This window comes from Malania oleifera, chromosome 2 (genome assembly GCF_029873635.1).
Source record: "Malania oleifera isolate guangnan ecotype guangnan chromosome 2, ASM2987363v1, whole genome shotgun sequence".
NCBI classification, from domain to species: domain Eukaryota; kingdom Viridiplantae; phylum Streptophyta; class Magnoliopsida; order Santalales; family Ximeniaceae; genus Malania; species Malania oleifera.
Window position 1 is genome coordinate 54,659,054 of NC_080418.1, and position 62,871 is coordinate 54,721,924.

Sequence of the window (62,871 nt, forward strand, 5' to 3'; positions counted from 1 at the left end):
TAAAATTAAATAAAAAAATATTTTAACCCGCGAGGTTCAAGTGCTCGGTTAGAGGTTCAGGAGCCCGAACAGAAAAAATTAAAAATTCATTTTAAAACAGTTCGGTGGCCTAAAATTCTACTCAGGTTGCTGATTAAAAGTCAGAAACATTTGTCGCGTGGTTCAGCTGCCCGGTGCTAAGTTCGATAGCCCGAACTTGCCAATTCGGTCGCCTGGGGCATATTTGTACGTGGGATTCGGGCGCTCGGGTTGGTGAAAAGGTGTTCTAACATATGTTTGGTCGCTTGAGAGAGATAGGGTCAATACAGGTTTGGTCGCCCGAAGCCTGGTCAAACTGCTGACTTTCTAATAGTTCGGGCACCCGAGGAGTATTGAACTCCTGTGGTTCGGTCACCCGACCTCTCTCATATTATGTCATTTTGCCCAATTTTACTTCAATTAATTCCCTAGATAACATATGTGATTATGGGGACAATGTGCACTAAGTGTTGGGACCTAGGGCTTTTTCTAAAGCTTTTTTAAGTACGTCAAAAAACCTGGCGTCGGTCGACCGAAAGGTCTCTACAGTCTTTTGAACTTTAGTTCCTACATGCATGTCATGCATTAATTATTACAGATCATTCCTATATTACTATTACAGTCCCAAATTATACAAAATATAAATTACAATGAATCTTCAGGGTCTTTAGACTTTGAGTCTTCATGTGTCATTTGTTGATCCGCTAATTATACACCTGCACACAAAATCGAAAGTCATCAAATACCAAGAGTATTTGTCATTATCAAAACCGGGTATGACCTATCAGGTCAATAATCTCCCCTTTTTTTATGATGATAAATACTTTATGCAAAAGTGGGTACAACCAAGAAAGGCTCCCCCTAACTTTATGCATAAGGACAATTTCAGCTCAAATTAAATGATTTATCAGTGGGTAATTCAATTTAGATTTTAGCAAAGTACCCAATTTTGCTTTTTCTCCCCATTTTGGAAACAGCCAAAAGGGTTATAAATATAATGTATGTAAACAAGGCATTTGAGTATGAATCATTTAAATACACGATAAAATTGGGAAAAAATTTTAGAAATTTTGGCATTTTCCCAAAAATACCTGTATAGAAATGACCTGATTGAGTTTTAAATTTACAATATATCCACAACAATTAACTCAAATAGTTCAGTATTCTCAAAACATAAATATAACTATCAACATGCAAGAAATATGATAGTTATGCATTTCATATCACAAACAAATTCATAGAGTATAAAGCAAGGAGAGGTTTAATAATTAAGCACACAAACTCTATAACTAGTCATTTAAAGATTTAAATGACATGAAAACTAAATTAAACCATAAATATACACAAACCATGGCAATTGAAACATATAATAAGACCCATAAAAGATTTGAGTTTAAAACACACGACATATGATACCAAATAGAAGATTTGAGCATAAAAATAGTCTAACTATTTCACATGCATTTTATGTATTATCAATGAACCAGTTATACGACTTTAAAACCATGTATAATAACAAGGCAAGAGAGGAAAAAGGAATTTAGTTTTGAAATCAGTTCTTGCCATAAAATATTACCATAAATATATGTATATGTATATACGTATAAATATATATAAATATCCCCTTTTAATATTTGCAAAAAGTACTAGGGGTTGCTTGCAAAAAAAATTTGAAGATCATGCAACCAAGCAACATTTTTCTGATTTTAGCATTTAAGTACAATTCATAATATAACCAGAAAACTGTAACCATAATAATCCTAGAATTTTATCAATCACATGCAAGATCATATGGTAAACACAAAGAACACATGGCAAAGTAATATATATCAACTTAAGATTTTCACAAAGATCATTTCATTCAAGCATATGTCACATTGATTTAACAACATATCTAAGCTAAAAGGTTTGTGAGCATAATATGATAGGCATTTTAATTTTATATGCTCCCCCTATCAATTTGAGTACGTGCTTAGATTCTTTAACTACTTATACTAACCAAAGATTAATTTCATTTTGCTCAGTAGTATAAGCCATCCATTTTGACACTTTAACATAACTACACTAGATGTTAGCTGATTTATTTCAAACATGGCAACCAGTATAGTCTCCCTAGAATCTTCAAAATGCATCAGAGAATTTATATTAATGTGTGCAATAGAGTTCATGACCCACGAGCATTCCATATCAAAACATAAGCCTTTAAGCATAGGATATAATGTTCAAGGATATAAGAAGAGCCTCAATATTTTAAAAGGTGAGGTGATGCATATGGATCATTTATGTGCTTCCTATAGGGATGGATCTGAGCCTTTCTAAATGATTGATGATTATGCTAAGATGAAGTTTAATTATCTATTTAACTTTCACTTATCCTTTCAAAAATGTTTTAATATTAATTTTATCATAATCATCTTTAGCACAAGGTTTTATTTTGGGAAAATTCTTATCAAAATTTCGGTAGCATGTCCTTATAAATCAGACATTTTCTCATAAAACATGTACCTAATAGGTTCAAATAAGTAATATATGATTCAGTTTGAGCATGCGAGAACCTATTTTTACTACCAGCATGCAATACACAACATACTGCACAATCATGCAGTTGACATTCCATACAAGCATGCAAGTAAATAAGTTTCTACAACAACCTTATAGATGATGTTCCATGCAATCCAGTATTATCAAATAGTACTTTCAATAACACTTCACAATACTAGATAATCACAAATCACTATCCATCAAGATATAACATGAACAATGAATAACATTGGATAGTCATGAGTTTAGTATTGTGTCGCTTTTCATAAAGTCATATGGAAATATAATAATGAGAACATTCATAAGAGTCATGAAATTTTGAAAAGAAGTGCCCCCCTGAGTTATGTACTCAACTCATTAAATGCCTTTTTTCATTTTCTAATTTCTTTAGCCAAGAGTTTTATGATTTTTGATGATATATGCTTGGCTTTGAATGAATAGGCTTAGAGGACCAAAAAGTCACAATAGATATTTCTTTAAGTGAGTTAAGCCAATATTACCTTTATTGATATGAATTTCAATATGTGTGATAGGCATGAGTTTGAATGGTTATGAATTTCAAATGCATGTGCATAGGTCTCCTTGAAGTTTATGCATTCATCCAGATTAAGACCTACTGCAATCAACTTACCCATTCAACTCATTTCAAAGGATATGAAGCTCTAACATTTTGAGAGCTATGCGTGAAGGAAAGATACATAAATACTCTTTGAAAAATATATCACTAATGGGTACAGAAGAGTATTTAGGATAGGTAGGATATTTTCCAAGATAAGAAGTCTAAAGACATTGTCTTAACTATTTTGGCAAAGAGCACTAAGGAGTATATGAATTTTGAATATTACTCTTTGGACAGTGGTATGTATCCTTTAGATATGATTATAATTATGATCAAGGATACGAAGCAAGGAATAGAAAAGATCTCTACCTGATATGATCGTGGTATGGTAAAGATTTCCTATGGATGAGATAAACCAAAATTAGAGGATTTTTATGTTTTAAGTTCAAAGGGAATATTTTGATTTAATCAACAAAACTTGAATCCCTTAGTAGTTGCCTCTAATCTTGATCATAGCAAGATGTCTTATGAAAAACACACTTAATAGATATTAATCATTTATGATCAATAGTGCTGTAAGCCTAGAGTGATGACTTGATTTTGATTTAGGTTTTTCATATTCAAAAGTGAGTTTAGGGTATAGTGATATATGATATAAGATAGAACCCTAACACTCAATTTTATGTAATGAACAACAGTTGCTTAACTTTGTGATTTTCATGTTAGCATGGGTTAAGCATTTAGAATTAAGTACTAGACATAGATGCCATGTCCATCTGGAAGTGGATAAAGTGTCTTAGTATAACAAGATTGTTTAGTGAGTGTGTATACTAAGAATTTCATTTAAAGCAACAATCACTTCCCAAACTTACAGTCATCACAACTGCCTAAACCTAGAAAATAAGGAAAGATTAACTAAAAGATAATTTCAATTGGAATTCGATCTTCCTTAGATCCAAAGAGATTCACCATCATGATAATCCAATTCATTTTCTTAGCCAGGCCTCTAGCACTACTAGATGGACATGAAGATTGAATGTTTCATTTTCTTTTACAATGTAAGCAAGTTTTGAAAATACGTGAAAGATTATACCTACAAATCTTATTTTTGCTCGATGAGGCATAAAAATAGCTATCAGATTTAAAGGTTGAACCCTTCTTGAAAATGTTTTTTCTTTTTAATTCTTAAGGGTTTATTATGATTATTCTTTTCATTTTTAACTTTGAGCGTAGTTTTAGAATAATCATCTATTTCTTTTTCTAAACAAATAATTTTTAAGATCTTCTTAATCTTTCTCTTTTCTAAGATGGCATAATAATCTTTTAGTTTTCCTAATTGCTTTGTCATGCTTTTATTTTACTTTTTCAAAATAGATTTTTGCTTAGATAACTTTGCTAGAAATTTATTCATTTTCAATAAAGTTTTATCTAACTTTTCATACGAAGGCACACTTTCATTTATCAATTCAGCACATGATTCATCATAAGATATATCATAGTTATTATATGAATCATTGTATGCAATTTCAACAGTATTGTCACAGGGAATATTAGATAATTCATCATATGAGACAACATAAGAATCATCACATGCATCATCAACAGAATTATCATGGTATTCAACAGATGATTCAGCATTTGACATATCACAACAGTTAATGTAAGAATCATCAATTGAGTTTGAGTTAGAATCATATACCTCTTCTTCTGTTAATGTCACAGACATATTATTTACCACTTCCTGAGTGGTGGTCTCATTCTCCTGGGACTCTCCATATTTCTTTTCGAGTTCATCTTAGATATCCTTTGCTGCTTGACATTCCACAAACTCAACAAAAATATTAGAATCTAATGCAAGATATAACATGTCCATGGAATATGAATTCGTATGCAATAAATTTGTATCAATTTCATTACCTGACATACAAATTCCATTCACAATCACCTGCTAGGCCCTCCAATTTGTAGATTTCATAAACATACTCATTCGAATTTTCCAGTGGGTGCAGTTAACACCATAAAACAATGGAGGACATGTGGGTGACTGTCTCTCACTGAATGGGGATACACCAAATTGAGCCATTGCGATCTTTTATAAAAGCTATTAAGCCTAGTGCAACAAGGCTCTGATACCACTTGTTAGCTTTGGTGTATTCCCAATAGGGGGGTAAATTAGGTATTTAAAAAATTAATCCTAGGTTTAGCTAATTCAACAGTAGTATTTCACAACCTAGGGTCTTTCTATATACACAAACCCAAATGCACAGAAAATATGCGGTAATTAAATCATGCGCTATAACGTAGACGTGCAGAAATGTAAAGTTATGAGAATATAAAGTACATGCACGGTATGTTATAGGGGTTCAGCCAACTGTGCCTACGTCCCCGCCTCTAACTCGCAAGCATAAGGATTCCACTAAAAGCTCACTTAACATGTGGAGCGGTGCCTAATACAACCAGGTCAATTAGCACAAAGCTGACCCAACCTTTACAAATTCTCCTTGCGGGGCGGAGAAGACCCTACGTCAAATTCACAGGGCTGACCCCCAACCTTTATACAATCCTTACCGGGCTGGATTACCGCCTCCTCAGGTCACGCTTAGAAATACAACAATAATTTTCACAATTAACTGGTACAGTGATTATGCTTTCATGTAAACCAAATATGTACCCAAATACGCGCAATATAATCAATGCACCTCGATGATGTATGAACTATAAGCTCGGTGCTCTACGTGTGCAATCAAAACTCAGAATAATAATCTTTTAGTTTTCGTAATTGCTTTGTCATGCTTTTGTTTTCCTTTTTCAAAATGGATTTCTGCTTAGATAACTTTGCTAAAAATTTATTCATTTTCAATAAAGTTTTATCTAGCTTTTCTTACAAAGGCATGCTTTTATTTATCAATTCAGCATATGATTCATCATAAGATATATCATAGTTATTATTTGAATCATTGCATGCAATTTAAACAGTATTGTCATAGGGAATATAGGATGATTCATCATATGACACAACATGACATTCAGCATAAGAATCATCACATGCATCATCAACAGAATTATCATGGTATTCAATAGATGATTCAGCATTTGACATATCACAACAGTTAATGTAAGAATCATCAATTGAGTTTGAGTTAGAATTATATACCTCTTCTTCTGTTAATGTCACTAACCTATTATTTACCACTTCCTGAGTGGTGGTCTCATTCTCCTGGGACTCTCCATATTTCTTTTCGAGTTCATCTTAGATATCCTTTTCTATTTGACATGCCACAAACTCAACAAAAATATTAGAATCTAATGCAAGATATAACATGTCCATGGCATATGAATTCGTATGCAATAAATTTATATCAATTTCATTACCTGACATACAAATTCCATTCACAATCACCTGCCAGGCCCTCCAATTCCTAGATTTGATAAACATACTCATTTGAATTTTCCAGTGGGTGTAATTAACACCACAAAACAATGGAGGACTGGTGGGTGACTGTCCTTTACTGAATGGGGATACACCAAATTGAGCCATTGTGATCTTTTACAAAAGCTGTTAAGTTTAGTGCAACAAGGCTCTAATACCACTTGTTAGCTTTGGTGTATTCCAAAGAGGGGGGTAAATTGGGTATTTAAAAAATTAATCCTAGGTTTAGCTAATTCAACAGTAGTATTTCACAACCTAGGGTCTTTCTATATACACAAACCCAAATGCACAGATAATATGCGAAAATTAAATCATGCGCTATAACATACACGTGCAGAAATGTAAAGTGCTGAGAATATAAAGTACACGCACGATATGTTATCGGGGTTCAGCCAACTGTGCCTACGTCCCCGCCTCTAGCTCGCAAGCACAATGATTCCACTAAAAGCTCACTTAACGGGTGGAGTGGCACTTAATACAACCAGATCAATTAGCCCAAGGCTGACCCAACCTTTACAAATTCTCCTTGTGGGGCGGAGAAGACCCTAGGTCAAATTCACAGGGCTGACCCCCAACCTTTATACAATCCTTACCGGGCCGGATTACCGCCCCATCAGGTCACGCCTGGAAATACAACAATAATTTCCACAGTTAATTGGTACAGTGATTATCCTTTCATGTAAAGCAGATATGTACCCAAATACGTGCAATATAATCAATGCACTTCAATGATGTATGAACTGTAAGTTCGGTGCTCTACGTGTGCAATCAACACTCAGAATAATGAATTTATCTAGTCAAGCACAAAAGTGTATATCAAACAAGCTATTCGTTGAAAACCAGATAAACTATATCTCAATCTCAGATTAGGTTTTCAAATATGTTAGCAATAATATTCAAACAAACTCAAAAATATTTTCTTCAATGTAGTAAGCACAAGAGTTATTTGAAAACAAGCTTTGAAAATGATTTTTGCACACAAAAGTATAAGACCAAATGAGTATTGCAATGATAATGTAAACTCACTTAACTATATGATTTTTCCTAACCAAAGATTTATCAAATGAAATCGGGGGAAAAATCAAGCTAAACAACCCTCAATATGAAAATCACAAGCAGAAGAGCAAGTAAGGGTTTTTAGCAAAATGGAATAATCAATAAAACACACACACACAACTATATTTCTCAAAAGAATGGATGTATTATGAGTGTATGGGCTTGGAATGAATATATAGGGTTTTGAAAATTTGAGAGATTTTTTGTTTAATCATATTTACTAATCATCTCTAATCTAAGCAAATAAACCCCTATATATAAAGAAGGGTAAATTATGACCATTGGGGGACACAATGGGTATAATTAAAATTGTTTCAAAAATCATTAAGAAAATTAACCCAGTTTACCTCATTTAAAAATCAGTAAAAAAAAATTTAACCCACGAGGTTCGGGTGCCCGGCTAGAGGTTCGTGTGCCCAAACAGACACAGTTAAAAATTCATTTTAAAACAGTTCAGCCTCCTGAAATTCTGCTCGGGTTGCTGATTAAAAGTCAAAAACATTTGTCGCGCGGTTCAAGTGCCCAGTGCTAAGTTCGGTAGCCTGAACTTGCCAATTTGGTCGCCCGGGGCATATTTGTACGTGGGATTCGGGCGCTCGGGTTGGTGAAAAGGTGTCCTGACATATGTTCGGTCGCCCGAGAGAGATAGGATTAATACAGGTTCGGTTGCCCGAAGCCTAGTCAAACTATTGACTTTCCAACAGTTCGGGCGCCCAAGGAGTTTTGAACTCTTGGGGTTCGGTCGCTCGACCTCTCTCATATTGTGCCATTTTGCCCAATTTTACTTCAATTAATTCCCCAGATAATATATGTGATTATGGGGACAATGTGCACTAAGTGTTGAGACCTAGGGTCTTTTCTAAAGCCTTTTTAAGTACGCTAAAAAACCTGGTGTTGGTTGATCGAAAGATCTCAACGGTCTTTGAGATTTAGTTCCTACATGTATGCCATGCATTAATTATTACAGACCATTCTTATATTACTATTATAAACCCAAATTATACAAAATATAAATTACAATGAATCTTCAGGGTCTTTAGACTTTGAGTGTTCATGTGCCATTAGTTGATCTGCTAATTATATACCTGCACAAACTCAAAAATCATCAAATATCAAGAGTATTTGTCATTATCAAAACCGGGTATGGCCTATCAGGTCAATAGTATCGTTTCATACATATTGAACTTCAAGTTTCATCATATGGATATGTGTTAGGATTTCAATTGTACTCGGTAGCTTTGTTAGAAGTAAATCTTGAGTTACTTTGCAGATTGAAAATTATATTGTAATCACGGTTCGGGTTGTAAACCGGGTGAGGAGGAAGTTGTACCTCTTGTAAGCAGCGGATGTAACGGAAGCTCCATCCTGGTTTAAGGAGCAAGGAATTAGTGGAATTCTTGAGTAGGTTGCTCAAGGCGAGGACGTAGGCCGATTTTTCTGAACCTCATAAAATCTGTGTTTGCCTTCTCTCTTCCCTTACTCTTTTTATTTTCTGCAACACATTTAAATATCTATTTTGCATATGTATGTTGAACAACCCCACGCACTTAACAATTAATTGGGTGAAAAGGATTCATTAATATAATAATTTAAATCAGCCTTAAATCATTGCAATTGATTTGTTAAATATAGAAATAGGGAGTAAGTGGTAAGTAATATTAAAGGTTTTTGAAAATACCCAATTCACCCCCCCTCTTGGGATTACACCTAAATTAACATTTGATATCAGAGCGGGTTTACATAGACTTAATTGTTCATTTGTAAAAAGATCACATGACACACATCAGTGTAACTCCATTCAGTGAGGGACACTCATCAACTAGACCACCAATCTTCTGTGGTGTAAATTAGACCTATTGGAAACGTAGGATGAGCATATACCTATTAAATGTAGATTGGAAGGTACGGAAAATAGTTACTAAGGGAAATCATGTTCCTATGAAAGTAATTGATAAGGTAAATGTACCTAAAACTGAAGATAAGTATACAGAGGAAGACTGAAAATCGGTTCAAATAAATGCTACTGCGATGAACTTGCTTTTCTGTGCACTAGATGTAAATGAATTTAATAGGATAATGACATGTAACTCTGCTAAAGAGATTTGGGAAAAATTAAAAGTTACATATGAAGGAACTAAGGAAGTAAAAGATAATAGGATAGACATGCTCACCAGTGAGTATGAAGCATTTAGAATGACTGCTGATGAATTTATCCAATCCATGTACACTAAATTCACACACATCACAAATTCGGTAAATGCTCTTGGTAAATCTTACCCTACTTATGAGTTGATCAGGAAAATACTCAGGGGACTACCTCCAGTTTGGGAAGCTAAAGTTACTGCAATAGAAGAAGGGAGAAATCTCAAGGAGATGTTGATTGACGAACTAATTGGATCGCTCATCACATATGAACTTGCAATAAATGAGAGGAAGAATGAGTAGAGTAAAGCACAGAAAGCCACTACACTTAAGGCTCTGTCTCACTGCTCTAGTGAGGGAAGTGACTCGGAATCGAATGACAACATGACACTCATCACCAAGAGATTTGGAGAGTTCATGAGAAAGAACAAGAAATACACCAGAAAATTCAAGGGCTCAAAAGAGGAAAAGGGAGAGTCAAGCATAAGGAAGCAAAAAGATTATCCTCCCATGTGTTATAATTGTAGAGAAATTGGAGACATCAAGGCAGACTGTCCCCAGCTGAAGAAAGTGTCTAAGAAGAAGAAGAAGAAGAAGAAGAAGACTCTAAAAGTGGGCTGGGACACACACAGTACTAGTAGCTCGGAATCTGAATCTAGTGATGACGAGATGGCAAATTTATGTCTGATGGCACATGATGACCACTAGGTACAATCATTTTTTTTTTTCTGCTTCATTGTACTATTCTAGTGATTCCGAAAATGAAAATAGCATGCTTTCGTATGATGAAATGCATTAGGAATATTTTTACACCCTTAAAATGCTTGAAAAAATGAATAAGAAAAATTCTGTTTTGAAATTGAAATTGAAAGAATTTTCAAAGTTAGTTGAACATAAAAATGAATCTCATGCATCTCTCATGAAAGACAAGGATTTGAAAATAGAAGAGTTAGAAAAGAAATTGAAAGATAAAACTGAGATTATTTGTAAATTTACTGAAGGTCAAAATAATTTCGAAAAACTCCTAGGAGCTCAAAGAAATTCCCTAGAGAAGGAAGGTCTTGGTTTTAATGGGAAAGAGAATAAAAAACAGAAGCATCTCTACATGGTATATTTTGAAAGAGAGTCAAAATCATATGTTCCAACTAAAGACTATCATAGAAATATTACATGTTTTAAATGTAAGAGGTTGGGTCACATAAAATTTGACTGTCTGGAAAGTTAAAGGAGAATCTAGTACTAACCCCCATGGACCCAAGAAAATCTGGGTACCAAAAGTAGTTATCTTATTATGTCCTGCAGATGTGCTTGAGATTGTCCTCCTCGAAGGACAAGTGGTATAAGGATAGCGGATGCTTGCGATACATGATAGGAGATAAAGCTAAATTCGCATATATCATATCCAAAGATGAAGGATTCGTTACATTTGGGGATAACTCTAAAGGTAAAATTATTGGAGTTGGTAAAGTAGGTAAGGAACCTACACTGGTCATTGATAATGTGTTGTTAGTTGATGGACTAAAACATAACCTATTGAGTATAAGTCAATTATGTGATAAAGGTTATAAAGTTTCATTTGAACATGACAAATGCACTATAGAAAACTAATCTGAAAACAAAATATTGTTTATAGCTAATCGTCATGAAAATATATACATCACTAGCCTTGATAACCTTGCTTCTCAACATGTTACTTGTTTTTTTGCTATAAATGAGATTAGTTGGATTTGGCAAAAGAGACTAGGGCACACAAACATGGACAAACATGGACTTAATATCTAAACTTGTTAAGAAAGAATTAGTTAAGGGATTTCCTAAGACTAAATTTGTAAAAGATAAAATTTGTGATGCATGCCAACTGGATAAACAAGTAAGAACGAGCTTTAAGAAGAAGAAAGAAATCTCTACTACTAGGCCACTTCAAATGCTACACTTAGATTTATTTGGTCCAAACCCAATTCAGAGTTTAGGAGGAAAATCATACACATTCGTTATACTTGACGATTATTCAAGATATACATGGGTCCTATTTTTAGGTCACAAAGATGAAGCATGTGAACAATTCATAAATCTGTGTAAGAAAATTCAATATGAAAAGGGTTATACTATCACTAAAATCCAAAGTAATAAGGGTAGAGAATTTAAAAATCAAAGCATGGAAGACTACTATAATTCATTAGGAATTGCTCATAATTTTTCGGCTCCTAGAACACCACAGCAAAATGGTGTAGTTGAAAGGAAGAATAGGTCTATACAAGAAATGGCTAGAACTATGCTTAACGAACATAAACTACCTAAGTACTTTTGAGCTGAGGTAGTAAATACCGCTTGCTATGTTCTAAATAGAGTTTTGATTAGATCATCTCTTAATAAGACTCTGTACGAATTATGGAATGGTCATAGACCCAACATATCATATTTTCATGTCTTTGACTATAAACATTTTGTACTTAGAGACAATGAACATTGGGGAAAGTTTGATGTGAAATCAGATGAAGGTATCTTCCTCTGGTATGCCTTAGGTAGTAAATCCTATAGAGTATACAACAAACGAACATTAACCGTTATAGAATCTATTCATGTAGTGTTCAATGAGTCAAATCCCTTCTCAAAAAGGACTGATGAAGATGAAATTGAGATAAATAAGGTATTTGAAAAACTATCCATTAAAGATGATTCAGGAAAAAAAAAATGAAATTAAGGAACCATCCGCTAAAACTAATCAAATTGAAAATGAGCTTATTGAAAAACGTAGAGAATGGAAGTACATAAAGAATCATCCCATTGATCAAATAATAGGTAAACCATTACGTGGAGTAGCCACACGATCCTCACTTAGGATATGATTAGTCATTTTGCTTTTCTATCTCAAGAAGAACCTAGGAATGTGAGTGATTCAATTGAGGATGAATCGTGGGTGTTGTCCATGCAAGAAGAGTTGAACTAGTTTGAGAGAAACAAAGTATGAACATTAGTTCCTAGACCTGAGGATAAGACAATTATTGGAACTAAATTGATATATGAGAACAAGAAAGAGGAACATGGGATAGTTGTTAGAAATAAAGCAAGACTAGTAGCTCAAGGATATAACCAGGAAGAAGGAATAGATTTTAAAGAAACCTTTGCACCTGTAGCTAGAATGGAAGCCATTCAAATGCTTTTAGCCTATGCTGCTTTTAAGGATTTTAAGTTATATCAAATGGATGTCAAAAGTGCATTTTTAAATTGCTACATAAGTGAAGAGGTAAATGTAGAACAAACCCCAAGCTTTGAAAACCATAAGAATCCAGATCACGTTTATAAACTAACAAAAGTCTTGTACGGTTTAAATCAAGCTCCTAGAGCTTGGTATGAGAGACTAAGTGGCTTTCTACTGGACAATGGATTTATTAGAGGAAGGATAGACACAACACTCTTTATAAAGTCTAAGAAAGATGACATACTCCTAGTACAAGTATATGTAGATGATATCATATTTGGAGCTACAAATAAAGACTTGTGTAATGAGTTTGCTAGTACTATGCAAAATGAATTTGAGATGAGCATGATGGGTGAACTAAATTTCTTCCTAAGACTTCAGATCAAACAAGAGAAACATGGAATCTTTATAAATCAATCGAAGTACATTAGAGATCTACTCAAAAAGTTTAATATAGAAGATGGAAAAATACTAGGAACACCTATGAGCGCTTCTTTGAAATTAGACAAAGATGAACAAGCTATACCAGTAGATGTCAAGCTCTATCGTGGAATGATTGATAGCTTACTTTATCTGACTGCTAGCAGACCTGACATAATGTTTAGCCTATGTTTGTGTGCAAGATTTCAGGCTGCACCAAAAGAATCACATTTGTTAGTTGTTAAACGAATACTTAGATACCTGATAGGAACCGTGGAACTTGGGTTATGGTATCCTATGTATACATCTTTTGAAATTATCAACTATTCAGATGCTGATTTTTCTAGGAGCAAAGTGGATAAAAAGAGCACGAGTGGTACGTGTCATTTCTTAGGACATTCGTTAGTCTCTTGGTTCTCCAAGAAGCAAAATTCAGTAGCTTTTTCCATAGCCAAGGCAGAATACGTAGTGGCAAGAAGTTGTTGTGCTCAAACTCTATACATGAAGCAACAACAAACGGATTTTGGATTAAACTATGACACAATTCCTATAAAATGCGACAATATGAGTGTAATAAACATCTCAAAGAATCTCATATTACATTCATGAACTAAACATATAGAAATAAGACATCACTTTTTTCGTGGTCATGTGCAAAAAGGAGATGTAACACCTGAGTTTGTATGCACGGATGAATAATGGACAGACATATTCACGAAACCACTTGCAGAATATAAGTTTATCCAAATTATGCGTGAATTAGGCTTGATGCATAGTCGAGAGGTTGCCTAGAATTATATTAGATGACATAGTTCAGGGGGAGCAACGTCAATTAATATTCACAATTGGCTAAAAATTTCATATTCAACTCATTTGTTTTCATTTGGTATCACATTTGTTCACATCATGATAAACGTTTATTGACTTACATACGTTAATCATCACATAAGCTTTAAAATTTGTCACACTGTGTATCTTCACATTGCAATTTACATTCAACAACACATCTTTCTGCATTAGTAAGGGAGAGAAGTAAATTGAAGTCACACAAGGAGACATATGTCACAATACACTTTTTAAAATCTAATGGTTGAACAAGTTTAAAACTTTGAGATTTAAAAGGGGAGAAGAACATAAGGTTATGTTCACTCATGTGTCATTATTATACACCTTTTTGTTGATATCAAAAGGGGAAGAAAAATATTAGTTTATAGCAAAAGGGGAGAAGAATATTAGTTTATAGCAAAAATGTATGGCAAAGCTGATTGTGTATATGAGCATATTTCATATTGCTGCATATTTGTTTGTGCATTATTGAGGGGGAAACTTGTTAAGCGTACCCATTATATATTTTTGCTCGTGTATTTTTCATTATAAAAAAATGGGCAATTTTTGACTCTGCGAATCCAAGCCTATTTTGATAATAACAAATCACTTGGTATTTGATATGTGCATTGAGATTGTGAACAGGAACAATATTTAGTATGCACGGAAGGATAACAAGTCATGGAAGTCATGAAGATTAAAGAATATACATCCTGACACAATCCATGGAACTAAAAGAGTTTAAGAATGAAGATGCAAGTGGCAAGTTCAAGATCGTCATGGGAATGAGTATTTAGAACTAATGTATTCACATATTTCATATGATTTAATTTAAGGCTCAAAATATACTCTAAACTGACCTTAAGACTCATGCATCTCATGAACATCATTTGGGGATATTTATGGACTTAGAGATATTTTAAAAATCCTGAAAACATTTTATAAAAGAGCAAAGAAAGAGTGTCAAAGCAAGTTTTTGAAACTAAAAAGAAAAATCCAGAAAATGAGTAGTTCAGAAGACCAAATTTAATGTTCAGTCGTCTGAAGATTGAACTTCAAAGCTCTAAGAAACTTTAGTCGTCTGACCTCTAACCCTCAATCGTCTGAACTTGTGGAAAAGTTAAAAACTTAATTTTTTTAATGAGAGAACACGCGAATTAGGTTTTGATCCAACAGTTAGAATTCATTCTAAGGGCAAGGTTACCTATATAATCAACATCTAAACCCTAGTGCCCTAATAAGAACGACAAGAAACAACCACATGGAGAAGAAAAATAAGAAAGGAAAAGAGATTGAACTTTTGGCATTCAATTGAGCATATTAGCACAGCTTGGGAGATCACACTACTGAGTTTGTGATTGGGATTTCAAATCTTATACTTCAAATATGAGCTAAAGCTACTTTGATCCTCAAAAGGTTTTCTTGTGATTATTGTGCAATCATTTTGGTATTGAGGTTTGGTAAATCAATCTACTTGTTAATATTTAGTCTCATAGAGTTCTTCGTCTAAACTGAGTTGCTTGTTGATATTTAGTTTTCAAAGAACTTTTCATTTCAAAATCCATTATTGAATATAAGATGAGTGATTAATCTTGAGTGTGCTTACATATAGATTATTTTGATAAGATCACTACTTGAGTAAAGTTTTCGCCATTGGTTAAACGGTTTTGATTCAAGTGTGTATTCACCTAAAGGCTCAATATTGTTGATATCACAAAACCACTTGATTAAATATCCTTAGTGTTCATAACTATATTATTGGGGGATATTTTCTGAAAAACATTATATAAGGTTTTTGGTCTTTGAAAATCATATTTATATATATATATATATATATATATATGCATATTACAAAAATTATATTGTGGTTGAATATTTGAAAGAATGCTTATTGATTTTGAATGTTATAATATTCAAGACAAAGTTTTTGATAACTTCACATTTGATTGTTGCGTTTTTAGCAAGTTGAACTAGAACCCTAATTTTTTCCAAAACTTTTACTTATATTATTACTTGAGAGATTTGATAAAAGGGAAATTGGTTGAAACATATCATTCATATAACAATTGTATCGTTTCGTACATACTGAGCTTCAAGTTTCATCATATGGATATGTGTTAGGATTTCAATTGTACTCACTAACTTTATTAGAAGCGAATCGTGAATTGTTTTGCACATTGGAAATTATATTGTAATCACGGTTCGGGTTGTGAACTAGGTGAGGAGGAAGTTGTGCCTCTTGTAAGTAGAGGATGTAAGGGAAGCTCCGTCCCGGTTAAAGGAGCAGGGAATTAGTATAATCCTTGAATGGGTTGCTCAAGGTGAGGACGTAGGTCGAGTTGGCTGGATCTCGTAAGATCTGTGTTTGCCTTCTCTCTTCTCTTACTCTTTTTATTTTTCGTAACGCATTTAAATATCTATCTTGCATGTGTATGTTGAATAACCTCACATGCACTTAACAATTAATTGGGTGAAAAGGATTCAATGATAAAATAATTTAAATCAGCCTTAAATCCCTGCAATTGATTTTCTAAATATAGAAATAGGGAGTAAGTGGTAAGTAATATTGAAGGTTTTTGAAAATACCCAATTCACCCCCCTCTTGGGATTACACCTAAATTAACAATTGTCATTTCATATGTGAGGAGAGAACCTATGAGTTCATCTAGGGAGGTGTTTTTAAGGTTTCATCCTTCCATTATAGCTGTGGATTTTGGTTCCCATATAGGTGGCAGCCCTCTAAGAATTTTCCGGATCATTTCATAGGTGGTGTATGTTTTTCCTAAGGCATTAAGGGAGTTAATAATGCGGATGAACCTAGTGTACATACTAGTGATGATTTCATCCGGGTTTATCTTAAAAGCTTCATAATCGCTAGTAAGCATATCGATTCGATTGTCCCTTACATCAATAGTACATTCATAGGTTACTTCTAATTTATCTCATATTTCTATGACTGATTTGAAAGTCATTACCCTATTGAATTCATTCATATCAAGAGCACAATAGAATGCATTCATGGCACTTGAATTTACTTGTAGCATCCTATGGTCATTTTCAGTCCATTCTATTTCTTCTTTAGGTACTTCTATACCTTTTACAAGTTTAGTAGGGATTAAGTCACCATGTGTGACAACCTTCCATGCTTTCCAATCCATTGTTTGTAAATAAATTCTCATATGTTATTTCCAAAATGTATAATTTAAACCACAAAAGATGGGAGGCCTAGTTGAGGATTGACCATCTCCAAAGGGAGCTATGCCTAAGTGTGCCATATAGATCTTTATGTAGCTTCTAGTTAGGATTTGTTACAACCCCACTCTGATACCAATTGAAAACAAAGGTGCGGTCCCAAGAGAGGGGGGGGGGGGTGAATTGGGTTATTAAAATTTTCTTTTAAACTTTTTACGAATTCTTAACCTCTTTTAATTCTTTTAATGAATTCTTGACTTCTTGTTGATTTATCTAATACACAACAAATGTATAAGTCTTTACTCAATTCTCAAAAACAATATTCAATCCACAACCATTCACCAAAAAAGTAACTAATTGATCAACCAAACTTTAAACCATTCAACTACAATATATTCAATCAATAAAATATTCAATCAAGAAAGCTTTATAGCAATTCTCAGCTTTTGTTAACAGCTCTGTATATATAAATTTGATTTAAGCCTTGTATTAATGAAGTTTGATTCTTCAATGCAAACCACAACTCAAATTCCCAACAATTCAGAATTTAAATAAACTTTTACTTAATTTGTCTTTGGGTGTTAACCAATCATCGTACTCTCTTTGAGGTTTCTGCAAAGTATTGATCAACCAACGTACTTCCTTTCGGTTTCTGTAAGTCCTAAAAACAAATTAAACTTCAACTTATTTAAAATTCAATCCACGTAGTTCTTGTGATTAAGAAATTTAAACATCCTTGCAGTTTATATGTTTGCTGGAATTTAAAGAGAGTAAGGGAGAGAGTGTGACACCGAGCTTTTTACAAGGTTTGGCTTATCCCCAGCTTACATCCTCGTCCTAGGCAAACTACCTAAGGATTCCACTATACCAATTCCTTTCCAGGCGGAACAAAACTGTTACACACTCCTTCAATAGGCTAGAGCACCGCCTCTCCAAATGATACCCCACACTCGGTCACTCCTTCAATAGGCTAGAGTTGTACCTCTCCAAGTGATACCCCACATTTGGCCACCTAGAATCATCAAAGAAACAAGAAACAAGAGTTGTGTACAATAATGCTTTCACACAAAGCAGATTAGTACGATTTCAATCACTATGCATTTCAATATTCAAATATCAATATGAAATAAAATTGAAGCTCAAGTATAGAATCCACCAATTCCTTCTCTAGATGAGGATCGACAGTAAAGACTAGAGTAGGATGGATTCAACACTTCATATTATCTCAACAAGTCAATTTTGTAGTGAGTGAGCAAGAGAAGATTGAAATTAAAGAGCTTGAATACTGATATTATGTTTGGGTGATTTGATGCCTTGGGTTAAAGGAGTATTATAGACTTTTTAGAGTGAGTTTCCTTATTTCCCATGTTGCTTGAAGTGTCCACTAAGTTTTATAACGTTCATATTTTAAAAACTAATTTTGAGAATTTTTCCGTTGAAGTTCAAAATTTATATTCCCGTAGGGTAAGTCGGCTAGACATGCGACTGGGTAAACATTTTATATAGGATCAGTTAGTTGGACAGGCAGCTGAGACCTTTCTATTTGCTCGAAATTAATTTCATTAAATTGTCAGTCGGCTGATTGAACACAGTTCAAAAGTATCAATCGGCTAGGCTTGTTAGTTTATTACCTGATCATAGGTTAAAATGGTCAGTCGGCTGGGCAGTTATTCAATGGTTATCTTTGTCAGTCCGCTGAGAAATTTCAGAGCAATCTAGGTCAATCGGTTGACAAGTCAATTTTTTCAAAACTTCTATTTTTTAAGCTTTTAAACCTTTTGTTATTTGAAAAACTTAAATGTGACTTTTCAAAAACATTTTCCAAGGTTTTAAAAAAATTGGTCTCTTAAGTCTTTGTTGCATCCTAATGAGCTTCAACATATTTCAAGAGACATTTAAAATATGAAGCACTTACATAAAAACTTCTTAGGACTTTTAACATTCTACGCACTTGGATCTCCATGCTTGTTTTTCTTTGAGCTCTTTTGCTTTACTTCAAACTTTGATATACTTTAAGCTCTTTAATATCGATGCTCTCATATTTTTCAAGCTTTAATAGATCCTCTTGGAATCCATGCCTTAAGCTTCATTTGATCATCTTTCTTTGGAGTATAAGCTTTCATGAACTCTTCTGAACACTTGACCTTGATTTCTTATAGTTGAGTCCTGAAACGTCATCACTTAATCAAATATATTAAGTTTCACTTGTTTGTTAGCATCAAAATAGAATGTTAAGTCTTGTGAGGTCAACAAAAATGTCATTTTTTTTTAAAGACAAAACACTCCTAAAACTAAGTTCAATCGTCTTTAGATAAAATTATAACATCATTCGCATAAATAATAAATTGAACTTCTAAATATTAACACTAAAAATTCATCATAAAAATAAAAGTATTTTACCAATGACAAAAGCCAAATTTATTTGTAATAACAAATAAATAACTAATGATTTTTAGCAAAAACAATTGTTAGACATAAATTAATGACCTTACAATTTACATATATTTTTAGCTACTTACACAGAGGATTGGTGTCCAAAAAGTAAAAGTTGTCAAAATTAAAACGCTTAAGGTATAAAGTTCAAAGATAAATCAACAAATGAACGCAGTCACGGTAAGACAGACATAGCACTGGTAAAGATAATGGAGAAACAATTGAGATGATTTGGGCACCTGCAGCGTAGACCAAACAATGCGTTGTTGAAGGGCAGTGAACTAATTATGGCAGTAGAAAGGTTAGGTGTAGATCTAAAATAACTATGGATTAGATAGTCAGGATTTAACAACTCTTAATTTGTCAGAGGAAATTGCTCATGATCGTGTAAATTGGCAAAAAAGATTCATGTTATCGATGTCACATTGTGAGACTTGAAGCTTGGTATTTTGCACTTTGTTATACATACAAGAATTGTGTCTGTTATTAAGTCCCTTTCTACCATGTTAGCATATAAACTAAATAATGTTTCAATATTATATAAATTATAGCATGACTCACAAACATGCAAGACAAAGGATTCATATCATTCCTATAAAAAAAAATTTCAATTCCATATACAAAATTAAATTTCATCTTACCAATAAAAAGAAAAAGATAAAATTTACTCTTCAAATCCAAGATTTATATTTGCGTTTGCAAGATGAACTTAGGAGTGCATGCATAAAAATTTGATAATAAAAAGTATGCTATCACAGGATCTAAACTATTGAGAAATGCATCTTATAAAAGTTAAATAACTATTAAATTTCTATAAAAAAAACATATATAGAAATAAACATTAACCTTGTTCATCAAAAATTTTTTAAAAAATAATACATTTAACATTTTCAAATGCCTTATACATGCCTTTCAAAAAACAATCTATTACATATATAAATGTCTTTCAAAACATTATCTAGAAACCTATTTTAATGACTTGATATGGTTAACATATATTTATGTAATAAATTGATATTGAATTTATCAAAATTTTCTAACCTCAATGATAATTTTCTTATATCATATATTCGTCTATATTGTATAATATTTTAATATTAAAACTTTAAATTAAGACCAACATGATTTAGTAGTAAATATATTATAAATATTGAATCAAATAAATATAAATATTAAAAAATATTACTAATTTTTATAAAATGTGTATAGACTAACATTACTTTTTTTGCTTTTAGATGATATTGCATGAAACTAGAGGTAGTGAAGAATCTAAGAATTATAGAGAAAAGTTTAGTTTATGAAAATGTAATTTTAGTCATGGTTGAAGGAATACTGGAGAAAAGATTAAAATTCATTATCGAGAAATTAATAGCACTACTAAATTTCAATATCTTGAATGTTTTGTGCAAGTTGACGGAGAAATTAAAGAAAATAAAACAAAGTAAGTTAATGGAAGTTAAAATAGAGAAGTGTGATCAAACAATACCCTTAAAATGGAAGTTCTACAAACTCGCAATAAGACCAATTATGTCAAGTAAAAATTGTTGAAAATGAGAATGTTAAGGTGGATAAGCGATGTAAAGCTAAAAGACAAATTGAATAATAAATACATTCACATTCGCATAGCAGCAATAAAAGATACGGAGGGACAGGTGAGAAGATTAGGACACCTATAATGCAAGCCAAAAGTAAGGATTCAACAACCCTCTTGTTGGAGGATATTGCCCAAGATCATGTTAATTGACGAAAAATGATTCATGTAACGCCAACCCCACCTAGTGAGGAATTAAAGCTTGGTTGCTTTTGTTGTTGTACGAATATCCTTGGAGGATATTGCCCAAAATCATGTTAATTGACGAAAAATGATTCATGTAATTTCTCTGCAACAGCCACCTTTCAATCTCCTAGGTGTGTGGCAGCCTTGAAGGTGTCTGGTAAGGATGTTGTCAATATTGACATCTACAACATTTATGCTCCATTATGTCCCTCTTCCAATACCAAGTTCAGGCCTGATAGCAAAACTAATTGTGTAAGTTGAAGTGCCCGTGCCTTATATAATCGTAGAAATAAAATTATTGTTTGCAATCTTGAGCCTCTATTTAGTACCACTTACAAATAAATACTTATATTGCTTATGGATAACGATTTTTTATTTGTTTGCCGTAATTTATACAAAAAAAAAATCATGAATGATAAATTTTCTAAACAGTCGGAGATCTTTCTTCATTTCAAAAAATGATCCAAATAAGAATGGACATATTAAAATTATTTACAGACCAAGTAACTTGCTAGGTTTATCTTAATTGCTTGTATGTACTTATATATATATATATATATATATATATATATGCATGTATAGCCCATATATAAATAAATAATTATATATATGTAACATATGTATTTCTTATGTTGTGTACATTAATTTGTGTGATGGGCAGGAGCAATTTGATACATGCAGTGACAATTACGTCCATATTTATTTGAATAGGCCTGATGTTCAGCAAGCCCTCCATGCTAAGCTTTTAGGTCTGGTTGCAATAAAAGGATTGCCATTTTATTGCATCTGTTTTGTGTCATAATGGTGTCACATGTTTGTATCCATACCCATATTTTATAATTGCAAAGAAAATATAAATTCTAATAGATGACATTGAGTGTTCATATTATAAATTATATAAACTCAACTATGAGAAAGTATTACCAATATATTTTTAAAAACATCTAAAATACATATAAATTATTTAAATTATTAAATATATAACTCAAAATTATTCACTTGCAATCACATGCAACACATGACTTTTCTACATGAAAAATAAAAATAAACAAGATGTCTCCTAATGTCAATTCCTCTGGTGTTTAAAATTTTACTAGTATGCACAACAACAGTGTAGTTATTAATCATCTCCAACTTGCTAATGAACTCATCAAAATTCTATCGTACTAACACTTTAGTAAAGATATCTATAGTTTGTTCCTTAGTAGGTACATAAGTCATACGGATGATTCCTTCTTCAACCATCTCTTTGATAAAATGTCGGTCCAATTCCACATGTTTAGTCCTATCATGTTGAACTTGATTGAGAGAGATACTGATAATTGCTTTGTTGTCACCATAGAGTTTGATAGGAAATTTCACCAGAATGTGCAACTCTTCCAAGAGTTTCTGTAACCACTGTCATTTATATATTCCTTGTGCAACTGTCCTGAATTCAACTTTAGCTCTACTTCGAGGCACTACATTTTGTTTTTTGCTTCTCTAAGTTACCAAACTTCACCATACAAAAGTGCAATATCTGGTGGTAGACCTTTTATCTTCCACTGATCCTGCCCAATCTGCATCTGTTAAAATTTTCTTCTTCATTGCTTTCACATTTCTTGAAAAAAAGTCCTTTGCTCGGAGAGCCCCTGAGGTGCTTAAGGATCTTGTACACAACATCTAGGTAAGTCTTTTTTGGTGAATGCATGTGTTGGCTTACCACACTTACCGAAAATGCAATATCGAGTCTAGAATGAGATAGGTAGATTAGCTTACCAACCAATCTCTGATACCTCTCCTTTTCAACTAGTATTCCGCAGTTTTCAACCTTCTTTATTGCTTCAATCGGAGTTTCACTAGATTTGCATCCAAGCATGCCAGTTTCGGTTAGGAGATTAGTGATATACTTTCGTTGAGAGACATTGATACCCTTTTTTGATCTAACAACTTCCATTCACAAGTGAAAACAAAGGTGTAGTCCCAAGGAGGGGGGGGGGTAAATAGGGTTTTAAAATTTTCTTTTAATTCCTTTAATGAAAATTTAACCTTTTGTTGATAATGCACAACAACTTAATTCTTTTTATTCAATCCACAACCACACAAACATTCAATCAAACAAATTAACCAAGCCAATCAATCATAAAACATTCAATCAATAAATAATTTGCTACTTAATGGAAATTCTCAGTTTTTTCAACTTGTGTGCAGTCTTGTTTATATAAATTTGAATCAAGCCCTATATATATGAAATTTGTCTCTCAATTTGATATCCAATACAACATCCAATCACTCTTTCCAAATACTTAGACCTTAAATAAGCTTTAAGTTAAAGAGTCTTGGGGTGTTGAATCAATCAATGTACTACTTTACAGTTTTCGCAAAAGATTGATCAACTAACTTACTCCCTTTTGGTTTCTGCAATTCCAAAAATAAATTAATTTTAAGTTGATTTGATATCTAATCCACGTAGTGTATATGATTTAGTTATTTAAAACATCCACGCAGTTTTACATATGTTGAAAATAAAGAGAGGAAGGGAAAGAGAGAGTGAGACCGGGATTTTTACGAGGTTCGACTTATACCCAGCTTACGTCCTCGCCTTTGGCAAACTGCCAAAGGATTCACTAAATCAGTTTCTTTACCGGGCGGAACAACACCGTTACACACTCCTTCAGTAGTCCAGATAGCATCGATAACATATATTTTATTATGTTTAATTTGCAGATGAAATAGAAGCATGAAGGAATAGAATGAAAATTTAAATGGAGATTATATGATGAAATCAAGTTATAAATTTAATTCTATTTTCTTTTATTTTATTCTATTTCTACCTACCATAGGTGCTAAGGAAAAGAAACTGAAATATTCAAAGAGGTACATATCTCTCTGCTAGCTCACTAGGTGCTACGCAGTAATGAATTGAGAACTATTTATGAAGCTAGTAGCTTTGAGCGGGAAGCTAGGGGATGAAAAAGGAAACCCTAGGCTTGGCTTGGTTTGGTTTCAATGTCATTTTGTCATCATTTGCAGTCTATAGCTATTGCAAAATACAAGAGCTGTAAAGCGGTCGTGCCTGCTTCTCTTTGGACAGTGTGGGATATAAGTTATAGGATAATAAAATGACGTATGATTTTAGTTTGCAACACACTAGCATACAAAAAATATAAGTTATCGACACCAATTTACATGCTTAATATTACTTATAAAGATTTCATCCCTTGCGTTGCATCTTCCTATAGACCATTAATGCACAAAATAAAAACATTGCTATAGATAATGATCAAATATTTATGATCTTTATTTAATTATTCACCCACACGACCAAATTAAATTGGAGTTCATATATGCACACATTGACTGTGTTGAAGTTAATAAATTTAAGATGAAGTAGCTAGGTTTATAATAAACAATATGAGCGAGTGACCATAGTATATAGATGAGTCCTCAAAGATTGTTCAAGTAATATACTAAATGCTCTTCTGATTAAATTAGTATAAAGATTCGAGTCTTGAGGGTTTCGATTTTCTATTTGAATACTTTAAGCGGAAAAAGGTAGAGGAAGGAAACCTATTATTCCAATCAATTAATCAAGTGTCTGAAGTATCATGAATACAATTATTTCAAAGCAAAAAAATTTATCTTAAAAAATATGCTTTGGAGATCTTAGTGTTTGCTTTCAAATAACTTTTGCAAGAATAATAAAATATAAAATCTTTGAACCAGAATATAGCTTTGAATATCACAAAGATTTAAGATCTTGCTTTAAAATACCTTGACGAAACTAATCCTAAAATATTAATTGAAGTTACTGTTGAAATAATTTTTGATAAGTGAACTGTCTATATAGGTTTCCGCTTCATTGAAATGCAGACACCTTTATAGCTGGAGGGAGTTAATTTTCTTCATCCTTATCTCCAGTAGCAACAACAAACCTTCGAAAATGATCAAATAAAGCACATTTCAATCTCAACTTTCATCTTGACGGGTAGATTTGTTCTACTTACCCACCGCCTTATATATTTAATTTTCAATCTCCTCCATATATTCGATCAATTAGTTTTATTATGCGATGTCAATGTTGTAAGTTGTAACCTGTTCTTTTTATTCTTTAAAATAATGATCAGTTGATATATCTCTTGTAAGGCTACATAAATAAAAAGTTTATCAGAAAAACTAGATGTGCCTTCAAACTTGTTTATTTCATTTACTGCACGAGTTGACAAACCAGCGAAAAGCATCCCATCCTTTTGTGCTAGCTATGGTGAGAATTTGGAAACGGAAACAAATGCAAGCACTACAGCGTATCCTCCCATTATTTTGAGTCCAACTTAGGCTAGGCATTTGTATGCTACTTAGTGTATGTTTTGCATGCATGCATGTGTTCATACAAAGTGCGAAAGAGGGAAGTGGGAAACGGAACTTACTGTATGTATTCAATGTTGATTTTTGCATTGGGGTTTTCACAGATGGCTCTGAATGCATCGTTCAACATGACAAGCATGGACACGCATGGATTTTCACAAAAATCGACCACTTAAACATCTATAGCGTCATCTTTGCATGGCTTCTTGTTGCCGCTTAAGCAGTGCAAGCGGCATCTCCGATCAGATGATGTGCCATTGTCCCACAGGCATTTACTAACCTTCACAAAGAGGTTACCCGACGGGAATTGATCCTACCTGTTACCATTGCATAGGGTTGGTTCATTGAGGCAGTAAAGAGTTAGAAAGGCAGACCAATTTAGTATTTTAGTATTTAAGCATTTCACTTTATCTATGTTTACCATGTTAATTAACAGTTAAGATGCAAATTAAAAAGAAGCAGGCACCACCCAATTCGTAAGTTACACACCCAATTCTATTTTTAATTTTAATAAATTTTAATTTTAATTTTAATTTTGATTTCCATCTAAACACGACCTAATAAATTTGAACTTCAAGACTGGAGATATTTTTAAAATTTCAAGTCGGTCCCAACTTCTCAACTCTGTCTTCTAACATTTTAAACTTGTAAAAGCAGCTGCTCAAAATTCAGAATATATATAAATTAATTAAACAATATTACACGTTAAAATATTATGATATGCTTATGGTATTATTGTTGATTTATTATGCTATTATTTATAATCTTAAAAAATAAAATAAAATAAAATAAAGTAAAATATTAACTATTATTATCAATTATAAATATATAATAATAAAATTTAATAATGATGTTGTATATAAAAAATATAATAATATTGTATACTAAATATACGTAGGCACACACACACACACACACACACACATATATATATATTATATAAATAAAATTAATACAATACTATATATAATATAATATTGCACAAATCTAAAAAGTAATATTAGTATTATGACATCAATAACTATAAATATATAATAATATACTACATATTATAATATAAAATATGTTAAACATTATTATTAGTATTTAAGTCATATATAATGATATTATAATACATAAAAAGTAATAGAATAATATTAAATTATAAAATACTATGATGTAATTGTGGTACGATTACTTATTTATTATATTATTATGTGTAACTTAAAATAAGATAAAATTAATATTATTAACATCTTTAATATAAATATATTACAGTAAATTTTCATAATTGTATAATAAGAAATAAAAATAAATTATTATTTGCAATAAAATATAATGCTATGGTTGTTGTTTTATTAAATTATTATTTTATATTAAATAATAAATTATGTTATTGTTTTATAATATATGAGATTTTTATTTACATTTAATATATTACACATTAAAATATAATATTTATAAAACATAAGATAAAATATAATAATAATAATAATAATAATAATAATAATAATAATAATAAAATATAACAAGCAAAGTATAATCAAGTGCTTGATTATTAAAATGATTTTATTGTAAAAGATTATTTATTTTATAGCTTAATAAAATTATATTATATAACAATTATACTTATAATATTATTATTTCATATTAAATTAATTGAATAAATTTTTTATACTATCTAGACTTATTTTCTATTCCTAAGTATATAAATACGGACTATTATGATACATTTTATTTTCAATTTTACTTTTAATTTTAATAAATTTTTATTTTAATTTCAATTTTCATCAAACACAACCTAATAAATTTGAATTTCAAGACCGGAGATATTTTCTCAACTCCTTTTACACTTGTAAAAGCAGCTCCTCAAATTCAGAACCCCCTGTCTCAACGGTTATCACTGGAGAGCAGCCACCCGGAGCGAGAGAGAGAGATTGAAGAGAGACCCATAACCCTCCAACCTCCCGAAGCACCAGCACTCAGCCAGAGGTGCCATGGGCGACTTCTCCGCCAGCAGCATCCACCGTTATGCTCCACGACTGCCACGGCGACGCACTCATCCGCCATCGCGTCGACTCGCCGCAGTCCGTCTTGGACCCCTTGCTCTCTTCCATGGCCGGCCTCAGCTTCACGCGTCATCCCCTCCAAGATCCGCGCGGCCGCAAGATCACGAAGAAAGGAACGCGTACCGTCGAGGACTCAATTCCCCGTGGCTCCCGGCGCAGTGCGATTGCCTCATCGGATTTTACTCCGCCGGCCCCGATCGTGGTGAAGAGGCGGCGATTCACGACCCTCATCGATGACGATGACTGCGGAATGGACGACGGAGACGCAACGCCTGGGGTCGCAAGAAAGCTTGGGGATGTCCTGGATAGGGTGGCTTCGGAGAGCGCCGGTCCTAAGGAAGAGAGGCAGGGGATGAACTGAAAACGAAGACGAAGTACTTCCTGCGAAAATAATTAGGGTCTCCTCGCGGTTATCCACGCTAAGGAGTGGTTGATTCTGTATAGGGTCGGTGAATTCTTTTGTCTCGACGAAATTGAAGAGCATCGCATTAGGTTGTCTGAAAATTCTTTCCCTTCCTCTTCATTTTATCTCATCAAATGTTGTAAAGACACTCTTTGGTTGCATGTTTCTCGGCGCGCCCAAATTAAGAAATTTTTTGGATGTTGGGGTAAAAGGTTTTGTTAATGTGGATTTACTGTGAAATTTTGATGTTGATTCAATTCGCTGATTTTTCTTATTGTTTTTAAAATCAAATGCATCAAAAGTCCATGTTTTGTTTCTCAACATCTTGCAGGTTACAAGCTGGGAGGAGGAAGAAGAAGAAGAAGAAGATAGCATGTTTGTTTGATGAAATTGAACAGACAATATTAGTAGGTTACAAGCTGGGAGGAGGAAGAAGAAGAAGAAAGCATGTTTTTTTGATGATGAATTAGGTATAAATGAAATTGAACAGACAATATTAGTCGGTTTCGATATTTCATGTAGAATTAGGCATATGATTGGAGACTTCTGCTCCAAGAATTTAGTAAATTGCGAATAAATTGCGGATAAGTTTGTCAAGACTATCTATTTTTAGCAAATGCAGATAGAACTTTTATTTCTTGGAGTGCGAAGCCCTGTTGCTACCACCAGTTTGCGAGGTGATGAAGCCAAAGGGAATATTACATGGGGGGAAATACGGGCAGATTCTAAGCAAAAGGGAAAAAGGGGAATGCATTCTAAGAGAATTTGAACAGAGGACCCATAAAATATTTTGTGTCTTGTTTCCTGCACTTCTGCAATTTCTTCTGCAGGCAAATTTCGCAATGTATGAAGATACGATTAACATTTTTTCTGCCATTAGGGCTGAATTTTGGAGCATTAGTTTCCACTATAAAATATAAATTTTCATAGAATTTTGTACTTCATTTTGAATGAACTACAATCCATCCAAATTCAAATTCAACTTTTGAAGTTTAAAGTTTGAATCCCCAGATATAAGATATCCTAAAACTGAAAACCCAAGGTGACTTATATTGAATCCCAAGAAATAAAAGATGGAACCTACGAGTAAAAGCAACAGAATTGAAAGAACAATCACAATATTCAGATTTGTGATTGCCTAGAGAAAAATAAGAACCAATAATAGCAACAAAAAATTTTAAAATTATTCTTCTAACGTAGAACCACAGTAAATATAACGCAACAAAAACAGAGAATAAGTTGAAATATATTTATTGGCCTGAAACATTAAAACAGTAACTTATGCAATTGACAAAACGCCATTTGTAAATTTGAACAAAACTCCAAATACTATTTTGTACTTCATTTTGAGTAAGTCCACGCATCCGAATTCCAAACCCTGAACTCCCAAATGCAAATCATTAAAGACAGGATCTTTCAGTTTTTAACAAGAGAATTTGAACAAAGATCACAAAGTTTAGATTTGGGTTGACTTAAAAATAAATTCAAATACGCAATTGATAATTAGCCAGTGCATTTTATAAAATAATAATACGGACCACTATGCAATTTATAAAACACCATCAAGAATATCGCAATGGAAGCTATATAAACAGAAAGCAATCTTAAATAATAAATCAAAAATTGTAGGAAATATTAGAAATTAGAACCACATCTATATAATCACATAATTAACTTAGATCGAGTGAGAATTGTCAAATTCCAAGGAGGCCAGGATAACCTTATTGATAATTAGCCATTACATTAGAATAGATAAAAATTCATAGCAATAAATAACAGTTCAATTAATGTAGCAAAAAATATTCCATCAAGAATATCGCAATGGAAGCTACCAAAAACTAAACTGAGAAAAACAATTAACATTGCATTGACCTCCTATGGATCACACATCCTGCAGAATTGAAAAAAAAAAGGTAGTCAGATCAAAAGAAGTGATGTTAATAATTGAAGATCCAAATCCAACAGAGCATCATATATATGGTTGTAAATATGCTGTTACAAATAATTCCAGCCTAAGTATGGTAATTGACCCAAATCCACTCCAAGTAGAGAATTTTCAATAATTTTAAATTTTTTAGTACCTTCTAATAGACTAATCAATGCTTAAAATGGATGTAGAGTTCAAGGGAAGACCCTTTTCCAAGTCCTCACTGCAGCCATGCTGTGTGTATCCTTCTTTTTTCCCCTAAGAGCATACCTCTACAAAATTCGCGCCTAGCGTTTATCACTTCTCATATAGCCAGTCCCAACCACGAGAAAAGGAGGGCGATGTTACATAGCTGACAGTGAGTATAAACCTTTCCACATCTCTAAAACATAGATTCTCAATGATTCCTAGCTAGATTACATTTCACCTCCTAGTTGTAGTGAAAAGTGAGCAAGGGTGGGCTAGGCCAATGCCCAAAAGCACAACACCATGTCAGCCCTTGGATAGAGTCAAATATGCGAAAAATTCCCACAACATTCTAGACCTTGATGAGACTGATATCAGGTTAGCAACTTGGATCATACGAATCGGATATAAACATGGAGTTTGTTAATCTATCCACAAGATACTAATTGGATAGGGGAAAATTCAGAGAAATGGAAAGGACGAGATATCAACTTTGATATCCTAAAAAGAGTAAAAACATAAATATGGAGCAGGCATTATTGTAGAGACAAAGACTTAAAAGATAGTACTATAGACTTGTGTACAGAATTATAAAGACTAAGATGTTTTATGGCAAAAGATAAAAAATACAGTAGGTGTTCATGATCCTCGAGTTGATTTACTGGAAAATACAATTGAAAGCCCGCTATGGCCCAGTGGCAGATTTGAATTGTTGTAAGCATTCATTATTTTCTTACAGCATCATAACATCAATTGATCCATAATTATAATCAAAAATCAAATGTAAATGTTTGTGATAAAAATAGTTTCATTAAAACCGTTGCAAAATAAATAGATATGTTTCAAACATTTTTACTACAAGAATTTGAAAATGATTAGACATATATCAAACTTGCCCTTCTTCATACTTGGAAATCATCTTGAAATCAACTTATTAAAATACTGTTGCAGGGTAAAAATAGCAGGGATGCTCCTTCGACTCTCGTTGACTTGAAAGAGGAAGAAAAGAAAGACTTGTAGGACCCGGGGTGTACTCCGGGGGATCACTCCGATGCCTAAGTAAGAGGAATGCTTTTAGAGAGGCTGAATGCAACAGTATAATTGTGTTGACTGACTTACCTTGGCCTTTTCTTCGAATATCTTCTTATAGGGGCTCGAGTTGACCGTAGGTTGGCTCGAATTTATTGCGCGGGGGCGTGAATCACTCTCCAGTCATAAGTGCGTGCACCTATTACTCGGCTATTAAAGCCGCTGGCGTGGATCTCTCCTCCTCTTGATTGGGTTGGAGCTGATTACTTGTCTGGATGTCAAACCCGAAAAAGGTGCAAGATGGGCGTTTGACCTGCCCTCATTGGTTAGGTTATTTTGGGCATATCAGTTGTCCCCCCCCCCCCCTTAGTTTCAAATTTCTGGAAAGAATTTTGAATAATTGTTTTGTTTGCATCTTGGTTTAATGTTCCCAATCTATATTTGTTTCCTCTTCTTCTTCTTCTCTCTTCTCTCTCTCTCTCTCTCTCTCTCTCTCTCTCTCTCTCTCTCTCTCTCTTTCTCTCTCTCTCTCTCTCTCTCTCTCTCTCACTTTTTTCGAACGAGGTGCTGAGCAACCTATGCCGAGCTATCCGAGCTTTTTTGTCCGAGCTGTTCGTGCCGAACTGTTTTGTCCGAGCTCTTTGAAGTGTTGCTCGGGCCGAGCTTTTTGCCGAGCTATTTTGTCCGAGCTCTTTGAAGAGTTGCTCGGGCCGAGCTATTTTGCCGAGCTGTATTGCCCGTGCTGTTTGTGCCGAGCTTTTCTGGTGAGTTCTTTGAGGAGTTGCTCGGGCCGAGCTGTTTTTTCGAGCTGTCTAACTGAGCTGTTTTATCCGAGCTGTCCGTGCCGAGCTGAATCATTCGAGCTCTTTGAAGAGTTGCTTGGGCCAAGCTGTTTTGTAGAGCAGTTTCATCCGAGTTGTCCGTGCCGAGCTGCTTCGTCCGAGCTCTTTGAAGAGTCGTTTGGGCTGAGCTGTCTTGTCGGGCTATTTGTGCCGAGCTGCTTCATCCGAGATCTTTGAAGAGTTTCTCGGGGCGAGCTGTCTGACCTGCTCCATTAAGGGACGTTGGCCGGTTTACTCCATGAAGGGAATTTGGCAGAACTGTCCCATGAAGGGTATTTTTGCCGACCTATCCGACCTACTCCATGAGGGGAAATTGGACGGCTTGCTCCATGAAGGGAATTTAGCAAACCTGTCCCATGGAGGGAATTTTTGCCGACCTGTCCGACCTGTTTAGGAGGGGGAATCGGCCGACTTGTTCCATGAAAGAAATTTGGCCGACCTGTCCAACTTGTTCCTTGGAGAAAATTTTTGCCGACCTGTCCGACCTGCTCCCTTAGAGGAAATTGGCTGGCTTACTCCATGAAAGGAATTTGGCAGACCTGTCCTATGGAGGGAATTTTTGCCAACCTGTTCGACCTGTTCAGGAGGGGGAATTGGCCGACCTATCCGACCTATTTTTTAGAGGGAGTTTTTACCGATCATCTGTCCGACCTGCTCCATTGAGGGGAAATTTGATAGACCTGTCCAATGGAGGGATTTTTTGGCCTATTCATTCGTGCTCATCTGCTTGGTTGTTTTTAGCATTTTGAGTCGTGCTCTTCATTTGGGCCTATAAGCCTTATGAGTCGTGCTCATCTGTTGGCCTGTTTTTGGCCCTACGAGTCTTGCTTGTCGTTTAGGCCTATAAGCCTGATGAGTCGTGCTCATCTGTTAGGTCGTTTTTGGCCTTACGAGTCATACTCGTTGTTTGATTCTATAAGCCTGATGAGTCGTGCTCATCTGTTGGGCCGTTTTTGGAGCCACACTTGGCAGCATCGCCTCGGCCATGGGTGTGTCGTGCTTAGTGAGTCGTGTTCCTTTATTAGGTGTTTCATCTACTTATTTTCCCGAGGCATCGTCACATCCTTCTTTTCCTGCGAAAGTGATAAATGCATGTTTTAAATGCACCATACCTTGGGAAGTGGGTCGGATGAAACGTTCTCATTTATGGTCCCCTGTCTGACGTTGTGTCCGAGGCGATGTAGTCTTTTCGAGGCGCTGTTTGTCCTCGAGAAGTCGCAGTGTACCTGTGTCAGTGAACTCCTGTGGGTTTATGGGATTCTCTGCGTCCTTTTTCCCCACGAGACGCAATCCTTTTTTGGAGAGGAGAGACTTGGAGATTCCCGCTCAAGGATTCGTGCCCTCCTCTCTTTATAAAGGCCAGAAGACTCCTTCATTTTGCACATTTCTTCTGAGTAGAGGGCTTCTTCGTTCTTTTCTCTTCTTCAATCCACGGGGTCTCCCATATGTCGCTAGGTATGCTCCCCCTCTCTACTATATGTTTGTTTTGTTGTTCTTCACGTTCTTTGCTGTTTTTGCGTTAACTTTGTGTTTTTGATCTTTTTTTGTAAGACGGCCTTGCTGTTTGTGTGCGGAATTTTACTGTTTTGATCTGCTTGGGCATCTTTTCTTCTTTGTTTTTGTTGGGTGCTTGCCCGTTTGATCCATTGGTAAGGCATTGTCTCATTCACGCTTTGTTTCCCCTCATGGAGTCTTCTTCACAGCCTATGAAGGTTCTTACTACGGTGAGGAACGCTCGTTGTGGCCTCATCCCTTCCGACTTACAGAATGTTTGTTACTTCTTTGCTATACCACAGGGTATTACTGTTAGGTTACCCTCTGCTTCCGAGTCAGCCCTTAACCTAGGTTCCGGAGAGCTTTGCCTCTATACAGATTATTTAGATTTGGGTCTCAGGCTTCCTTTTCCCCCCTTTGTCTCTAGTGTATTACGTTTCTACCAGATAGCACCTTCCCAACTTGTTCCAAGCTCCTATCTCTCGCTCACCTATTTTGCAGTCCTTCTACTCCACCTTGGCCACCAGCCAACAGTTCCTCTCTTTAGGAGCTGTTTCTAGATGCGAACACATTCTGTAGAGAAGGAGTTGTACTATTTCAACTCTCTACCAGGCTATAAACTTTTTTCACCGGGCAGCTCTTCCATAGTCTCGTTACTTCTTTGCTTCGAGGGAGTTGAACTACAAGGGCTCTTTGGTCTAGTCTTCTCCTCTTAATGGTAATGTGATCTCTACCTTCTCCACCTTCTTCTGCAAAGCTATTAGTAGGTTATCCACTGACTCAACTTTTTCCTTTCGTCCCTTTTCCTTTGTAGTTCGGGTGCGCCACCTTCTTCCAAGGCTTTCACCCGACGAGTAGGCCATCCTGAAAGAGCTTCGAGCCATTGGCGAGCAGGGTATTGTCCCTCATGAGGAGCTGCTCCAAGAGCGTGTCCTCGTTCAGTGGGGGATCAGCCCCGTTTCCTCAAGTCTCTCTTCGCCTCTGATTTCTATATGCATGTATTCGAACATTATCTCTATTGTTAGTGTTAACTCTTTTTCTCTCTACCTTTGCAGATATGGACTTTAGCAGATATGAATCTCTCACGGGGGAAGCCAGAAAGCAAAGGGTGAGCAAGAGTAGGAAGAAGAGAAGGGAGATCGAGGGGGAATCTTCCCAAAGAGATGCACCCGCTACAGGTGATTTAGGTGTACATTAAGAAGAGATCAACGCTGCTCCTCCTTCGATCCCTCAGCCTCTTACTGAAGTGATTTTTCATGAGCTGACCCGTTTTGCCTCTACTCTCCGTCAGGCGGTGCGCGCTGAGGATTTTGTTTAGGCCCAATGTACTTTTCCTGACGCTCTTTCTGCGAAGATCTGCCACACCTCATACCAGGTGTATATTCTTCAACTGGCCTCATTCTTCTCCCCTTATACATAGTTTTGTTGACTGTTTTGTGTTTTTGTATTCTCCCTCAGTTGGCGACGATGGCTCAGGCCCAGGAGGAGAAGGTTGCCGACATGTACTGGAAGACCTTGGACAGCAGGGAGAAGTACGTTGTTGCTCAGAACGAGCTGCACGAGGCCGAGGTCCGTGAGCAGGCTCTGCAAGTCGAGATTGAGCGCCTTCATAGGGAGGAGTTACCTGCCAGGGAAGCTGCTGCTACTGCTACTGCCTCCCGAACTACAGTAAAGGAGTACAAGGACTCCAACCAGTTCGTCATGGATACTTCCAAAGCATATCGGGTGGGATTCAGGAGGTGGCGGGACCAAGTCAAAACCAAACACCTTGAGCTTCCGCTGGAGGGTGTGAGCTCACATGGTTATGGCAATGAGAGTCCGGAATCCGCCGAAGATCTGGACGAGGATGAGGAGGGAGAGGAGGAGGAAGCTAGAGAGGGAAGTAAAGCAAGCTAGTTTGTAGGAACTGAACTTGTAATTTTTCAAACTTTATTGATGTAGTACAACTATTGTAATTGATACTTTTATTATAGCACTGCAAGAAGCACTTTTCAAGAATAGTATTTTTTTTAACATTTTCGAGTTCCATGTGTTCTTAATCTTTTTCCCCCCTACATCTTCCAACTTGTATGTCCGTGGCTTTATCTCTGTTGTGACTCTGTATGGGCCCTCCCAATTGGGCTTTAAGTTGTGCGACCCTGACTCGGACGAGTTGTTCCGCGCTTTTCTCAGGACTAAGTCTCCCGACTGGAAATTTCGTACTTTGACGCGTTTGTTGTAGTACCTGGTTACTTTTTGTTGGTATGCTGCAACTTTTAGACTCGTCTGATCCTGTCTCTCTTCTAGTAGGTCTATTTCTGATATGAGCTCTTCATTGTTGGTCTGCTCGCTAAAGTACTGCCTTTGCCAGGAGGGTATCCCTACCTCTGTTGGGATGACCGCTTCTATGCCGAAGGTGAGCATAAAAGGAGTTTCCCCTGTTGCCGCCCTCTTGGTGGTATGGTATGCCCATATGAGTGAAGGGAGTTCCTCTAGCCATCTACCTTGCATAGACTCGAGTCGCGTCCTCAACCTGTGCAGTATCGTCCGGTTCATGTTCTCTACCTGTCCATTGCTCTGGGGGTGCGCTACTAATGCGAAGAAGAGCTTAATAGATAGGTCCGAACAAAACTTTTTGAAGTGTTTGTTGTCAAACTGCCTCTCGTGGTCCTTAATTAGTGCCCAAGGGATTCCGAATCGGCAAACCACTGCTGTCCACACAAAGCGCGTAATGTTCCGCTCTGTTATGGTGGCTAGTGGTTCGACCTCTACCCACTTAGTAAAATAATCTATTGCTACCAACAAAAACTTTTTTAAGCCAGTCTTCTGTGGTAGAGGTCCGAGGATGTCTATCCCCCACTGCGCGAAGGGGCAGGGACTGGTCAGAGGAGAGAGTAGATTAAAGGTTACGTGTGGTACTACTGCGCATCTTTGACATCCGTCGCATCGTTTGACGAGCTCGACCGCGTCCTTCTTCACTGTGGGCCAATAAAATCCCTGCCGCATGGCCTTGTGGGCCAGAGCCCTGTTGGTAAGGTGGTTTTCGCACACTCCTTCGTGGATTTCCCGTAGTATGTACTCCCCTTCCTTGTTGCTTAGACACCGAAGGTAGGGCAGTGTTAGGGATCGCCTGTAGAGCTCCCGGCCCATCAGTGTGTATCTTACAACTTTCCTCCTCAGCTTTAGAGCTTCCTTTTTGTTTTCTGGTAGGGATCCATCCTGAAGGTATAGGAATAGAGACGCTCTCCAATCGTCTTCGCTGATTTTGGACTCCATTGAGTTAATTCTGTCCTCGTCGTATGAGGGTTTCCCTATTTGTTCAAGATAAATAGCGTCTTTCCATTTCGAACTGGTTACTGAGGCCAATTTTGCGAGTGCGTCCGCCTTTTTGTTCTCTGCCCTTGGTACGTGTTCTATGTCGAACTAAATGAATGCTTTTGTGTATTCTCAGGCCGTAAAGAGATATTTCTTCATTCTTTGATCCCTAGCCTCAAATTCTCCTTTCAGCTGCTCTACCACCAGTTAGGAATCACTCAATACCTTGATTTGTGCCACCCCTAATGCTTCTGCCAGTCGTAGGCCTGCTAACAAAGCTTCATACTCTACATCATTGTTGATTGCTGTGAACTCCATCTTTAGTGCGAAAAGAGTTTCACTGCCGTCCAGGACTGAAAGTATGAATCCAGCTCTTCCTCCAACAGCGTTAGAGGATCCATCAACATGTAGTGTCCATATATCCGACTTAGTGGATGAATCGAGGAGCCTCTCTGCTGTGAAGTCAGCGAGTACCTGGGCCTTGACAGCAAGCCTTGGTTGATACTGTATGTCGAACTCACTTAATTCGATTAACCACCTCATCATCCTTCCCAAACTCTCCGGCCGCTGCAGAATTTGCCTCATTGGTAGCTGTCGCGACGTCCCATGAGCGCGTGTGCCCCAGGCGGCGAAATTAAAAATCAATTTTAATATTTTCATGGAAAATCATGGAATGTCGGAGTTGCCATTAACCTTTAGTGTGGTTAGAACACGTGATGACTATCCCGTTAGGGGTAAAATAGGTCTACATTACCAGAGTTAGGCTCGGGAGTTCGGTTACGCGAGGGGAAGGTACGAGCACCCCCTACGCACCCGTTCTTACGAACGGTACCTAATTAATTTGAAATTATCCCTAAGTTAATCTAATAAGTCCTTAAATTACTCCTTTTTGTGAATTTATAAATACCTATGAAAAATAAATAAATAAATAAATAAATAAATATATACATATATTCCCTCAGAGCTTAAGGTACGTGAAGCCCGAAGGCTCATACCCCCGCATTAAAATCATAGGAATAAAATCGAAAATAATTTACAAAATACACTTCCAAATTTTGAAAACTTTCTAAGGTTTTTCTAAGTATTAAAATACTAGTTAGAAGGTTTTTGGAACTAAAAAAAATGATTTCTAAGTTTCAAAGTATTTTCCTTGCCTTTTTTCTATTTTTATGATTTTTTATTTTTTTTTTCATATTTTTACTGTATTTTGAAATAATAAATCAAAAATATTTTTAAAATTTTCTCCTAATTTTCTGTTTTTAATAATTTTTCATATTTTTCTGAAATTTCAAATAGCTAAATAAAAAGAGGAAAAATGTACTACTAATACTATAAATCATAACACGTAAAAATTATATATCATAATAATCGAAATCTCAATATTAAATCCTAAATGTTAATAATCAACCTAACTTTAATACTATAATCTAGTATGGAAATAATCAAACCCTAGAAATTATGCACTTTTATAGACACGTAAGGAGAAAGAACAAGATTATGGAAACCGTTCAAATAATAAATCTGCCATAGAATATGCACATAAATAATAAATACGCATGTCATAATATTAGATATACTACCATAATAATAATCTACCACAATACTTAATGAACTACCTGGCGCACTACTTTTCTACATAACATGGTATCCTAATGATAAATTACCATAATAAATAATAATAATAATAATAATAATAATAATAATAATAATAATAATAATAAAATATTAACAAGGATTACTAAATATAAGCATAATAACAAAGCCATAATATTATATATACTAAACACTAACAATACCATAGTACTCATAATAACAGTGAATATACACTAAAATGCCAAATATAAGCGTAACAATAATATAAGTACTTAATAATAATATAATAACAATATCTCATAAATATATACATTATAATAAAAATAACAACAAAAAACATATTAAACATAAACACAACAGTTAATCTATCCCGTATAATAACAATGATAATACATAAACACAACAGTTAATCTATCCCATATAATAACAATGATAACATATAATAAATAAAAAAAACTGGAACTTTAAATATTAAACAGGACCAATATATGTATATGTATGTATATCGTGGGTGTGTGTGTATGCAGGAGTGTATGCATGCTTACCAGGGGCTTACCGTTGGGGGAGTACTGCAGGAGTTGGGTGCTGGTGGTGGAGCCGAAGCTGGATTGAGGCAGAACAAGGAGGCGACTGCTGCTGTAGTTGCAGGCGAGTGGCCGGTGATGGAGTTGTATTGCTGCTGGTGAGTGGCAGGTGATGGAGTCGTGGTCGTGAGCAGCGAAAGCGTCAGAGCTGGTATGCTGTTGGTGCTCGTGGTGGCTGGAGGCGGAGCAGAGCAGCTGTTGCCAGAGGGAATGGCGGGAAGATGGAGAACTCCAGTGATTGCAGAGTGGGGAAGGATGAGGATAGCTGCTTGTAAGCCCAATACGCACGCTTCATACTCAGCTATATTATTGGTACACGGAAAGGTGAGTTTGGTTGTGATTGGGTAATATTTACCCTCTGGTGATATGAGTACAGCCCCTATTCCATGCCCCCATACGTTGGTTGCCCCGTCAAATAGTATCTCCCAACATTATCTTCCTTTTCTTGATCAATTGAATCAATATCTTGATCCGGGAAGTCAAACTCCATGGGTTGGTAATCATTAACAGCCCTATCAGCCAAATATTCTGCTATAATGCTCCCTTTGATGACTTTTCTCGTTACATATGTAATATCATATTCAGTCAACAGCATTTGCCAACGAGCCATCCGTCCTGTTACTGCGGGTTTCTCAAAAACATACTTAATCGGATCCATTTTAGAAATCAGCCATGTTGTGTAATACAGCGTGTATTGCCTTAATCTGCTAACCACCCACACCAAAGCGCAACATGTCTTCTCTAGGTTAGAGTACCTAGATTCGTATTCCGTGAACTTTTTGCTTAGATAATAGATGGCGCGCTCCTTTCTTCCAGACTCATCGTGTTGTCCTAACACACACCCCATGGAATTCTCTGATACTACTAAGTATAATATAAGAGGCCTTCCAGGTACAGGGGGAACCAAAACTGGAGGGTTCAATAGATATTCTTTTATTTTCTCAAAAGCTTTCTGACAATCTTCATTCCATTTTTCAGGATTATCCTTCTTTAGCAGCTTAAATATGGGCTCGCAAGTAGCAGTCAACTGAGATATAAATCGGGCTATGTAGTTTAATTTGCCTAGGAAACTCCTGACCTCTTTTTCGGTTTTGAGACTAGGCATTTCTCGAATAGCTTTTGTTTTATCTGGGTCTACCTCAATCCCTTTCTCACTTACGATAAATCCCAACAATTTTCCTGAAGAAGCTCCGAATGTACATTTTTCTGGATTTAATTTCAGTTGACATTTTCATAGCCTTTTAAATAGCTTCCTTAAGTTCATCACATGGCTATACTCATCCCGAGACTTAACGATCATGTCGTCCACATATACTTCTATCTCCTTATGCATCAAGTCGTGGAATAACTTTACCATGGCTCTCTGATAGGTTGCCCCTGCATTCTTTAAACTGAAAGGCATAACCTTGTAGCAAAAGGTCCCCCATAAGGTGCTAAACGTGGTCTTCTCTTTATCTTCCAGGGCCATCTTAATTTGATTATATCCAGAAAATCCATCCATGAATGAAAACAGGGCATGTCCCGCCGTATTGTCTACCAGCACATCTATGTGTGGAAGTGGGAAATTCCGCCGTATTGTCTACCAGCACATCTATGTGTGGAAGTGGGAAATTATCTTTAGGGCTAGCTTTATTCAAGTCTCGATAGTCAACACAGACTCTCACTTTTCCATTTTTCTTCATTATTGGAACTACATTGGCCATCCACTCTGGATATTTGGCTACTTCTAAAAAACCAGCCTCAAACTGCTTTTGTACCTCTTCTTTTATTTTGATCAACATATCTGGGCGCATCATCCTCAATTTCTGTTTTACCGGTTTGCTATCTGGGTAAATGGGTATTTTATGTGTTACTAAGTCTGTATCCAAACCCGGCATGTCCTGATATGACCATGCGAAAACATCTTGGTATTCCTTCAGAAGGTTTATCATTTCGCATCTTTCTCTTCCTCCCAACAGTGCCCCGATTTTTACTTCTTTTGGTTCCTCATTAGTCCCCAAATTTATTGTGACCGTGGGGTCACAACTGGTTAAAGTTGCTTTTTCATCGGATTTCAACATTCTTTGCATTTCAGGTGATAAGTTGGTTTCCTCTTCTATTTCAGCTTCTAGGATTAAGTTTTCAAAGTTAACATCAATTTCTGGCTCCTGAATACTGGTATGATTATTTTCCCTATCCCTGCATAAAACAAAGGTAAACAATTTTTTGACAACTGATCCCATGATGCAATAAATGCGAAAGAAATGCATACTTGTTTTATTGATGAAAAAGACAAACGGTCCGAGGCGATAATGTCCACGGATTACAAAAAGAAAGCAAAATGAGCAAAAGCTATTACATGAAGTGAATTGGGTAATCAAAAGATGTCCAGTTCTGGATTTCTGCTCCTGTAGTCAATGGGTAGATCCATCTACTTGAGTCATTCATGTGGTCCCTCGATTCCAAGGCCAATATGCTCATCTGTTTCATTTCTTCCTCAAGAGTGACTTGATTGCCCTTTCAAAAGGTCTGATTCATTGGCGGGACTTCTACCCCCCTTTTGGTACTTACTCTTCCTGTGCGCCTCTCGATTTGGAGTATTCTTTTCTCTTCTACCTTCTTCTTATGGTCAGCTAAAGTAGGAGTATATCCGATGCCGTATCTCTCATTCATGCCTTCTGGTAACAATGGCATTGCGATGCCCTGAAGATACTTCCCCAACCCTTTTCTTGGGCAAAACCCCGATTTAATCATTTCAGCAGCCACCATACGTATGGAAGAAGAGATCTGAGGTTGAGGGATAAAAGATCCCTCCATTATAGTAATGATGTTGATGATCTCAAATGCTCGGAATGAATCTTCATAGGCTTCTTCAGCTGCTTCCACATAGGGAGTGGAAGAAGGTTTAGTAACCATTATATCGGTCTCTTCATAAACACATACCAATTTATCCCCTACTACAAATTTCACTCGCTGATGCAAAGATGATGGAACTGCCCCTGTATTATGTATCCACGGCCTTCCCAAGAGACAACTGTATGAAGGTGTAATATCCATGACTTGAAAAGTGATATTGAAGGTTACTGGTCCAATCTGAATAGGGATGTCAAGCGACCCTACTGACTCTCTTCATGTTCCATCGAAGGCACGCACCACCAAATTGTTTGGTGTCACATAAGAAGGATCAATGGGTAACCTTTGCAGTGTAGTCATTGGCATAACATTGAGGGATGACCCATTATCTATCAAGACTCGAGACATCATGTGATCCTTACATTTGGTGGATATATGCAGCGCCTTGTTATGCCCCTGGCCTTCTGGCGGAATTTCTTTATCAGTAAAAGTGATGTAGTTGGAGGCTGCCAGACTTCTGATCACATGATTGAATTTATCGACGCTGATATCTTGGGGAATGTAGACTTGATTTAGAACTTTAAGTAACACCTCCCCATGGGTCTCCGAATTTAGTAGAAGTGACAAAACAGATATGTGAGCCGGCATTTTCTTTAGTTGGTCCACAATGTTGTATTCGCTATGCTTTATTATCTTCAGGAATTCTTCGGCCTCTCCATTGGATATTGGACTTTTCACTGCCCTGTCTGGTTCCCCTGCATTTTGTTGATTTGATTTAGAAGAATCTGGCATATACACCCTACCACTTCGGGTTATCCCTTTTACCCCTGCTATATTGCTGGTGCTTCCTTCGATATACGCTTCGCATTCATATTTCCAGGGTACTGCTTGGTTACTTTTGTATGGGAATGGCCTGGGAGTAGAGATCACCAAGCGAGCTGGCGCTTCCTGCGTGGGAAGGGCCTTGTTCATGGTGGGTATGAATGGTTGATTAGTGCACTGATGATATACTAGCCTATTTTCCCCAATGACTGCAATCTCTCCACTCTTGCGGGTACAACTGATCTCTACAGACTTATTATCCACCATCTTTTGCAGAAAAATTCTAAAGGTTACACACTGTTTCACAGATCTTCCTTCTTTACTCTGACATAAACAAGGTGCATTGGTAGGGCAAACGGCCTCCTGCTCTATTTGACCTACCGCAATAAGTTCATTGAACACCCAATCTAGAGACATTTGTTCAAAATCCACTTCATTCGTCCCTTCCTCTATCATTCCGACATTGTTACCCCCATGATTGGGCAAAGGGTTCCCTTGAATTCCTGGTTGTTTATCATCAAATGCTAGCCATCCGGCTTCTCTTAGTGTTTGAACCTTATTTTTGAATGCCCAACAATGCTCAATAGTGTGCCCGGGAGTGTTAGCGTGATACGCACACTTGGCTTCAGGGTCATACCATTGTGGAAAGGGTGCCGTAACAACCGTTCCCGGAATGACTGAAACTAAGTTCCTTTCCATCAATTGTGGGAATAATTCTGAGTATGTCATTGGAATAGGATCTATCCTTCTCACATTTCTCTGTATGCCTCTATCATGTGTTCGCACATTCGGTTGGGTGGGCATGGTCCCGGAAGGAACAACTTGGGGTCTTGCGCCTGTATGAACTGTCTGGTTGACAGAGGGTTTGAAAATGAAATTCCTCCTAGTCCCTTGGCCTTGCTCTCTTTGATATTGTTGCCTTCGAACCATCTGGACCTCTTCGTCCTTCTTCTTGCTTGTCCACTTCTTGCATAGACCAGTCTCTGCACTGATACTTTTAGTTCTTCCGACTTTGATGGCCGTCTCAATCCTCTCTCCGGTAGAAACAATGTCCATGAAATCATGGGGGGTTGCCCCTAGGAGATGCCCGAAGTAAGGATCTTTCAACGTATTCACAAATAGGGAAACAACCTCCCTATCTTCCACCGGAGGATTTACTTGGACCGACATGTCCCTCCACCTATATGCATATTCTCTAAATGTTTCGATGGGTTTCATTTGCAAACTCTGCAAGGTCATACGATCGGGTGCCATTTCTATAACATGGCGATATTGAGCTATGAAAGAATTAGTCAGATCTTTCCATGTGCGGATCCGAGCTCGATCTTGTTGAATATACCACCTGATAGCTGCCCCTGTCAAGCTATCTTGAAAGCAATGCATCATTAGTCTCTCATTATCGGAATGTGCAGCCATTTTTTGGCAATACAGGGGCAAGTGAGTTCGAGGACAATTAGTTCCATCAAATTTTTCAAAATCTGGTACTTTGAATTTCGGTGGCAGGGTGACCTTTGGCACGAGGCACAGGTCATTGGGATCTATAGAGTCGAATGTATTGGATCCCTCAATAGCTTTCAAGCGTTCCTCTAGTACGTCGTAACGACGTTCAGTTTCAGATCTGTTCATCCCCAGATTAGAAGCTACTAATGGGGGAGTCCTCACCACTGGGAACCCCTGTGCTGGTACATTAGGAATGAACGGAGGTATACTTGGCATCGAACCCTCCATGACGCCAGGTAGTGGAGCTGACGTTTGTCCATGCACTGGGGTAAACCCTGGAGGATGAGTGGGGTCCATATCTGTCTCCGGATCATTCTGTACTGCTTTTCCTTTGTTCGTCAATAATTCCAGGATCTTGCTCATTTTTTCATTCAATTCTTCTTGTCCTTGCTCTATGCCCAGGACTCTACTTTCCAACTGTTCACTCATTTCTTTGGCCCTTCTCCTGGTATTGTATTAATGCGTGACAGTCTCAATGTTGCTTGCTCAGACGAATTCTATGGCTAGGCACTGCAAACCAAAACTTTCCCTTTTTAGAACCGTGAATGCATAGGTATGAATGCATGAAATGTGATGGTCTTTTCAAGACATGTGTAAATTTCACAAATATGAAACATATGTATGCAACCTAATGTACTCCAATCAAGGTTCATGGAAGAGATCATCATCATTCTAGAAAATAAAATCTGCTTTTCATTAAAAGAAGCCTTTCATACAATAACAAATCCAACCGAATATTAAATCAAGATCTGCTCATGATTGCACAATCTCTGCATTTTGCTGTGTCGTCTTTTTATGCAAAGCCCAAACTTGGCCTCCCAGTAGCCCACATTCGTTATGCACGGCTCCATCTTTTCCAGTACTTGATTATACTTGCTTCTCTGCTCATTCCACTGCCTCTCCAGCTCTTGTATGTAGAGTGATTTCTTTTTACTTTCAGTATGGGCATCTTCTAACATTTGAGATTTCCGTTCAAGTGCTGCTCGAAGCCTTCGTCTTTCCTTCCTTAGAGCCACGACCTCTTCTTCTGATTGTATATACCGAATCCTCTGTCGCTTGATTTCCTTGCGATAGACAGAGACTAGTGCCTCCTTTTGCTGATTCTCTACTTCTGCTCTTGCATCTCCTTTTTCTGCTGGGCATGGATCCCCTTGTAGCTTCAATTGCATGCATGCGCTTGGTGATTTAACACGCTCAATAACGACTTCTGGGATTCTTTTGAGTTGGGGGTTTACTCGGTTTTCCCGCCATACTTCATAATTTCCTTGGACTGTGGCAATTTCATCACCCGGACCTATTAGGTGCACATGTTTCCAAGCCACCATGAACTTTCTAATCTGATTTTGAGTGTCTCCTATTTCATATGCAAAGTCCGAGTCGGCTAATCCATGAGTCATAGGCACAAACTGAGACGCTCCCACTTGCCTTTTTGCCATCAAAGGAGCGTATGCTATTCCTCCCCATGGACCTAATAACGGGACCCATGGGAAGTTTCCACATCGATACATCATGTTGGAATGGTTCATCCATGGCGCTTGCCAAACTAATCCCAACTCCCTCAGTTTGTGTAATTTTTCATTCCAGTTAGCCTTGCTCCATTGAACATTCTGCTGAGCCTCCTCGAACTCGGCTAAGGGGATTCGAAGAGCTGAAAAGGTGTTACGGTACCCCCCTTGGTTACTTGGCAGGTGACTGGCGAACCAAACATAGAGTAATGATACACAACATTTCAGTCGTTCCTGACCCTTGCTCCTACACTTGTTAAGAGATCGAAAGGTTTCTGCCAAAATCCCGGGAATCGGATTAGCCCCATTCTTTACTTGCGCCACAAAAGAAATAGTGGATCTATCAATGGTCCCTAGTTCTTTGGGAAATACAATTAGGCCATATATGGCCAGTGCGAACAAATGTATCTGAACCTCTTCACCTCTCTCTTCTTCCAACAACTCCTTCAAGCATTTCCAAGTGATCCTTTTGCTTTCTCCTACCGTTCGTTGAATCTTGACCCCAGCAAGGTTATACAACTCCCGTGCTAAGGAAATCCTAGAATCAGGCACATAAGTACGGTAGGGTGATCGTTGTGTCATCAAATGCAGTAACGAGGTGTACTCTTCAATTGTAGGAACCATGTCGATTCCATCTATCGTAAAACATGTGTACGGAGGATTCCAAAAGTCCACCAATGTCTTCACCATCTGAAGATTCACCGTTATGTGTAACAAGAAACCGATATGGCCATATAACTGTGAGAATTCCAAACGGCGTTGCGGGGTCCAATCCTTCCAGATAGTTTTTAGTTCCTCCTGGGGGTTTGACCGGGTATATAAGCACACTTTGGCAGGTAATTCTACTTCCGATTCCTCGTTCAAGCTATCTCCCCACTGCTTTTGCTATCTTTCAGAATACAACTGTACTACGGATTCGGTCTCTTGATAAACAACAGTGTCCTCCATAGCTAAATCTGATCGCTTCCACAAACCTTGGGAAAGTAAATGGGATGCCTATATGGATGCAATATGTTAGCAACATTTTCATATAATTCAAAGCAGAAACTTAGGATGTGACTACCAACTTATTGGAGATGACTATGCCTGCATGTTTATGAAATTGAGCATGGGATGCATGATTATGAAATGTGTGAATGCATAAGTATTTAATGCATGACCATGGGATGCAATGTGTATTTATGTATGGGTGTACTTAGTGCAAAAATACATACAAATAGGATATGAACATATATGCAACCTATTGTGCGTGAAATTATGCATGAATGCATGGATGCAATGTAACCTAACTAATTACTTTGTCAGCATTCTAGGAAAAGTCCCACTAATGAGAGATTTCAAGATTACGACAATCATTGATGGGCCATAATTTCAATTCAATTCTTCTCTCAATCATTCTTTTCCTTGATGACGATCCATGTACCTCAGATTCTATAAGGGGTCAGATTATGATCTGAGGTTGGGATTGACCCAGGTTAGTCAACCCATTGGATTTGTTCAATACGGGTTTGTGGACTTTAGTGTGCACTTGAGCCTCAAGTATATGGGCTTCAATATATTTCATGATGGGATCAGGCCCTAGTTTTAAAAGGACTTGGGCTTGGATTGCTTGGAAAATATTGGCCCGGATTTTTGGGTAATAGGGCCGAAGCCCATTTTTGGAAATCTGGGTTTGACCCTTTTTAAAAATCAAGCCTGGGACGAGTTTTTACTCAGGAAAATGTTGGGCCTATGCTTGTTATTTCTTAAAAAATTGGGCTCGAGTTATTTGAAAAGGGTTGGGCCGACCCATATTTTAAAATACTTGGCCCAAGTAGTTTATTTTTTTTTAAAAAAGGATGGGCCATAGTCTCATTATTGGGCTTTTTAGAATACTGGCTAAGTAGTATGTAAGTCTAAAATGGATGCAAAATGTATGATATAATACAAAGTATCTCACAACATATATACAACATATTATACATGGAGAAGGATGTGGATCCTGTCCCGACCCAGGGTAGGTATGTATATACAAGGTTTTTCATGGCTCTATCCTAGTTAAGGGAAAATTATGGATAAGTACGTGTAGGAAGGCTCTAATCCCTATTGACAAAAAGGTCTCCAGTTTGAAATTTCATCCTCCCCCATAGGGATTCGGACAAAACTCGCACTAAGCGGGGTGGTTCGCGGGTCCCATCAAGCTTAAGCTACGAAGCGACAAACGCTATTACACCCCTATCTAATCTTAGCAGGTAAAGCTCGAGTATAGAGCGTGAAAGTGTGTGAATTCAATTTTAACCTAATCCCGCTACCTCCACATTGATTCACATGCTATAAACAATATGGAAACAAGATATCTACAATTAATATATTTATTCAAGAGATAAGGAAACACAATATATGCAATTAATATGTTTATTCAAAAAAAAATGGAAACAAAATATTGTCAGTTAATATGCTTACTTAAAAAGAATATGGAAATAAAATATTTACGATTAGTATACAAAATATCTATAATTAATATACTTATTCAAAATATCTTACAATTAATATGCTTTATTCAGAATATTTGGAAACAAAATATCTACAATTAATATTCACAAAATTAGGAAACAAAATATTTTTAATTAATTAAGGTTATTTGTAAATTATGGAAGCAAGATATTTACAATTAATCAAGGTTATTTACAAATTACAATATTTACAAAATAAGGAGTATTAACTTCATTCTTATTTACTATTTTCTTGATTTTTAAATTTTTTTCTCTTTCAGCAAGTTTAAGGGATTCCAACTCCTTTATTGTACCTTCATTCTTATTTTTAGATTCTTAATTTTTCTCTTTCAGTAAGATTTTTAGATTCTACCTCTTTTATCATAGTTTCATTCTTATTTTCTATTTTCTTGATTTTTAAATCTTTTTTTCTTTCAGCAAGTTTAAGAGATTCCAACTCCTTTATTGTACCTTTATTCTTATTTTTCAATGAGGTATATTGTTTAGTTATTTTGACTAGGATCTTATGAACTTTGAATAATTCATTTTATAAATCTTCATAAGATGACATGCTCTCATCATTGGATTCATTAGATGAATCACTACTATATTCATTAACCGATTTGGATGAGAAATTGTGTTCTTCATCATCGTCTCATGCCATATAGCAGGCAACCTCTTGGTCACTTGATTCACTTTCTGAACTACTTGTACTCATGTTGTCCCAAGTAGTGACTTTCATTACCTTTTTCTTTTTCTTTTTAGAATTTTTCTTAAGTTTTGGACAATCCGATTTTAGATGTCCAACTTTCTTGCAATTATAACATTTAGGGATTTTATTTCTTGATTTCTTTGTATTGGATTCTTCTTCATCTGATTTGGATTTTAAGTTCCTAATTTTTTTTGTGAATTTGTTCTTCCTTCTAAGAATTCTTGCTAGCTTCTTGGATATGTAGGCTAATTCATTTTCATCCATCTTTTCTTCATCTTCATCACTAGAGTTTTCTTTTGATGTTTTAAAAGCAATAGATTCTTGGGCATTAGATTTTCCACTTCTTGCATTCATTGTCATTTCATATGTGAGGAGAGAACCTATGAGTTCGTCTAAGGAAATGTTTTTAAGGTTTCATCCTTCTGTTATAGCTATGGCTTTTGGTTCCCATATAGGTAGCAGCCCTCTAAGAATTTTCTGGATCATTTCATAAGTGGTGTATGTTTTTCCTAAGGCATCGAGAGAGTTAATAATGCGAGTGAACCTAGTGTACATACTAGTGATGATTTCATCCGGGTTCATCTTAAAAGCTTCATACTCGATAGTGAGCATATCGATTCGATTGTCCCTTACATCAATAGTACCTTCATAGGTTACTTCTAATTTATCCCATATTTCTTTGGATGATTTGCAAGTCATGACCCTATTGAATTCATTCATATCAAGAGCACAATATAATGCATTCATGACACTTGAATTTACTTGTAGCATCCTATGGTCATTGTCGGTCCATTCTATTTCTTCTTTAGGTACTTCTATATCATCTACAAGTATAGTAGGGATTAAGTCACCATGTGTGACAACCTTCCATATTTTCCAATCCATTGTTTATAGGTAAATTCTCATATGTTGTTTCCAAAATGTATAATTTAAACCACAAAAGATGGGAGGTCTGGTTGAGGATTGACCCTCTCCAAAGGAAGCTAGGCCTAAGTGTGCCATATAGATCTTTATGTAGCTTCTAGTTAGGATTTGCTACAACTCCGCTCTGATACCAATTGAAAACTAAGGTGTAGTCCAAAGAGAGGGGTGAATTGGGTTATTAAAATTTTATTTTAAATCTTTTATGAATTCTTAACTTCTTTTAATTCTATTAATGAATTCTTGACTTCTTGTTGATTTATCCAATACACAACAAATACTTAAGTCTTTATTCAATTCTCAAAAACAATATTCAATCCACAACCATTCACCAACAAAGTAACCAATTGATCAACCAAACTTTAAATCATTCAACTACAATAGATTCAATCAGTCAAATATTCAATCAAAAAAGCTTTATAGCAATTCTCAGCTTTTGTTAACAGTCTTGTGTATATAAATTTGATTTAAGCCTTATAGTAATGAAACTTGTTTCTTCAATGCAAACCATAACTCAAATTCCCAACAACTCAGAATTTAAATAAACTCTTAGTTAATTTGTCTTTGAGTGTTAACCAATCAACGTACTCCCTTTGAGGTTTACGCAAAGTATTGATCAACCAACGTACTTCCTTTCGCTTTTTGCAAGTCCCAAAAAAAAAATATATATATTGAACTTCAGCTTATTTAAAATCCAATCCACATAGTTCTTCTCATTAAGAAATTAAAACATTCACGCAGTTTATATGTTTGCTGGAATTTAAAGAGAGTAAGGGGGAGAGAGTGACCCTGAGTTTTTTATGAGGTTCGGCTTCTCACCAGCCTACGTCCTCGCCTTAGTCACCACCTAAGGATTCCACAACAACAGTTCCTTTCCAAGCGGAACAAAACTGTTACACATTCCTTCAATAGGCAAGAGCACCGCCTCTCCAAGTGATACCCCACACTCTATCACTCCTTTAATAGGCTAGAGTTGTACCTCTCCAACCACAATTCCACTCCCAACAACAGATTTTGGGCAGCAACATCCTGCTTGCTCTTCCCCATAGGAGTAGAAAGAATCCCATCCTAAAACTTATTATTCAAAGCCCAGTTCTCATCCAATCCCCCCCTCAAAAATAGATATGTTCTCTAAAATTTCAAGCAGCATTAGAAAATTTGGACGCATAATCCAAATGTTTGCAGATCAGATCCAACAATAGACCACATTCACATGCAAAGTCCCAATCAAATTCACAATAGCCTGGTTGCTGCCACCAGTTTGCAAGGTGATGGAGCCAAAGAACTTGTAATTTCTTGGAATGCTACGCACTGCTATATTGAAAATAGAATGAAATTTCTTTATTTCTCGAATTCTTAATCATATACAACTTAATCTTATAATATATAATACAATCAAATATTCTAAATAAGGAAACAATCTTCCTACAGAACAATATACAATCTTCTACATTTACCCACTTTCCTTATTTACTCAACATTCTCAAGGATACTTAGGATTTCAACACTTTCCCTCAAGTTGGATATATTAATCATCTCCAACTGGCTAATGAATTCATCAAAATTCTATCGTGCTAACCCTTTAGTAAAGATATCTGTAGTTTGTTCCTTAGTAGGTACACAAGTTATACAGATGATTCCTTCTTCAACCATCTCTTTGATAAAATGTCGGTCCACTTCCACATGTTTAGTCTTGTCATGTTGAACTTGATTGAGAGAGATATTCATAATCGCTTTGTTGTCACCATAGAGTTTGATAGGAAATTTCACCGGAATGTGCAACTCTTCCAAGAGTTTCTGTAACCACAGTCAATCATATATTCCTTGTGCAACTGCTCTGAACCACTGCATTTTGTTTTTTACTTCTCTAAGTTACCAAACTTCACCATACAAAAGTGCAATATCTGGTGATAGACCTTCTATCTTCCACTGATCCTGCCCAATCCGCATCTGTTAAAATTTTCTACTTCATTGCTTTCACATTTCTTGAAAAAAAGTCATTTGCTCGAAGAGTCCTTGAGGTACTTAAAGATCTTGTACACAACATCTAGATGAGTCTTTTTTGGTGAATGCATGTGTTGGCTTACCACACTTACCGCAAATGCATTATTTAGTTTGGAATGTGATAGGTAGATTAGCTTACCAACCAATCTCTGATACCTCTCCTTTTCAACTGGTATTCCGCAGTTTTCAACCTTCTTTATTGCTTCAATTGGAGTTTCACTAGATTTGCATCCAAGCATGCCAGTTTTGGTTAGGAGATTAGTGATATACTTTCGTTGAGAGACATCGATACCCTTTTTTGATCTAGCAACTTCCATTCACAAGTGAGAACAAAGGTGTAGTCTCAAGGAGGGTGGGTAAATTGGGTTTTAAAATTTTCTTTTAATTCCTTTAATGAAAACTTAACCTTTTGGTGATAATGCACAACAACTTAATTCTTTTTATTCAATCCACAACCACACGAACATTCAATCAAACAAATTAACCAAGCCAATCAATCATAAAACATTCAATCAATATATACTTTGCTACTTAATGGAAATTCTCAGTTTTTTCAACTTGTGTGCAGTCTTGTTTATATAAATTTGAATCAAGCCCTGTATATATGAAATTTGTCTCTCAATTTGATATCCAATACAACATCCAATCACTCTTTCCAAATACTTAGACCTTAAATAAACTTTAAGCTAAAGACTCTTGAGATGTTGAATCAATCAACGTACACCTTTACAATTTCCGCAAAAGATTGATCAACTAACGTACTCCCTTTTGGTTTCCGCAATTCCAAAAATAAATTAATTTTAAGTTTATTTAATATCTAATCCACGTAGTGTATATGATTTACATATTTAAAACATCCACACAGTTTTATATGTGTTGAAAATAAAGAGAGTAAGGGAAAGAGAGAGTGAGATCGGGATTTTTACGAGGTTCGACTTATACCCAGCCTACGTCCTCGCCTTTGGCAAACCACCGAAGGATTCATTAAACTAGTTCCTTTGCCGAGCGGAACAATACCGTTACACACTCCTTTAGTAGTCTGGATAGCATCGATAGCACATCTTTTATTATGTTTGATTTGCAGATGAAATAGAAGCATGAAGGAATAGAATGAAAATTTAAATGGAGATTATATGATGAAATCAAGTTATAAATTTAATTCTATTTTCTTTTATTTTATTCTATTTCTACCTACCATAGGTGCTAAGGAAAAGAAACTGAAATATTCAAAGAGGTACATATTTCTCTACTGGCTCACTAGGTGCTACGCAGTAATGAATTGAGAACTATTTATGAAGCTAGTAGCTTTGAGCGGGAAGCAAGGGGATGAAAAAGGAAACCCTAGGCTTGGCTTGGTTTGGTTTGGTTTCAATGTCATTTTGTCATCATTTGCAGTCTATAGCTGTTGCAAAATACAAGAGTTGTAAAGCGGTGGTGCCTGCTTCTCTTTGGACAGTGTGGGATATAAGTTATAAGATAATAAAATGACATATGATTTAAGTTTGTAACACACTGTAGCATACAAAAAATATAAGTTATAAACACCAATTTACATGCTTGATATTACTTATGAAGATTTCATCCCATGCGTTGTATCTTCCTATAGACCATTAATGCATAAAATAAAAACATTGCCTCAACGATTGTCCAAGTAATAAACTAAATGCTTTTCTAATTAAATTAATATTAAGATTCGAGTCTTAAGGGTTTCGATTTTCTATCTGAATACTTTTAGCGGGGAGAGGTAGAGGAAGGAAACCTATTATTCCAATCAATTAATCAAGTGTCTGGAGTATCATGAATACCATTATTTCAAAACAAAAAAATTTATCTTAAAAAATATGCTTTGGAGATCTTAGGGTTTGTTTTCAAATAACTTTTGCAAGAATAATAAAATATAAAATCTTTGAATCAGAATATAGCTTTGAATATCACAAAGATTTAAGATCTTACTTTCAAATACCTTGACGAAACTAATCCTAAAATATTAATTGAAGTTACTGCTGATATAATTTTTGATAAGTGAACTGTCTATATAGGTTTCTGCTTCATTGAAATTCAGACACCTTTATAGCTAGAGGGAGTTAATTTTCTTCAGCCTTATCTCCAGTAGCAACAACAAATCTTTGAGAATGATCAAATAAAGCACATTTCAATCTCAACTTTCAACTTGACGGATAGATTTGTTCTACTTACCCACCACCTTATATATTTAATTTTCAATCTCCTCCATATATTCGATCAATTAGTTTCATTATGCGTTGTCAATGTTGTAACCTATTTCTTTTTATTCTTTAAAATAATGAACACTTGATATATCTCTTATAAGGCTACATAAATAAAAAGTTTATTAGAAAAACTAGATGTGTCTTCAAACTTGTTTATTTCATTTGCTACACGAGTTGACAAACCCGCAGAAAGCATCCCATCCTTCTGTGCTAGCTATGGTGAGAATTTAGAAACGGAAATAAATGCAAGCATTACAGCGTAACCTCCCATTAAATCTTACAATCATTTTGAGTCCAACTTAGGCTAGGCATTTGTATGCTACTTAGTGTATGTTTAGCATACATGCATGCATGTGTTCATACAAGCGTGGACGCGCATGGATTTTCACAAAAATTGACCACTTTAACATCTATAGCGCCATCTTTGCATGGCTTCTTATTGCCGCTTAAGCAATGCAGGCGGCATCTCCGATCACATGCTGCGCCATTGTCCCACAGGCCTTCACTAACCTTCACAAAGAGGTTACCTAGCGAGAATTGATCCTGCCTATTACCATTGCATAGGGTTGCTTCATTGTGGCAGTAAAGAGTTAGAAAGGCAGGCCAATTTAGTATTGAAGCATTTCACTTTATCTATGTTTACCATGCTAATTAACAGTTCGGATGCAAATTAAAGAGAAGCAGGCACCACCCAATTCGTACGTTACACACCCAATTCTTTTTTTAATTTTAATAAATTTTAATTTTGATTTCCATCTAAACACGACCTAATAAATTTGAACTTCAAAACCAGAGATATTTTTAAAATTTCTAGTCAGTCCCAACTTCTCAACTCGGTTTTCTAACATTTTAAACTTGTAAAAGCAGCTCCTCAGAATTCAGAATATATATAAATTAATTAAACAATATTACATGTTAAAATATTATGATATGCTTATGGTATTGTTGTTGATTTATTATGCTATTATTTATAATCTTAAAAAATAAAATAAAATAAAGTAAAATATTAACTATTATTATCAATTATAAATATATAATAATAAAATTTAATAATGATATAGTATATAAAAAAATATAATAATATTGTATACTAAATATACGTAGGCACATATATATGTAATATTGTAATATATATAATGTAATAAAATATATATCATATAAATATAAAAAACAATATTAATACAATAGTATACATAATATAATATTGCATAAATCTAAAAAGTAATATTAGTATTATGACATCAATAACTATAGATATATAATAATATACTACATATTATAATATAAAATATGTTAAACATTATTGTTAGTATTTTGTGTTGATTTGATTGTTTTTGTAATTTTATTTTAGCTGGATGTTGGTGCTGTTATTTGGGAGGCGTTTAAAAGTTTGTTTTTTGTCCCTCCCTTTAAATATCTTGTAATCACGACATTCTTTCGCCAAAAGTGAGGGTTTATTAATAAATAAATGGAGGTCCCGTCCTTTTTTTAAATAATAATAATAATACATAAAAAGTTGTAGAATAATATTAAATTATAAAATACTATGATGTAATTGTGGTACGATTACTTATTTATTATATTATTATGTATAACTTATAATAAGATAAAATTAATATTATTAATGTCTTTAATATAAATATATAATAGTAAATTTTCATATTTATATAATAAGAAATAAAAATAAATTATTATTTGCCATAAAATATAATGCTATGGATGTTGTTTTATTAAATTATTATTTTATATTAAATAATAAATTATGTTATTGTTTTATAATGTATGAGATTTTTATTTACATTTAATATATTACATATTAAAATACAATATTTATAAAACATAATAATAATAATAATAATAATAATAATAATAATAATAAACATGATAAAATATAACAAGAAAAGTATAATCAAGTGCATGATTATCAAAATGATTTTATTGTAAAAGATTATTTATTTTATAACTTAATAAATTATATTATATAACAATTATACTTATAATATTATTATTTCATATTAAATTAATTAAATAAAATTTTTATACTATCTAAACTTATTTTCTATTCCTAACTATATAAATACCGACTACTATGATACATTTCATTTTCAATTCTATTTTTAATTTTAATAAATTTTAACTTCAATTTGAATTTCCATCTCGACACAACCAAACAAATTTGAAGTGGGTCCCAACTTCTCAACTCCGTCTTCTAACATTTTAAACTCGTAAAGGCAGCTCCTCAGAATTCAGAACCCCCTGCCTCAACGGTTATCACTGGAGAGCAGCCACCCAGAGCGAGAGAGAGAGAGATTGAATAGAGGCCCATAACCCTCCAACCTCCCGAAGCACCAGCACTCAGCCAGAGGTGCCATGGGCGACTTCTCCGCCAGCAGCAGCCACCGTTCCCGCCTCGACGACTGCCACGGCGACGCACTCATCCGCCATCGCGTCGACTCGCCGCAGTCCGTCTTGGACCCCTTGCTCTCTTCCATGGCCGGCCTCAGCTTCACGCGTCATCCTCTCCAAGATCCGCGCGGCCGCAAGATCACCAAGAAAGGAACGCGTACCGTCGAGGACTCAATTCCCCGTGGCTCCCGGCGCAGTGCGATTGCCTCATACGATTTTACTCCGCCGGCCCCGATCGTGGTGAAGAGGCGGCGATTCACGACCCTCATCGATGACGATGACTGCGGAATGGATGACGGAGATGCAACGCCTGGGGTCGCAAGAAAGCTTTGGGACCTCCTTGATAAGGTGGCTTCGGAGAGCGCCGATCCTAAGGAAGAGAGGCAGGGGATGAACTGAAAACGAAGACGAAGTACTTCCTGCGAAAATAATTAGGGTTTCCTCGCGGTTATCCACGCAAAGGAGTGGCTGATTCTGTATACAGTCGGTGAATTCTTTTGTCTCTACGAAATTGAAGAGCATCGCATTAGGTTGTCTGAAAATTCTTTCCCTTCCTCTTCATTTTATCTCATCAAATGTTGCGAAGAACTCTTTGGTTGTCTGTTTCTCGGCGCGCCCAAATTAAGAAATTTTTTGGATGTTGGGGTAAAAGGTTTTGTTAATGTGGATTTACAGTGAAATATTTATGTTGATTCAATTCGCTGATTTTTCTTATTGTTTTTAAAATCAAATGCATCAAAAGTCCATGCTTTGTTTCTTAACATCTTGCAGGTTACAAGCTCGGTGGAGGAGGAGAAGAAGAAGAAAGCATGTTTATGTATGCCTTAAGAGGAAGAAGAAGAAGAAGAAGAAGAAGAAGAAGAAGAAGAAAGCATGTTTGTTGATTCTATTTTTTTGGATGTTTGGGCAAAAAGTCCTTTGGACGCACTGAGAAATTCAGGTTGATTCTGCTGATTTGAAATTTTATTGAGCAATAGATTTGAAGACTTGCTGATTTTGCTTGTTCTTTTTTTAAGTATAAAGTAGTTGCTTGTTGAAGATAGAACTTTTAACTGCTTGTTGAAATACTTAAAATCAGCCCTCATGTGCCTCTGGGATAAGAATTTTTTTGTCTATGTGTGTAAATTAAACTTCTTATTGTATTTTACCTTGCTATGGGATGCAAAGACTTAAATATGGAACAGACATTATTGTAGAGACAGAGACTTAAAAGATAGTACTATAGATTGTAGAAGAGTTGTGTACAGAATTATAAAGACTAATATGTTTTATGGCAAAAAATAAAAAATACAGCAGGTGTTTATGATCCTCGAGTTGATTTACTGGAAAATACAATTGAAAGCCTGCTATGGCCCAGTGGCAGATTTGAATTGTTGTATGCATTCATTATTTTCTCACAGCATCATAGCATCAATTGATCCATAATTATAATCAAAAATCAAATATAAATGTTTGTGATAAAAATAGTTTCATTAAAACCGTTACAAAATAAATAGATATGTTTCAAACATTTTTACTGCAAGAATTTGAAAATAATTAGACATATATCAAACTTGCCCTTGGAAATCATCTTGAAATCAACTCATTAAAATACTATTGAATACATCTATCATAATATTCAACCAAACAATCATATCTTTACGCGGTTATTAATTTAAAATTTTAATTGCTTTTTACACTTGATATAATAACAAATCATTGACAATTTTTCACAAGCAAATGCATAAACAACAACAAACCGAGCCTTAAGTCCCAATAGGTGGGTCCAACTACATAATCCTTTTTTCCCAATTTAAATGATCATGGGCAATTTCCACCAATAAATTAATGACACTATACCACTCGTCCACCTTTGCATTCTTATATAAATTTTTTTTACTTTTTGGATATGTTGTTTCTTACTCACCCAACTATAGAATTTCTTTTAATTTTAAGGGTATTCCACAATCACCCTATACGTTTGAAGCACTTTTCCATTTTACCCTACTTACTTTAACTCTATGTATTACATCATCTTTAATTTCTCCTTCAGCTTGCATAATAGATCCAAGGTACCAATATCTACTAGTGTCATTAATTTCTTGAACATTAAGTCTAACCTTTTCTACAATATTCCTCCTACTATGATTGAAATTACATTTCATACATTTTGTCTCATTTCTATTTATGCTAAAACCTCTAGACTCTAAAGCTTTTCTTCATAATTCTAGCTTAGATTCTACTTCACCTGTAGTTTTATCAATAAAGAAAACATCATCTGCAAACATTCTCCATAAAACATCACTTTGGATACTCCTAAAAAGTTTATCCATCACTAGAGCAAAAAGACAGGGACTCAGAAAATCCTTGATGTACACTTATTGTGATTGAAAATTTCGTAATCTCTCTAGTTATAGTTTGAACACTAGTCATTACTCCACCATACATATCTTTAATGACTTAATTACCTACTACTTCTAAAACCCATCGTAGAACTTCTCTAAATACCTTCAAAGTCAATAAAAGCCATACAAGTCCCTCTTCTTTCCCTTAAACTTCTGCATTAATTTTCTTAAAAGATTATATCCAGGCTACGTCCTCGTCTTTGGTAAACCTCCAAATCACTAAAGGATTTTTATGAGGTTCGGCTTATACCCAGCCTACGTCCTTGCCTTTGGCAAACCACCAAATGATTCACTAAACCAGTTCCTTTGCTGGGAGGAACAATACCGTTACATACTCCTTCAGTAGTCTGGATAGCATCGATAGCATATCTTTTATTATGTTTGATTTGCGGATGAAATAGAAGCATGAAGGAATAGAATGAAAATTTAAATGGAGATTATATGATGAAATCAAGTTATAAATTTAATTCTATTTTCTTTTATTTTATTCTCTTTCTACCTACCATAAGTGCTAAGGAAAAGAAACTGAAATATTCAAAGAGGTACATATTTCTCTGCTAGCTCACTAGGTGCTACGCAGTAATGAATTGAGAACTATTTATGAAGCTAGTAGCTTTGAGCGGGAAGCAAGGGGATGAAAAAGGAAACCCTAGGCTTGGCTTGGTTTGGTTTCAATGTCATTTTGTCGTCATTTGCAGTCTATAGCTGTTGCAAAAGACAAGAGCTCTAAAGCGGTGGTGCCTGCTTCTCTTTGGACAGTGTGGGATATAAGTTATAGGATAATAAAATGACTTATGATTTTAGTTTGCAACACTAGGTAGCATTCAAAAAATATAAGTTATCAACACCAATTTACATGCTTAATATTACTTATGAAGATTTCATCCCTTGCGTTGCATCTTCCTATAGATCATTAATGCGTAAAATAAAAACATTGCCGTAGATAATGATCAAATATTTATGATCTTTGTTTAATTATTCACCCACACGACCAAATTAAATTGGAGTTCATATATGCACACATTGATTGTGTTGAAGTTAATAAATTCTAGATGAAGTAGCTAGGTTTATAATAAACAATATGAGCGAGTGACCATAATATATAGATGAGTCCTCAAAGATTGTTCAAGTAATAAACTAAATGCTCTTCTGATTAAATTAGTATTAAGATTTGAGTCTTGAGGGTTTTGATTTTCTATTTGAATACTTTAAGCGGAGAAAGGTAGAGGAAGGAAACCTATTATTCTAATCAATTAATCAAGTGTCCAAAGTATCATGAATACCATTATTTCAAAAACAAAAAAGTTTATCTTAAAAAATATGCTTTGGAGATCTTAGGGTTTGCTTTCAAATAACTTTTGCAAGAATAATAAAATATAAAATCTTTGAATTAGAATATAGCTTTGAATATCACAAAGATTTAAGATCTTGCTTTCAAATACCTTGATGAAATTAATTTTAAAATTTTTATTGAAATTACTATTGATATAATTTTTGATAAGTGAACGGTCTATATAGGTTTCCGCTTCATTGAAATGCAAACACCTTTATAGCTGGAGGGAGTTAATTTTCTTCATCCTTGTCTCCAATAGCAATAGAAAATCTTTGAGAATGATCAAATAAAACACATTTCAATCTCAACTTTCATCTTGACGGGTAGATTTGTTCTACTTACCCACTGCCTTATATATTTAATTTTCAATCTCCTCCATATATTCGATCAATTAGTTTCATTATGCGTTGTCAATGTTGTAACCTGTTCTTTTTATTCTTTAAAATAATGAACACTTGATATATCTCTTGTAAGGCTACATAAATAAAGAGTTTATTAGAAAAACTAGATGTGCCTTCAAACTTGTTTATTTCATTTATTGCACGAGTTGACAAACCAGCGAAAGACATCCCATCCTTTTGTGCTAGCTATGGTGAGAATTCGGAAACGGAAACAAATGCAAGGATTACAGCGTATCCTCCCATTAAATCCTACAATCATTTTGAGTCCAACTTAGGCTAGGCATTTGTATGCTACTTAGTGTATGTTTTGTATGCATCCATGTGTTCATACAAAGTGCGGAAGAGGGAAGTGGGAAATGGAACTTACTGTATGTATTCAATGTTGATTTTTGTATTGGGGTTTTCGCAGATGGCTCCGAATGCATCATTCGACATGACAAGCGGGGACGCGCATGGATTTTCACAAAAATCAACCACTTAAACATCTATAACACCATCTTTGCATGGCTGCCGCTTAAGCAGTGCAGGCGGCATCTCTGATCAGATGCTGCGCCATTGTCCCATAGGCCTTCACTAACCTTCACAAAGAGGTTACCCGGCAGGAATTGATCCTGCCTGTTACCATTGCATAGGGTTGCTTCATTGAGGCAGTAAAGAGTTAGAAAGGCAGGCCAATTTAGTATTTTAGTATTTAAACATTTCACTTTATCTATGTTTACCATGTTAATTAATAGTTAGGATGCAAATTAAAGAGAAGCTGGCACCACCCAATTCGTAAGTTACACACCCAATTCTATTTTTAATTTTAATAAATTTTAATTTTAATTTCAATTTTGATTTCCATCTAAACACGACCTAACAAATTTGAACTTCAAGACCGAGAGGGAGATAGAGATATTTTTAAACTTTCAAGGCGGTCCCCAACTTCTCAACTCGGGCTTCTAACCCATTTTATTTAAACTGTTAGTAAAGCAGGCGGCTACCTCTCTGACTTCAGAATATGTATAATTATAATAATTTTTTAAACAATATTACATGTTAAAATATTATGATATGCTTATGGTATTATTGTTGATTTATTATGCTATTATTTATAATCTTAAAAAATAAAATAAAATAGAGTAAAATATTAACTATTATTATCAATTATAAATATATAGATATAGTATATAAAAAATATAATAATATTGTATACTAAATATACGTAGGCGCGCGCGCGCACACGCACACACACACACACACACATATATATATATATATATATATATATAATATTAATACAATACCATATATAATATAATATTGCATAAATCTAAAAAGTAATATTAGTATTATGACATCAATAACTATAAATATATAATAATATACTACATATTATAATATAAAATATGTTTAAAAAATTATATTAGTTTTTTAAGTCAATTATATAATCATATTTATAATACATAAAGTCGTAAACAAAAATAAAATTAAATACAAAATACTAGATTGTTGTTAATTGTAATTACGATACTTATATTATTATTATTGATTATGTTTATAACTTTAAAATAGAGGATAAAATAATGATTAAACATCTTTAATATTAAATATTATAATAGTAAATTTATAATTGTTTATTAATAAGAAATAAAAATATAAATATTATTTGCAATATAAAAAATTAATGCTATGCGTTTTTTTTTTTATTTAAAATTACTTATTTTATATTAAATAATAAATTATGTATTGTTTTATAATATATGAGATTTTTTATTTAAATATTAAAATGTAAATATTTCTAAAACATAGATATATAAAATATAATAATAATTAATAATAATAATAATAATAATAATATATAATTAATAAGAATAATAATAAAAATAAAATATAACAAGCAAAAGTATAATCAATGTCCATGATTATTAAAATGATTTATTGTAAAGATTTATTTATTTATAAGCTTAATAAATTATATTATATAACAATTATACTTATAATTATTATTATTTCATATTAAATTAATTACATAAA

The 62,871-nt window shown here is 35.1% G+C and overlaps 3 protein-coding genes across 3 annotated transcripts; 2 read left to right on the forward strand and 1 right to left on the reverse strand.

Annotated features, from left to right (window-relative positions):
• The first annotated feature begins 27,946 nt into the window (after window positions 1–27,946).
• LOC131148199 (uncharacterized) lies at window positions 27,947–28,345 on the forward strand. Its single transcript, XM_058097933.1, has one exon. It carries the CDS (start codon window positions 27,947–27,949, stop codon window positions 28,343–28,345), a length of 399 nt encoding a protein of 132 aa, XP_057953916.1.
• Window positions 28,346–45,227: 16,882 nt separating this feature from the next.
• LOC131148200 (uncharacterized) lies at window positions 45,228–46,685 on the reverse strand. The gene has a single exon (XM_058097934.1). It carries the CDS (start codon window positions 46,683–46,685, stop codon window positions 45,228–45,230), a length of 1,458 nt encoding a protein of 485 aa, XP_057953917.1.
• A 9,839-nt stretch (window positions 46,686–56,524) lies between these two features.
• LOC131148508 (uncharacterized) lies at window positions 56,525–57,921 on the forward strand. Its single transcript, XM_058098227.1, has 2 exons — window positions 56,525–57,267; window positions 57,509–57,921. The coding sequence occupies exon 1, from the start codon at window positions 56,702–56,704 to the stop codon at window positions 57,134–57,136; it is 435 nt and encodes a 144-aa protein (XP_057954210.1). The 5' UTR covers window positions 56,525–56,701; the 3' UTR covers window positions 57,137–57,267; window positions 57,509–57,921.
• Window positions 57,922–62,871: the final 4,950 nt, after the last annotated feature.

Coding starts and splice junctions, on each gene's coding strand:
- LOC131148199 (XM_058097933.1), top strand. CDS start 27,947: ATGCTCCACGACTGCCACGGCGACGCACTCATCCGCCATCGCGTCGAC.
- LOC131148200 (XM_058097934.1), bottom strand. CDS start 46,685: ATGGTGAAGACATTGGTGGACTTTTGGAATCCTCCGTACACATGTTTT.
- LOC131148508 (XM_058098227.1), top strand. CDS start 56,702: ATGGGCGACTTCTCCGCCAGCAGCAGCCACCGTTCCCGCCTCGACGAC.